Source organism: Myxocyprinus asiaticus, chromosome 16 (genome assembly GCF_019703515.2).
Source record: "Myxocyprinus asiaticus isolate MX2 ecotype Aquarium Trade chromosome 16, UBuf_Myxa_2, whole genome shotgun sequence".
Lineage (NCBI taxonomy): Eukaryota > Metazoa > Chordata > Actinopteri > Cypriniformes > Catostomidae > Myxocyprinus > Myxocyprinus asiaticus.
The window spans coordinates 43,390,074-43,462,162 of record NC_059359.1 but is presented as its reverse complement, the minus strand read 5'-3'; the positions used below and the strand labels follow the sequence as shown (position 1 = coordinate 43,462,162).

The 72,089-nt window shown below is 42.4% G+C and overlaps 1 protein-coding gene and 1 pseudogene across 1 annotated transcript; both read right to left on the bottom strand.

The window, feature by feature from the left end:
- Positions 1–49,067: 49,067 nt before the first annotated feature.
- Positions 49,068–55,030, bottom strand: LOC127453884 (uncharacterized). Its single transcript, XM_051720632.1, has 2 exons — positions 54,895–55,030; positions 49,068–50,825 (listed from the first exon to the last, which is right to left on the bottom strand). Exons 1-2 carry the CDS (start codon positions 54,911–54,913, stop codon positions 49,339–49,341), a joined length of 1,506 nt encoding a protein of 501 aa, XP_051576592.1. The 5' UTR covers positions 54,914–55,030; the 3' UTR covers positions 49,068–49,338.
- A 2,275-nt stretch (positions 55,031–57,305) lies between these two features.
- Positions 57,306–59,728, bottom strand: LOC127453808 (uncharacterized protein K02A2.6-like; annotated as a pseudogene).
- Between the last annotated feature and the right edge of the window lie 12,361 nt (positions 59,729–72,089).

Here is a 72,089-nt window from a genome sequence, read left to right as displayed (position 1 = left end):
AATAACAAATTAAGAAACCCCTCTTAAAGCAACAAATTAAGAGGGGAAAAATACACAGCACGCACACACACACACACACACGTGGGGCAAATTCACTTGTAATCAAATAATAAATCACATCTTTCAAATTCGCTGCCCAGCATTAGCATAATCATGGAAACTAACTCCATGTTTTATTTGTATATAGCATGGGAATTGAAGATCGGATTTGCCGCAAATGTTTGGCAGATGTTTGCAGCTCATCGTTAGCAAACCTTTGGCAACAATGGACAATTTTCCGCAAGTTTGCCGCAAAGCTCATTTGCATATTATTATTTTTTTTAAGTTAGTTCAGAAGTTAGCAGGCTGTTCAAAAAATAGGTGCTTATGAGGAAAACATAAATCCTGGATATGGCCAAGTTTGAGAGGTTTTGCAAAAAACGATAAATGTCCTGGCTGTTTAGACAGCCCATGATAATAAGCAGGATTTTTTTTTTTTTTTTTTTTTTTTTGTCCATGACAAGACCATGACCATAAAAATATGGTCTCGAAACCAAGTCTCGAAACCCAGACACCTGAATCTGCTCTTTAAAAAGCTGAAAATACTCTTCACCATCATTAGATCAACATTGGATTAGTTATTGCTGCAATGATTGCGAGAAAATTTACAAGGTTCTGTTTAAAAAAATAAGCGGAAAATTGAGTCAGGCAAATAGTGTTGACTTTTGTGAATAAGGTGCTCAGTGGCGGTTCTTGCTTTTATGGCACCCTGGGCACTTTGCACACTCATGAAAATAGAGCCCTAATTATGTAAATGCTGTAAACAATATATATTGTTCATTGTTAGTTCATGATACCTAACACATTAATATAATGTTAACGAATGGAAACTTTTTGCAATCTATTACCGATTTATTAATAGATTAGATAGTCTAATACAAGGGTCTTCAACAGGGGGTCCACGGTGGTACCGCAGGGCATCCGCAAATTATTGCTTGATCCACCACTGGCATTTGTAATAAGCATGCGAGCGACAGTGATAGAGAGAAGAATTAATTTTTTTCTATCCACATGTTGAAGTCCTTCGCAGCTGCATGCCAAATCTTAAAGTGTGACTAAACAGAACTAGTCTGTAGAAGCGTGCAGCCCGGATAAACCCTTCACACGACCACTGCTCATCACGAGCCGCTCAATGCGCAACATGCATCAGGTTTAACAGCGCTGCAGTGGAGGGTTTCATGAGTAAAATGTGTCTGCTGGGCGTTGGTAGTGCTGTGTGGTTGAGCAGATGACAGCCTACAGTTTTTTTTATTAATAGTTGCTTTTTGCTTGCAGAACAATAGATTACTTGCCTGGTGTATATAAATAGTTACTGCTGAGATTATCAAGCTGGCATACATGGTCCTTAACATTCCATGCATACTGTACAAGATGGTGACTCTCATTACAAATATTTACTCAGTGAAATGAACAGTAATTTTGAAATATATGTATAAAATCGATCACTCACATGAGATGAAGACTCCATTTTTGGACAGGGTCTGTCTGTTTTTGTTTCTGTCTGTTTGTCTGTCTATCTCTGTCTATCTGTCTATCTTTTCCTTTCTTTTTGGAGGAGGTTTGGCACAGGGATTAACAGTGGAAATTAAAAATGTCACTTCAAGCAAAAATGTTGCAGACCCCTGCTGTCCCTGCTGAAAAGACCAGCTAAAACCAGTGTAAGCAACAACTGAATTACAACAAGTGAAAATGCTAATTTTTGATATATGACTAAATTCAGGCATGAAACTTTGAATGGCGCAAGCTGATTGGTTCTTTGAACTTGATATCTGTTAGCCAGTCAGCTCGCTCACATGTGATATGTCAAGTCAGTCGGCTCACATGGTGCAAGCTGATAGGTCCATTGATGTGTAATAGGGTGGTCAATCAACTTAAATACTCTCTCTTTGCCTAACATTTAAATTTGCTCAGTTTGCAAGTAAGCCGGTTTCACTGCCGTGCGCTGTGAGAGTTTTCTCTGGAACACTCCTCCTCCCCAGCTTCACTTGTCAGATCTGCTACATGGGGATTGTAGTTATGTCTAATTGTGCAGCAGCCTGTCATACATGCTAGATGCCAAATGTCTTGTGTTTTTATAATTGTGTAGCAGCTGCAGCATGTCCACATGCTTAACTCAGTATGTCTGTGTATGTTCTAGCAGCAGCAAATCGTCATGGTTACTGGTGTAACCTCCGTTCCCTGATGGAGGGAACAAGATGTTGTGTCGATGTAGTGACACTAGGGGTCACTCTTGGGAGCCCGAGACACCTCTGGTCTTTGATAAAAGGCCAATGAAAGTTGGCGAGTGGTATTTGCATGCCACTTCCCCGGACATATGGGTATAAAAGGAGCTGGTATGCAACCACTCATTCAGGTTTTATGCTGAGGAGCCGATATAAGGTCTGGCCATTTCAGCGGGTAGTTCAGCGTTGTGGCAGGAGGGACACAACGTCTCGTTCCCTCCATCAGGGAACGGAGGTTACACCAGTAACCATGACGTTCCCTATCTGTCACTCACTCGACGTTGTGTCGATGTAGTGACACTAGGGGTACCTATATGAAATGCCACAACTGGCTGAACTGTGTTATGTGAACTGGCGGTGTGTGGTGGGCAGACTGCTGTGTGCCTCATAGCCAGCACACCAGGTCGACATGTAACCTCCCCCAACATAGTTATGAGTGTCGAACATCCCTTTCTGGGGACAAGTCGACTACCCAAAGAGACAGGCTTAACCCAGTCGTGGCCTCTTTTCCCACTCCCTAAAAAAGAAGGGGGATTATCCGACTGGGCCGCCAGGTCTAGTCGGGGGGTGTCCCTCCCAAGGGGAAGACACCGCGGAGACCACGCCTCGCCCAAAGAGAGGGGGGGATATTTAAGTGGAAGAATACGTCACACGGTCTTTCCAACCATGTAGAGAGCCTTCAAGGTAGATCCTGCCCAATGGGGGAGGAGTTACTACAAACATGGAGACTGGGGCAGAGGGGCTCTGCCCAAGGAAGATGCAGTTTGCCAGCAGGGAAACGAACTAGCGGAAGACATATATCACATGGGGTTAGCCTTACAGGGAACCGCCACATGCAGAGCACCTACCCCAGAACAGGGCTCTTAGTTAGCGCGTGTACTGGGCCGGCAGCGAGTCTCTCCGAACACTCGACTGCCACAGGGCTCGGAGGAAGTCAACCAGGGAACAAAGTTTGTGAACACTACTTGGAATTAATGGCACACGTCTTCAGCTCCAAGGGAGGTGGAAGGCGCTATGTGCAAGTGATACACCTGGCCAGCTATCCCGGGCTTATCCGCTTGTGTTGTGTGCCACTACCTGGGACGAAACCGGTTCTACCCGGAGGTTATAGAACCTTGCACAGGTGTTGGGTGTTGCCCAGCCCGCTGCTCTACAAATGTCTGTTAGAGAGGCACCCCTGGCCAGGGCCCAGGGAGCCGCTACACCCCTGGTAGAATGGGCTGGTAGCCTTACCGGGGGCGGCATGTCCTAGGCGACATATGCCATAGTTATGGCATCAATGAGCCAGTGGGTGATCCTCTGCTTGGAGACAGCGCTTCCTTTCCGCTGTGCACCAAAGCAGACAAAGAGCTGCTCAGAGATTCTAAAGCTCTGCGTGCAATCCAAAGAATCTGTGTAAAGCCTAGTTCAGAACTCACAGGTCCAAGATTGGCCTCAACCCACCGCCTTTTTTCGGTACGATGAAGTAGAGGCTGAAAAACCCCTTCTTCATCTCGGCTGGAGGGACAGGTTCTATCGTGCCCTTCCGTAGGAGGGTAGCGATCTCCGCACATGGTAGCAGCGTTTTCATCTTTCACCAAGGTGAAGTGGACACCGCTGAACCTGGGCGGATGCCCGGCGAAGTGAATCGCGCAGCCGAGTCGGATTGGAAAGCGCAAGCCATGCGTCCATGTTCCGCACAAGGGGGACCAAAGGGACAACGTCGTCGGACGTACCGGCAGGTGGGGCCTCGCGGCGGGGCAGAGCTTGGGGTGCCACACCACGTCGTGGCCATGCTGAGTCTAAGGACATCGAAGCACTTACCTGGCTCCTTGTGAACAGCCTGGGACGGGGGAAGAAGAGGCCTGTCCTCGTGACCCATGGAGACTGTCATATCGGGGGCGGATTTGTGCCACAACTGGGCGCTTGGGGGCGGGAGACCGCCGCTGGAGCGCCAAACCTGCCCAATAGAGTGGTGGACGGTGGTCATGATGACGGCTGTACACACCGGATACGTGACCCAGGGAACAAGGAAACCGCTCTTGCTGAGCTCTTGAGTACTGCAGCCACTTGGGCATGCAGCGCAATTAAATGCAAAAGGTAACAAAAAGATGGAGATCTGCTTACCAGCTCCAGAGCAGCGGGTTTCGTTGTCCCTGGGTCACCCGTCTCAAGGGCGCTTTGAAGCCTTTCACGGGTTCTGGGCGGCCATGAGACGGGTGGCGTCTGCTTCCTGCGGTGGGCTCCACGCCGGGGCCAGGCCGACTTGGCGGACTTGCAGGAGAGCCATGGCGTGCAGGGCGGAAGCGGCTTGTCCAGCGGCACCGTAGGTCTTGGCCGTCAGAGACGACGTAAACCTACAGGCCTTGGACGGGGGCTTTGGGCACCCACGCCAGGTGGAGGCGCTCTGCGGGCATAGGTGCGCCGCGAGCACCTTTATCCACCAGGGGATTGCCGAATAGTCCTTGGCCGCCCCACCATTGAGGGTAGTGAGGGCGGGGAAGCTGAAAAGATCAGGACCGGGCAGTAAAAAGTGCCTTCCGCAACCTAGTCAGCTCTTCATGCACCTCAGGGAAGAAAGGAATGGGGGCGGGGCATGGCTTTGAGCAGTGCCGCGAGCCCAGGAACCAATCACCGAGCCGCGAGGGTTCAGGGAAGAGCAGTGAGTTCCACTCTAGCCGACGCTCGCGAAAGCATGTCATCATCTCCGCATCAGCCTGTGACTGGGCAATTGACCCCGAAGGGAGGAGCCCAGCTGAGGCTTCTGACTGGACGAGCCCACTCTCCGATGCTGCGCTCGAGAGCTCATCACTTTCGCGGGCTCCGAATAAGAGGTCGACCTCATAGTGAGACGAGCCGGCGGACTCATCCAGCAGCCCGATCGAGGCAGACGAGCGTACTGGGTAATGGGAGGTCCACGGGGGGATACCCGGTGGAGGCGGTCCCATTGGGGTCCCCAAATCGCCCCCAGTGCTAGCCGCGCTGGCCTCATACCCGTGGGTAAAAGGACCAAGGCGGGAGCCTCTGGGGTGGCTTGCTTCCTTACGAAGGCGAGCTGTGACCGCAATGTTGCCATGGACATATTCTCGCAATGAGAACCTGACCATCCACGAACGCTGTCTCCGCGTGAGCAGTGCCCAGACACGAAAGACAGTGATCGTGACCGTTAGAAGGCGAGAGATAACGACCGCAACCAGGAATAACACACAATCGGAAAAGCATCTTTAAAAAGATGCGTCTTTAAAAAGACGTTCCGTGTGTGCCGCTCTTTTAGAGAAATATATTCTTTTAGAGAAATATACTCTTTTATTTCTGCCGAAGCGCCCAGGGGCATTCTCTGCAGTGCACCAGTGCAGAGGAGGGAGAAGCCGCTGAAATGCGCCGTCAGATCCAGCAGAGGTGAATGAACAGTAGTATTCAGCTCAGTGAGCATGACCGTTCGGCTCCGAAGAGAAAATCTGAATAAGTGGTTGCATACCAGCTCCTTTTATACCCATATGTCCGGGGGAGTGGCATGCAAATACCACTCGCCAATTTTCATTGGCCTTTTATCAAAGACCAGAGGTGTCTCGGGCTCCCAAGAGTGACCCCTAGTGTCACTACATCGACACAACGTCGAGTGAGTGACAGATAGGGAACTCCATACTTTCTCTGCAGCAGCTGCATTTCAGATATCTTTAATCACGCTTCATTTTTATATAAAAAAAACACTAGTGAAATCAAATAGTTGTAATTTAGTTGTTGACATGTTGAAATTGTTGAAATAAGGAAAGCATATGTGTACAGTCTTAATGTAATAATTTATTACTTTTTACGATTATCAAAAATGACCATTTTTACAAGTAGTACAGTACATTTCTAATGTGTTAAATTGGAATTTCAACTAGTAAGAAATTAATTGATTGTAGACATATCTAACTGGTTTTGAACAGGAATGGATGACAGATAATTGTGAAATTCTACTAATGAAAATGCAGTTATAAATATCAATAATTATGTTTTTTACTAGTTGAAACTACATTTTTGAATTCAAGAATGGTGCCTTCAGCCCGAGTTAGCTGGGATAGGCACCAGCACCCCCTGCGACCCTACATAGGACAAGCGGGCATAGAAAATGGATGGACGGATACAGTACCACCACTCCCTACACGCATATTACGCAGCCTGCGTAGGGCACCAACTCCCTAGGGGGGGCACCATCTTACCCTAGGGCGCACCACCGGCTGTCCTTACTCGCGCGTTATACATTATTCAAGGACCCCCTAGCAGGCGCGGAACACAGACTGTCGCCTCATGCTCGCACTTTCGCACCACTACCACGGAGCTCTGTGTAGGGCATCAATCTGGCCAGTGGTGGCCCTGGATGAATATCAAGAATGGGTATTTCTGTGAGTAATTACTTAATTTTTATATCAATAATTAACATTTATACCACTGCAAATATATTTACTGATATCTAAATTAGCATTTTAACTGGTAATAATTCCATTGCTTATATCAAGAATAAGCATTTTTACAAGAGAAAATTAATCAGTAAAATACCCAATCAAAACGTGTATTTTTTTAATGAATTTTTATACCAGAATGTGTGTTCCCTTGGAATCAAACCATGACATTGGCGTTGCAAGCATCATGCTCTACCATTTTAGCTACAGTAATGGATAAATGCTTCTGCTAAATGATTAAATGCAAAAGAGTGGGTAAAATGTATGTACCTTTAAAGGGGTCATGACATGAGGAATTAAATTTTCCTTTATCTTTTGACATATAAGAGTTCATTGTACTATAAAAACACACAATAAGTGAAAAAATTAAGACTACTTCCTCACGGCAAAAACAGAATTTGTCGAAACCAAGTTGCCAAAAAAACGTGTTTACTTCCTCCACATTGTGGTCACACTATCGTAGACATTTGCTTCTGACTACCTCCAAAACAACACATCAATGCCTAATTTACATTATCACTTCCGTAGCCCACTAAATATCGGTGAGCAGTGAGATGGCAAGTAGAGAGAACAGAGTCAGTCCAGAGTAGAGAGCCAATCATAACAGTGGGCATGTACTGTTAAGTCTTTAAGGAGAAGCAGCACTAAATTCTTACAGAGTGTCAGAATGAGCGTGGAAAATGATCACATTTTATATGACTAACAATGATTACATGATTAATGATTAATGATTTACAAATATATGACTATTTTTTGTACAAAAAACTTTGCTAATATTATAAGCAAACCTCAAAGAACATATTAAAATAATAAAAAAGACATGCCACGACCCCTTTAAAAAAAATAAAAATATAAACATTCAAATCTGCTTTTATTTAATTCTGATAGCTTTCAGAATATGGCCTGGATGACTAAATTAGCTTGTGAACCATCACGTGAGCCTTCAGAGTCAAATCATTTAGACTCACCAAAAGCATGTGGTCAGATATATTGCCCCCAGTAAATGATCCTTATCTAGTTACAGCTCAAATAAGATTGCACTCACTCTGGCTCGTGCTGTTTTATAGGTGTTAAAGTGTGTGTGTTGACAGAGACTCCACGTAAAAGTTACAATGCCAGTTGAGCAATGTCTATGGCTGTCATCAACACAACTGTGTTTGTCAGTCATTCCAATGTCATGTCTGCATGTGATTTGATTCAAAAGCATTTTGCAGCACAGTCAGTTGGCTACATACAGTCATGTTTGAAATCTAAAAAAAAATAACATTCACAGACTTTTGTGCCAAATTTACATGGTTTTCAACTGGATTTTTTTAGGACCCAGATTTTACATTGAACATCAAGTGGTGACCCAACACAGTACTGAAATAGTTTAGAGTACAAAACTAAACATCGTCATCAGGGGTGGAAAGAGTACTGAAAAATCCTACTCAAGAAAAGGTGCTGTTACTTCCCAAAAAATGTAGTGTAAGTAGAGTAAATGTACCTGTCCTAAAAACTACTCAAGTATGAGTAAAAGAGTAGCTCATTTAAAAGTACTCATGAGTAGTGAGTATTGGGTTGCGAAAGCTATGCCGCCTTATTGTGTATGTGTGTATTATATATCCTTCGGATGAGACATTAAACCATTAAACCGAGGTCCTGACTCTCTGTAGTCATTAAAAATCCCAGGACACTTCTTGAAAAGAGTAGGGGTGTAACACCAGTGTACTGACCAAATTCCCCCCATTGGCCCTTATCTATTAATCCCCATCCATTAACTGGCTCTATCACTCTACTCTCTCCTCTCCACCAATAGCTGATGTATGGTGAGTGTACTGGTACACTATGGCTGCCGTCACATCATCCAAGTGGATGCTGCACACTGGTGGTGGTTGAGGAGAGTCCCCTGTTCAGTATGTAAAGCATTTTGAGTGTAGTGTCAGAAAAGTGCTGTATAAATGTAGCATTCGTTCATTCAGAATGCTGCAATTTAAAAATGTAGCACATTGTTTTCCTTTTGAAATATAATGTTCCACATTGATTTAGTTCTTCCTATATGGTCAGCTGCATTTTATTATTTGGATAATAAAAAAATAAAAAATAAAAATAATTATTCCCTTTTCTCCTAATTTGGAATGCCCAATTCCCACTACTTAGTAGGTTCTCGTGGTGGCGCAGTTACTCACCTCAATCCGGGTGGCGGAGGACAAGTCTCAGTTGCCTCCGCTTCTGAGATGTCAGTCTGCGCATCTTATCACGTGGCTCATTGTGCATGACACCGCGGAGACTCACAGAATGTGGAGGCTCATGCTACTCTCCGCGATCCACGCACAACTTACCACGCACCCCATTGAGAGCGAGAACCACTAATCGTGACCACGAGGAGGTTAACCCATGTGACTCTACCCTCCCTAGCAACTGGGCCAATTTGGTTGCTTAGTAGCATGCCCTGGATTCGAACTTGCGACTCCACGGATGGTCGTCAGCATCAATACTCGCTGAGCTACCCAGGCCCCTATTATTTGGATAATTCGTTTTTCCCCTTCTGTACGCAAAACTATTAAAACAGACCTGTGAGCCATTTTTGGGTCATGACACATCAGTTGAGAACCACTGATTTAGACCTTTTAGGTCCCATACCAGCCTCCCCTGTTCAAAAACCCTGAGTAGTGGCAGTGGATCTCTAGAGTTTGAAAGAGGTTATGGAGGACAAAATCAGTCAGTGACCTCCTTAGCCATAATATTCATATCAGACCTTCAGCTGATATTCTCTTGTTTTAAATATTAACCTTGCAGCAGCTGCTGTTATCTCAGGACGTGGGGAGCAATGTGTTGGGGAGGAGGAGGTGTAAAAAGAAGAGAGATACTGTCCTGATGATCTGTGAGTGATGACCTCGCCAGTATTACCCTGACTGAAATGTGTCACAGCAACTCTGATGGGATGCAGTGGATCTTATTTCCATAATACTCTCTACCATAATCCCCCAGTCTCTCAACCAATGACTGACCTTTAAACCACCTGACACTGGCTGTTACAGCCAGCCTAATCTTTATCATTTGTTGACCTGTCACAGTCAAGACTGGAATTTCCAACCTGTCTGATGAACTTTCTGGAAAGAGCAATTGAGATTATTCATAATTTATATGTTTACTGAGCAAGACAAAAGTCACTAAAGTGTTACTTCTCATTTACATATACATTTACGTAATTTACAGTAGTTACTGTCTATGGATGAAAATACTGTTAACAAACAATTGCTTGGCGGTGACCGAAAAGGCTGTTTTATATTAGCACAATATTTAGATTGAGGTGAAAATGGGTTTACACTTCTCATTTCTAAAAATTTGTTAGTTAATTTAGGCTTATTTTAACTTCAGAAGGGCAGTCGTGGTGACAAATATAAGACCAAATTACTTATATAGAACTAAATTGCTGACGCAACTGTAAACTGCCAGCAGAAGGTGAAGCCACTGGAAGTGTTCGAGCAGCCACTTCCTCAACGACTGACAGGCACATTTTCAGCATTTCAGACCTTTGAATACAACCGTTGCATTTCACCACCTAGTGATAATCATGACTGACTTGTAATTTTAGCTTGTTATGGATAACATTCGTTACAATGGAGAAGACAGAAGACAAGGTGGATAGTGATGTCAGAGCAACCACCTGCTGCAGCGTGCTGTGTATCAGTGTGACACAACCTTCACCAAGGAATGTGGCAAAACTGTGCACAAGATGTAATGTACTGTATGTGGGTTGCTCCCATACCAAAATGGCTGTGGTACGATACCAGCCCTGGTACCACGGTATCGATACTAAATCGATACGTCGACAACAAATAAATAGCCTCAGATTACTGATGAAATCATACAGAAAAGGACATGATTAAAAGAACTGTATGAAGTCTTGAAGTTGTAAATTCTGCATTTTCCATTGTAATTTTTCGGAATTCCATGTTTTATGTTTTAATTAAATGTTATCATTAAAACATTAATAAAAAGTAAAAAAAGCTTTAATCAAATAAAATATAATAATAAATGTTCAACAATGTTTTCTTGGTCAAATAAAATGCTGCACTACTGAGCGTCACAGTATAAATGAAAACATTAATGAAAAACAGAGAAACAGAGCTTTTATTTTGGCAGAACTTTTATTTGGACAGACCTATGAGTTCCTCCTGTGTGGTAGTTTTAAATAAGGTCCTCATTCTAAATGAAATGCTAAAATACTCGCAAGCTGAGAGCATCTCAATAGCGTAGGCTATTTTACCTTCTATAAAACACCCGGTAAAAATAACCCCTGGTTTTAATTCAGTGCAAACTGACATGCTGGTAAAAAGCCAATGAATCTGCACTGTCCAACCAGTTTTACTTTCATTGTTTCTCAAGTTATTCAAGTGTCTGAAGTGAATGTTGGCCAAGAGAAGACACAAGAAATTGTAAAATGCGCTTCACTTCAAATGAACTGCAGATAATGTTGGCTGTTGCGTTTGGACTGATGCATGTTTTTCTCAAGCATTTTATGTTTATTTAGCCATGAAAAAGTTTTTTTTTGTTTTTTTTTTTTCTGTTAAGAAAATGACAAAAGGAGCTACAAAAGGATTTAATATTGTGATTTGCCCCCCGTGTTTCAGAACACAAGGGTCAAATATAATGTAATCCGTGTATATTCCGTTCATTCCATATCTGTTTAAAAAAAAAAATAATGTGTACAGTTGTTCTGGCACCCGTGGTTCGAATACACATTTTTTTTCCCACTCTTTTTCCCATCCGATTTCCTGATTCCACTCTTAATATTTCCTTTAATACTACTTATAATAATAAATAAAATAAATATATACGTTGATTTCATCGCAATAATTTGGTTACGGTCAATGTCACGGAGTGCAGAGAAAGGTTTGATCCAGAGGCAGCGTCTGTCGATCACACTCGCTCCCACGACTCGGCATTGCTTATGTGTACATTACATCACGATATTACTAATATTGTAGTAACCATGTTTTTTTGGCAGAAACCATAGATTTAATGCTATTAACCAGTGTGTTAGTAAGTATTGTGATGGCAATATAGTAACCATGGTTAATTTTGTGGTTACTGTAAATTTACCAAAAAATACCATGGTGATACCATGGTTACTGTAGTAAAACCAAGGTTATTTTTTCTAAGGTAAGGTTAAGGTTAGGTTTAGGGGTAGAGGTTAATGTAGTGTGTCTGTGGGACTCTAAATAAACACAATAAACACACTGCAGTGATGCCCATATTCTGTATGTTAGTATTTAAATATGGGTGCAAACAGTATCTGACACTATTTGCACCAGGGTGCTATGAGTATCTACCATTATATGCTCCAGGGTTAGGGTTAAAATAATATCTGCCACTATTTGCACTGGGGTGTAAACAGTATAAAATCATTGTTTGCACCAGGGTTCAAATAGCATTTGCCTTAAAAAAAAAAAAAAAAAATGCATTATGCATTCGGAAAATTACGTTTTAGGAAAATGACCTTAATAGTGATTTAGAAAATTAGATTTTCAAATGATCTGTTGTAGGTCCTACTGGTTGTTTAGATCAGTGTTACTATCAGAAATAATTAATAATTATTACTTTAGTTATTAATTAATATTTAAATTAAATAATAGAATCTAACTCATTAAATCCTCACACGGGGCACCAATTATTATGTAGTGCGCTACGTTCAGGAGCAGGTTTGGTTATTAGCAATAATTAATAATTATCAAAGATAATTATCAATTATTAAAATCAATAGAACATTGATTTGAATCAATGTTAGCTCTTTTAATCCTTCACATCAACAATCAAAGATAACCATCAAATTCAATAGTATAACAATTATATATCAAAGACAATCATTAATTATTAAAATCAATGGAACATTGATTAGAATTAACACTAGCTTATTGATCCTTCAAATTCAACAATCATCAAAGATAATTATCAATTATCAAAATCAATAGAATATTAATAAGGATTAATATCGCCAGGGCACCACCCTGGAATCAGGGACTAATAACCAGAGAGTATAACAGTCTCAATATTAGATTGTTCTCTTAAGAAAATCGACATTCAAAAAGAAACAATGAAGGCTTGAATCCGAGCACTGACATACCCTGCCAGCATTTGACACAGGTGTATGCAAAACAAACCAAAACACTTCTCTTTGAAATATAACAAAGTTTATTTATGCAGTAATATCAATTAATAATCAATACAATGCAGTCAATAAACTTCCGACTTACAACTACAAGCTAAACAGTGACATGATTAGATATGGTAACCAAAATAAGCCTATAACACATGAGAGGAAGGTAGGTGTGTGTGTGTTTGTGTGTGTGTGTGTGTGTGTGTGTGAATGTGTGTGTGTGTGTGTATGTGTAAGGTGTGACGCGCACAAAATGGCGGACGAGTCACGCGAGATTTCCGGCCAGAGAATATGGCCGCGAATGTGGGCGGAGAGAAGCCGGTTAATGGCGTCTGCCAGTTTACCGCATGTCTCCGCTTGTACGATAACTTAGGGACAAAGCTGAGCTTTATCACGAAGTTATCTACTAGCCAAAAGTGTGTATGAGAATATTTGTGAGGGGTCGTGTGTGTGTGTGTGGTTAGTACGAGAGAGAGAGTGAGAGAATAAAGTGGTGGCACCAAAGCCGGTTTCGCGATCGTGGGAGAGAAAGCAGCTGTTAGTTTATCACTCAGAGACGCGGTGGACGGCTTGTAAACCGTCCCGCGGTCTTTGGTTCTTTAATGGATAAACTCAGCGTGCCGGTCTCACCCACGATTTCGAAAATACACAACAGTCCAATGTGCTACAACACAGCAGATCTCATTCGTGATAACAGTACATTACAGTAATACCTTGACATGGCAATGAGCGGACTCGGCAGTCCGTAAACTGTACAAGCAATAACCTTGATACACAAGAATAACACACTATAATATTCTATCTCTGCCCAGACGTAAACCTCTTACTTGAATCGTATGAGGATGCAGGTAGAATGTGTGTTCATCCGTCCTTTAACTCCAACTCGGTCCCTCGAGGCTCGGGTGATGACGGGAGGCCGTTTCCTCTCTCTGTCGGCGGGCGGTACGGCTGCTGATTCTCGGCAGGCTGGCAGAAAAATCAGCGACGTCGACTTGATTGAAGAGGTAAGAGAAATGTTTTTCTCTTCACTTCTGCAGGCAAACGGATGAAGATGTGGATTGCTCGGAGTTGAACACAGAGTAATCTCAACTCGTCCAGCGAAATGGAGATTGTATGGCCACAGTTTCAAATCGGATGTTACTTCCTTGTGCCACAAGGCTACACCTGAGAGCAGCAATGAGCTGCGTCTACACACAGTGAGCAAAGTTGCTGGAAGCAATTCCCGGAAGGATCTCAGAGGTATTTCAACTCCTGATGACGTCATGGTTGAGGGGCGTTCTGTCGTGTGCCTCATCCAATAGGAGCTGAGAGTTCAATCCTTTAGTGAGCAAGGCTTCATGGGATTTGTAGTCTGTTTTGGAGTCCCTTTGTTTGATTTTGGCACGGTTTTTATCAGTAAGATTTATGACTTTGTGTGTGGGCCTCAGTTAGGTTTTACGACTGTGTTAGGCCTGCCTTTCTCTTCTATCTGAATACATGTGGCCCAACACTGTAACTCATTTGTAGGCTGTTATTTCCAGAAATGTCCACGGAAGTTTGCGTAAAGGCTAACGTGCATTGACACCTTAACCTACTTTATGTTTTGCTGTTCCTGTGAGGATCATAGATGCTGGATCTTAGTTTTATATGGGGACGTGGGGTGATGTAATAATTACCAGAATTTCTCCCTTATTTTGATCCCATGTGAATTGGTCACTAATTTTTACGGACGTTTTCCGGACTGCACGTTTCCGTGACGATAAAGATTATAGCGTAAGCTATTTGACCTTCTATAAAACACCCGGTAAAAATAACCCATTTATAATCCCATGCAAACTGACATGCTTTTAAAAAGCCAACGAATCTGCACTGTCCAACCAGTGAACCATTTTACTTTCATTGTTTCTCAAGTTATTCAAGTGTCTGTAGTGGATGTTGTCCAAGAGAAGACATAAGAAATTGTAAAACGCGCTTCACTTCAGATGAACTGCAGATAATGCTGGCTGTTGTGTTTGGACTGATGCATTTTTTTCTCAAGTATTTTATGTTGTCGAGTGATTATTTAGCCATGAAAAAGAAGAAAATGAGAAAAGTATGCCCCCCATGTTTCAGAACAAATTTTGCTTAGGGACAAATATATATGTGAATGGATTGTCCATATTTTCTATTCAAGAGCGCAATATAGGATTTCAGGCTCGCTAATATCACCAGTTCAGTTGTATTTTGCCAGATATTCCAATCAATTTCCTCTAATAATCCCAGATACAGTATATGATCATGTTTAATATTTCCTGCATAGTTAATCTGACATACATTTTCTGATAGGTCAGTTATGTGGCGACAGTGTGTAAACGCAGAAGACACACCCATCTCTGTGATTTCTGCAGACATCGCTTAACTCCCATGCGAATCTACTGTAAACTTACAGACATCTGCAGTAATAACATACAAAATCTTTTTCATGGCTAAATAAAAACTGGACAGCATAAAATGCTTGAGAAAAACATGCATCAGTCCAAATGCAGCAGCCAGTGTTTGGTAAACTAAGCCCGTCCAAATAGGGCTTTGCTTCTCCCTTAAAAGTCCCTTGTCTGTATATTCCTTAAAATCACCACGATAACAATAGTTTTTACACAAAATGCCATATTTACTATACTATTATTTATCGTCTGAATAGTCACATCCTATTACCCCATGTAAAATATATGTTAGGTCTTATCTATACTCCCCCTGCTTGTGAATTTTGTAAGTGTTGATGAGAAGGTTTTGAAAATTAAAAACAGGAGTTTTTTTTTTATTTTCGTTTTAACCATCTTTGCTTAGCTCATCTCCCTCACTCTGTGGGTACTCAAGAACGCACTCTCTCAGGCAAGTCACCATGAGAAAAGTCGATTCGATTTTTGCAATTCAAATATCTGAAAATGTCTGTATCTTACTGTCTGTAACTGTATTGTCTGTTTACATTCATCTGATCTATTTGCCAAGTTAGTAAGCTACTGTCTGCTAAAGATGAACAGAACTCGCTCAAACTTTCAAGATGCAGCAAAAATTCCAGACTCTAAATAAATAAAAAATTACATGTATTGGAAGTTTGTGTTGTAAGGCTGTACAGGCAGATTTCGGATATAAAATCGGTGATTGAATGGCTAATGTTTACTCATTGAAATAAGAGGATTTCCTATGAAGTTAATGTTGGAATGTTTGGGCATAGCAACATGATGGTGCAGTAGGGCTGGGTGATTAATAGAATTTTATTTTCAATTACAATTTTGGGTTCCAACGATTATGAAAACAAGATAATCAAGATAAAACAATTATTGTGCTGCATTCTGTTTCACAATGAAACACCTAAAGTGAACATAAACGGTGGAGAAAAATGCGGATTTGTATTAAAATGATGGACTTGTAAGTATAAATGTAAGCTAATAGACCTGCTGCCATCTAGTGTAGTGTGTCATAATAATAATCCAACAAGCATAACAAGAAAATGAGAAAACACACACTGCTCTTGACTGAATAACTTTAGTGGCTTTAAAAAGTATTGATGTATTATAATCGTACTGTAAAGACCAGTAGTAGTTTTATGTTGCATTTTATTCTGAATGTTTCCTTGAATAATTGATAGCCTACTGCTGTTAAAAACTTTTAAAGGTGTTAAAAAAGCACTGAATTTTCTTAATTTGTTATATTATTTTTTATCTATTTCTATTCATTGCTATTTTTTATTGTTAGTTTATTACTGACTGTTTACTAGTCTTGAATAATTACTTTAAGAACTCGAAAACATTCTTCCATAATTAAAAAATTAGTTAGTGTTGATATTTGTTGTGATATTGAAGCTGGTATTGAGAATCGTCAAATTTCACTACCGACTACTGAAATTTTGGCATTGTGATAATGTATAACCTTTATTGTACATGGTAGATCTTGCTGCAATAACATGATGAAAAAGTAGATCTCAGGCTTTTCAAGCTTGGCTGACAGAAGTGGAACCCGACGTGGTCTTCTGTTGTTGTAGCCCATCCGCCTCAAGGGTCGACGTGTTGTGCATTCTGAGATGCTATTCTGCTCACTACAATTGTACAGAGTGGTTATCTGAGTCACCATAGACTTTGTCAGTTCAAACCAGTCTGGAAATTATCTGGTGACCTCTCTCATCAACAAGGCGTTTCCGTCTGCAGAACTGCTGCTCACTAGATGTTTTTTGTTTTTGGCACCATTCTGAGTAAACTCTAGAGACTGTGTTGCGTGAAAATCCCAGGAGATCAACAGTTACAGAAATACTCAAACCAGCCCGTCTGGCACCAACAATCATGCCACAGTCGAAATCACTGAGATCACATTTTTTCCCCATTTTGAAGGTTGATGTGAACATTAACTGAAGCTCCTGACCCGCATGATTTTATGCATAGTACTGCTGCCACACGACTGGCTGATTAGATAATCGCATGAATAAGTAGGTGTACAGGTGTACCTAATAAAGTGGTCAGTGAGTGTATATCCTGTTGTTACTGGAGTAATACCCCCTTAATCTTTAAATGATGAGATCGCCTTATTTGCATCTGGCCACAGTCCACACTAATGACTCTATGATATCTACAATCTTACAATAAATATTACATCATGCCCTCGTTAGCACAGGATCGTCGACATCCTGAAAACCTTTATCAAGGAGTGCACTTTGTGCAATGAGTAAACCTATCTGTGTTATTTTGTAAGTGTTTTTCTGTAAATTTATCAGCGCCAACAATGAAGCCTTGCATACATACTTTTAGCAGATGGCATTAACTTTAACCCACCCATACTGGCAGCTGACAGGCTGGCCCGTCGCCATCCCAGAATTAAGCCAGTGCAGTGCAAACGTGCGGCCGCCCATGTAGACACTTGGACTGTGGCCCCTTTAGAAATCAATGCACTGCAGAGAGAGAATTAATTCATCACAATGAAGAGAACAAACCTAAACCTTAATGTTGTCGGGGGCTGTCACAATGGACAAAAAAAGAGTTTTAAGTGCATTTGATATATACTTAGTAAACATCATGCAACGCCTTTAAGATGGCTTGTCTTTACACATAGAACAGTGTCAGTTGTTGTGCATATTGTTTATTATGGGAAACAATTAGTTGCGTAATAGACACTAAGAGTCTGATCATTTCTCCGGTTCTATGTGCCAGAGTTCAGGTCTGTTGCATGGATTTGCATCAGTAGGTTAATTGTAAGAGTTCAAGTATTGGTTTGAGGTGATCAACTGGCATAAGATATGTGCCACAAAACTCTGAAAAAGTGGAGAGTAATAGGTTTAAAACAAATCTGCACACATTAAATTAGGTGACCTTAAAGTAATATTTCACCCAAAAATGATAATTCTCTCATCATTTATCACCATTAGACCCTCTCGTATGAATTTATTTCTTCTGTGGAACACAATCAAAGGTATTTTCAAGGATACATGAGGCATGTATATCCATACAATGCAAGTCAATGGGGTCCAAAACTGTCAAACTCCAAAAAGGAAATAAAGGCAGCATAGAGTTAATCCATGGTTTGATCCATGTCTTCTAAAGCGATACAATCGGTTTTTGGTGAGAAAAAGTGTAACTCCTTTTTCACTATAAATCTTGCCATCTGCAATCTCCTAGGCGCATGCATGAGAGAAGTTCGATTACACTTCCTTGTGCTTGACGCTCTGCGGGTGAATATGAAAGCAATAATTAATTTACAAATGTAAAGCTAACTCGAAGTAGTTTTAAATCATTAGACATGACTTTCTGGTGCCTTGGAAGGCCATCCTAAACTGACTGGGCACTGAGGCATCAAGACAGCTGCTTTAGCTTTTGGATGCAACATTAGTTTTTTATTGCTCTCATGGTGCCACAGAAAGTGAAGCGAAATGTAGTTTGGGTCCACAAGCCTGTCGCCTCATAAGCTAGCTAAAAAAGTAATGTTTTCTGGCAAAAATTAGCGCAATTCTACATCAGCAGTACACAAAAATGTGTACAAATTAAGCTGTATATTCAACATTTACAATATAAATGTAATCAAGACCAATGCCAATTTGCTTTTGCAATGATTCTGTAGTTGACATCCACTCAACTCTGAGGGTTGGGGCTTAAGGAAAATCCTACTAGTAACTTGACTTTGTGGTACAAAACTTATTCTTCCTAGCGCTTTTTCCGCAGTAGTGCAGTGCCCGCTGTTTTGCAAGCCACTCTCCATTTCCTGCGGTACAGAGCGTCTTCTGGGTCGACTCCAATAGCACGCATGTTATCTTTAATACAGTCCATCCAGTGTTTCTTGGGATGGCCACGGGAATGCTGGCCAGCTGTATCTAACCTCATTGCCATTTTTGCCACAGACGCTTCCTCGCTTTGCATGGCGTGCCCATACCACTGTAGGCGCGTCTCACATGTCTTGTCCTGGATCAGGGCAACACCTAGCACCTTCCCTACATCTGTGTTGGCCGCACGATCCATTCTTGTAAGCCCCATCGGAGCATTCACATCTCCACTGCGTTTAATGCCGCCTCGTGCTTCTTCATTGCAGGCCAGCATTCAGTACCATAGATCGTAACTGGCCGGACTACCGACCTGTATATATTCGACTTTAAAAAATGTCTGTTTGTGTTCCTGTATTTTCATATTTGGAGACTGTCTTTCTGTATAGTCTCTCCAGTGCACCTCTGTCTATATACATCAGTCATTCATGTTGAATAAATTATGCTGTGAATGGGGATCTAACTAAGTCAGATGCCCTCAATGAGTTTGCCAAGCACCATTCATTACCAAGCTCCAGTGGGCTTTAAACAATGACAATCAGGCCCTTTATTTCACAAATGTGAGTGGAGATCAGTTCTCATTCACAAACATAAGGCATGCATGTCACACTTTCACATCACACTGAAAAACACAGTAAACCATTGACAAGTTTTACAGAAATGCTAACAATGTAATCCTCTACAGTTTATTGAATTAGTTCCCTGTCTGTCACTCACTCAACATTGTGTCGATGTAGTGACACTAGGGGTTCGATCTTGAGAGCCCCAATCACCTTTGCTTAAAATAGAAAAGGCCAATGATAATTGGCAAGAGGAATTTACATGCCAGTCCACTTTCTCGATGCGCCTGTCTGCCAAGGGGGGCTTTTTGGCGACACCGTCGAGGATTTCACCCATCAGTTCTTGATGGTGAGGAAGCAGACTGAGGCGATTAAGCACATCCTGCCGCAGCACAACTCGGCCACCTTCAGGCCTCCGAAGTCCTGTGCCCTGTCTGCTTCTTGCCAGAGCCATTCTCCTGCGGTGCCGGCCCCGGCTCCTGAACCATCAGAGCCTGTACACCGGCCTCAGAGAAAGAGATCCTCCCGCAGGAAGTCGGCTCCACCTGCCCGTCAGCTGGCCCCCAAGAACCCCAGATATGCTTTGAGGTGGTCCTGATACGGGCAGCCCAGGGATGAGGCAACTATTTTTGACCAGTCTGGCCTGGGTGTTCTCTCCAGCCCTACCATTGCTCTTGGGCCAGCGCGTGGTGAGTATTCCATCGCCGAGTGCCCTCTGTTAACACAGTAGCACATCCTGGCATCAGTATGACATCAGGATTAGTTTGCGGCCATCGACCTGAAGGACGCGTACTTTCACGTATCCTTCCTTGACACAGACCCTTTGGATGAGCATACCAGTACAAGGTCCTCCCCTTCGGTCTGTCCCTGTCCCCTCGCATCTTTACCAAGGTCACAGAGGCTGCCCTGGCCCCGCTGAGGGAAAAGGGCATACGCATTCTCAATTATCTCGACGACTGGCTAATCCTAGCTCACTCGTGAGATCTATTGTGTGCACACAGGGAACTTGTGCTTCAGCACCTCGACTGACTCAGGCTTCAGGTCACCTGGGAGAAGAGCAAGCTCTCCCCTGGGCAGAGCATCTCTTTTCTCAGTATGGAGTTGGACTCAGTCACTCTCAAAGCACGCCTTATGACCGAATGTGCTCAGTCAGTGCTGACCTGCCTGAAGACATTCAGGCAGAAGGTAGTGGTGCCAGTGAAACAATTTCAGAGGCTCCTGGGGCATATGGCATCCTTGGCAGCAGTTCTCCCCCTTCGGGTTGATGCATATGAGACTGCTTCAGCACTGGCTACAGACTTGAGTCCCAAGGTGGGCATGGCACCACGGCACCCGTTGTGTGATCATCACACCACAGTGCCATCGGACTTTCAGCCCTTGGTCAGACCTGGCATTTCTACGGGCAGGTGTTCCCCCAGAGCAGGTCTCAAAGCGCGTCATGGTCATGACAGACGCCTCAAACTCAGGTTGGGGCGCCGTGTGCAACAGGCAGGCAGTGTCAGGGCTCTGGACAGGGCAAACATGTGTTGGTCCGGACCGACAACACAGTGACCGTAGCATACATAAACCGCCAAGGCGGCGTACGCTTGCGTCGCATGTCGCAACTCGCCCGCCACCTCCTCATTTGGAGTCAGCAGATGTTGAAGTCTCTGCATGCCACTCACCTTCCAGGCATCCTCAACCATGCAGCGGACACGCTCTCATGACAGGTAACTCTTCGGGGGGAGTGGAGACTCCACCCCCACGTAGTCCAGCTGATTTGGGAGAGATTCGGGGAGGCGCAGGTAGACCTGTTCGCCTCCCAAGAGTCCTCTCACTGCCCCCTTTGGTACTCCCTGTCTGAGGCCCCCCTCGGCATGGATGCCTTGGCGTACAGCTGGCCTCGGGGGCTATGCAAGTATGCGTTTCCTCCTGTGAGCCTCATTGCACAGACTCTGTGCAAAGTCAGGGAGGATGAGCAGCAAGTCCTGTTTGTTGCGCCGTACTGGCCCAACTGGACTTGGTTCTCGGATCTGATGCTTCTGGCAGTAGCACCTCCCTGGCGCATTCCCCTGAGGCGGGACCTTCTCACTCAGGGGCATGGCATGCTCCAGCACCCAAGGCCAGACCTCTGCAATCTTCACGTCTGGCTCCTGGATGTGACGTGGATCTTCCGCCAGCAGTAGTAAATACGATCACTCAATTGAAGTGAGTCTCTTCGCGAACTGAGACCCACAGAGATGCGCCATTGGGTCTGTGCTGTCTTTCCTTCAGGAAGGGCTGGAGAGATGGCTGTCTCCCTCTACCCTGAAAGTGTACGTGGCTGCCATAGCAGCATACCACAAAACACTGGACGGGAGACCCTCACGAAAGCGCGACCTAATCAACAGGTTCCTCAAGGGCACGAGGAGGTTGAATCCTCCTAGACTGTGCCTGATTCCCTCTTGGGATCTCTCTGTGGTCCTACCTGCCCTACAGAGAGCCCCCTTTGAGCCCCTGGAGCAGGCCGAGCTCAGCACTTTGTCCCTGAAGACGGCCCTCCTGGTGGCACTCACTTCCTTCACGAGGGTGGGGGACCTACAGGTGCTCTCTGTCACCAGGGAATGCCTGGAGCCCGGTTACGTGCCCAAAGTTCCCACCACTCCCTTTCGGGACCAGGTGGTGAACCTGCAAGTGCTCCCTTCAGAGGAGGAAGACCCAGTGTTGTCATTGCTGTGTCCAGTTCGCAGAGCTTTAGATGCTCGGAGCAGCTCTTTGTCTGCTTTGGAGGGCAGCAGAAAGGGGAAAGCTGTCTCCAAGCAGAGACTGGCCAATTGGATTGTGAATGCCATTTTCCTTACATACTAATTACAGGACTTGCCGTGCCCCTTGGGAGTCTCCACTAGAGGTGTTGCATCCTCCTGGGCACTGGCAAGAGGGGCCTCTCTAGCAGACATATGCAGAGCTGCGGGTTGGGCTACACCCAATACCTTTGCAAGATTTTACAACCTACGCATAGAGCCGGTTTCAACCCGAGTGTTATGCAGTAACAGCAGGTAGGCCGGGCGGCCGGTTGGGTGTACCGCTTGCATTGTGCCTTTCCCCTTTTTCAAAGGTGATAATGTGCGCCTTTTGTCCACAACAGTTCTCCGTATCTGGTGAACCCCGGATGCCTCTTTAATTCTTAAGCACTGTTCGGTGATGAACTCGGCGGAGGAGTTACGGCACGTATCTGGTGAACCCCGGATGCCTCTTTAATTCTTAAGCACTGTTCGGTGATGAACTCGGCGGAGGAGTTACGGCACCAGGCCCAGTACTCGTGGTATGCCCCTTTTCAGGTGAGCCTGTGTGCTCGGGCTCAGTGCTCCATATGTGGTGATTCCCCTTGGTAATCCCGTATGATGAGTTTCCACTGTTTGGTTTCCCCTTAGGTGAACCCTGTGTTTCCCCTCACAGAGCTTTCTCTGCCTCGGCCACTGTTGCTGCGTACCCTCTCTGTAGATAGGGTCCTCTGGTGGTATCATTCCATATGTGAACTTCCCCATTGGTAAGTCGATGTGAGGTATTCTCCACATGTAAACCTCCCTCCGGTAGGATGTGGTCTGTGTAGTGCCCTCCCTCCTAGAGAGGGAAGAGCACTTCCCAGCGCTATTCTGTAAAGTACTTAGTGGGAATTGCTTAACAGTAATCAGGTAAGGCTCCGCCGGTAGCCTCCTTGGGTAAGTGCCTCCTCCCCCCTTAACGGGACTAGGGAGACGCCTTACCTAACTCGCTGGAAGGTCACGATGTGATTGAGCGCTCGCTGCGAGGCACGCAGCAGCTTGCCCATGTCCACTCTTCCGTACCCTGTGACACGGTTCAGCAACTGCGGCATTTCCTATAAGAACCCCTAGTGTCACTACATCGACACAACGTCAAATGAGTGACAGACAGGGAACATCTTGGTTACTGATGTAACCTCTGTTCCCTGATGGAGGGAACGAGATGTTGTGTCCCTCCTGCCATGACTCTCTATCGGCTCCTCAACATAAATCTAAATGAGTGGTGCACAGCATCTCCTATTATACCCGTATGTCCGGGGCGGAGAGTGGCATGCAAATTCCACTCACTAATTCTCATTGGCCTTTTCTATTTTAAGCAAAGGTGATTGGGGCTCTCAAGATCGAACCTCTAGTGTCACTACATCGACACAAGTCTCGTTCCCTCAATCAGGGAACAGAGGTTACATCAGTAACCAAGATGATTTCCATTTATCTATGGTCTGTTTGCTCTTTGAAACCCAAAAGGAGAATTTTTGAAAAATATTTATGCAGCTATTTTACATACAACGGCAGGTCATAGTGACCATAGCTTTCAAGTCCAAAAAGAACACAAAGTACCATAAAAGTATCATAAACAAAGTCTTCTGAAGCTATATGATAAATCTTTGTGAGGAACAAAATTAAATTTAAGTCATTATTCATTTAAAACCTTCCCCTTTGCTGCAACTTTCAGATCGTATTTGCAATTCTGCATAATCGAACTGCCGTCAGATTCGGTTGCGAAACATTCAATAACCAATGCTGTTTTGGCGTCAATTGACATGCTATTTTTGGACATGGATACAAATGACATTTCAGAAGATTATTAATCAAAAACAACTTGAATTTCAGTCTGTTCCTCACAGAAAGCCTGGAATATAGCACAAAAGTCTTATGGACTACTTTTGACAGCCATTATGAACTGTTGCTGTAAGGAAAATAATTTTTCCTTTAGTTACTGTAGTGTTTCTTTGAATGGGGTTGAAGCGACATGATGGTGAATAAATAATGACAGAATTTTCATTTTAATTTCAAGAGATTTCTATTCGAAGTTTTCTTCCCTATGGGAATAGATACTGTGGGAATTGAAAACATACTGGCAGCACATGTTTGATGGAGTCTTTGGACTTGAACTGGGAGAGGCTCTTTCTTCTTACTTTATTACATGCTTCAATTCTTTACTAGTGTTAACAGAGTTGAATGTATTGTACTTGTGGAAAGAGCCGTAAAAGAGCGACTAATACCAATGTTGTAATACATTACATATTATTAGCATAAGGCATTAGTCATGTAATGTTAGACTTTTGTGCTGTGGCCAACACAAATACTTTTCTAACACAGAAGGGCACTGTTCTTTGAACTGTCTGTCTGGCCCGACCCGTGTTTTATTCCGAGCTATAAAAGCCAATAACAGCAGTAACACATGCTTATACCACGGGTCTGTTGAATGCTTGATTCTGATTCAAGAAAACGCACGGCTATGAAGTAGTTCCAGGTTCGCCAAATTATTTCAGTTATTTCAAAGAGCCCTACAGTCTACCACAACAGAATAACCAATTAAAACAAAGACACTGGTTAAGTACATCAGATAAGAATGACAAAAAATGTCTATAATATCCTAAATTTATTTCAGTTTCGATTGAAAAGTAACCTTGGGCTCCCTCTCTTTCTCTCTCTGTCTCTCTCGCTCTCATCTCCCCCCCACACACACACACACATTGAGACTTGAGTCGTGACCAACAAATAGAGCCGCATCCCCAGCGACTTGATCAATACAACAGTTTCTAATATCCAAAATAACTTTTAATATGTGAAACCTTTTATGTTTCAATGTATTTCGCCCTAATCAGCCTCACATAACTATATTGGAAAGCACCGCGCTACCCCTCCCCTTCTCTTTCGCTTTCACACAAACTCTCTTGGGAGCAAAGTCAGCGCACCCCCGCGACTCACTGGGAATGTAAACAGTTGTTTAGCAATGCAAAATCTGTACAAGAATGGTGACACTCACTGCTGCTGAGACTTAAACTTACACTTTGGCAATTTGAAGCGATTGTTATTCCTTACGCACCTTAATACTCCAGTAAGTGCACCAGTAAAGCAGCGCATCCTCCGTTGCTAGTTCTAAAGTGACGTTTTCGAACTAGCAACAAAGGCTCTGCTGTGCGTCGTGACCGCATTACCAACTCGGGTGTGCATTATTTTTTAATACTTCAATGGCTCATCATCAATTATTCCTTACATACTATCTTCTTTGTTCTTGCCTCATTATGTTGAACAAGCAGCACTGGAAATATGTCCTGCAGTGCAGCATCTGCTGTAAAAACATGTTTTCATTATCTTATAGAGGTCAGACTGCATGATGCAGTTACAAATGGATGCAGATTCTGTATCTGTGTACATCAGTATGTGTATACAGTCTGTGTGCATGCAACTGCAGGAATATACTGCAAACATGTATGACACAGTATGGGCAGTGCTGCTGTATAATAATAATCATAATATTTTTATTTGTATAAAACCTTTTTTACATTAAGTACTACTCAAAGTGCTTCACATATCAGAAATTAAAAGTCAAAGAAATGACAGTATTAAAATAAAAATAGAATTTTTTTTAATAAAAATTACATGGTCAAAATAAATAATAAATAATAAGCTGAAAAATCAAATTACTAATACGCAACAAGACACCTACTGTTATGATTAGTTAAAGAAGCAAACCAAGCTGAGTTTGAGTGCATCATCAAACATTAAATAAATAAATAAACTCTATTTATATAAAATAATAAATCTTTGATAATTAACTTAAAGGGATAGTTCACCCAAAATTATACATTTTTGTCATCATTTACTCACCCTCATGTTGTCCAAACCCATAAATCTTTCATTTTTTATTTCTCAGTCAGCATTCACTGTCATTGCATCTTTTTCCATACAATGAAAGTGAATGGTGACATAGACTGCCACCTACCCAACATCTCCTTCCACAGAAAAAAGTAAAACAGGTTTTGACCTATAGGAGGGTGAGTAAACGATGATAGAACTTTAAATTTTGGGGTGAACTACAGTGGCAAGAAAAAGTATGTGAACCCTTTGGAATTACCTGCATTTATGTATAAATTTGTCTTAAAACCTGGTTTGACCTTCATCTAAGTTACAATAATGAACAAACAAAATCTGTTTTAACTAATAACACACAAATTATTGTATTGTTATTTTACATATTGAATACATCAAACATTCACAGTGTAGGTTGAATGTTAATGGGATGTGTTCAATAAAGACATGAAAGATTATAATTGTTTGTGTTCTGTTAGTTTAAGCATATTTTGTTTGTCTATACTTGTGACTTTGATGAAGATGAGATCACATTTCATGACCAATTAATGCAGAAAACCAGCTAATTCCAAAGAGTTCACATACTTTTTCTGTATCTCTGTATCTGTACCACTGTATCTCTTTAAAGTTTTATTTTAAAGCACTACAATGGAAGTGAATGGGGCTAGTCCACAAAAGCTAAAATACACAAAGTTTCAAAAGTACAATGAAGAAGTAAACATTATACGAGTTAACAAGATGTTAGTGTGATAAAATTGCTTGCTAACCTTATCTTTGTAAAGTTCAGGGTTGGGAGGGTTACTTTTGAAATGTATTCCACTACAGATTACAGAATACATGCCGTAAAATGTCATTTGTAATGTATTCCGTTAGTTTACTCAACGTCAGTAACGTATTCTAAATACTTTGGATTACTTCTTCAGCACTGGTAGAATTTTTCACTTGTATTGACTATAAAAACTCTGCCAGTACGGTAAGACAAAATACACATGTTAAAAATACATTCTCTGAAAAACCTAAATATCTTATGCAGTGTTGTTTCTAAAACAAGATCAATCAAACTGATCTTGTTTTAAGGATTTTTAGATATTTTTATAGGAAAACAATACAAAAATTATTATCAAGAATATGATTTTTGTCCTAATATCAAAGGTCTTACTAGAAAAAAAGAAATTATGATCCAACGTGAATTTTCTTTAAAAAAATATGATCGTGTCTGGTAACATATGCATGTAAAATGGCTAGAAATAACATTTTAGCTTAGCGTAAAGCTGACAATTTACACAAGGTTTATTTCTATTTCTTCTGCTCCAAACTTACTTCAAACTTACTTCTCTGTCTGCTCGTATGAATGTAACACATCATAAGAAAGTGTTTCACTGCTGTTCAAATGCACTTTGAATCGCATCATTTATATGTATAAATGTTTTCCATCTGAAAGGACTAAATATTAAATGAAACAAATGACAATAAAATGCAGAGTAATCTCTTCAGTAATCAAAATACTTTTTGAATGTAACTGTATTCTAATTACCAATGATTTAAATTGTAACTGTAGTGGAATACAGTTACTTATATTTTGTATTTTAAATACGTATTCCCATTATTAATCCCAGATTACAGGGTTTCATTGTCATGACAACAAGGTTGTAATATTGGATATAACTCAAAATAATTCTTAATGAATAATTTGTTTGTTTATTCTACATTTTTAAACACTTACATCTAGTACTACCAAAAGTTTTCTTTGTATTTTCTTTGGTTATCTTGTCCAGGGCACCACATGAGTTATTTGCACCACTGGTGCCCCCTCAAATAAAACAGGTGCGTGACGCCCCTGATGAGTGAGATTCACACAAACAGGCATTGTTGCTATGTAAACAGTGATGCTGCTGTATGAGGATTCTGAGTATGTTCAAATAATCAGTGCCAGCCCCTCTCACCCACTGGTCAGTCTTCGCCTGGATCACACATACATATACTGAGAGAGATGTGTGCTTTGGACCCGGGAGAATCAGAGGAGTCATTAGGAAACAAACAGCGTGTTTTTTTTTTTTTTTTTGGAATGCCCAATTCCCAATGTGCTCTCCCAAAGTCCTCGTAGTGGCGTAGTGACAGCGTGATGTGAGCATTAATTATGCATGAAATCTTTTACAATTATAATGGAAATGACATATTTGTATTGTGGTGTTTTATGCAGAGGAATATTTCAATTGATACATCACTATGAACCACCAGTGAATGAGTGATGTTGAGTTATCAATGAAAACTAAACTAAAGCAGAAGTCTTCATTTGATATGACTGATGTCTTGTAGAAACGATTGAGGAATTTAAGAGTTCTCATTTGTGATTTTTCTTTCTTATGGGGCTCATTTGTGGGTGATTCCGGCTGGTAGCGTACTGTAGAACAAACCATTGTCATAAGCAGGATGAACCACTGAATGTGTATGGGAAAGACGTGGGTGGACACAGAGGGCTAATGGCCAGTGAGAAAATTATGTCATCCATACAGCACACTTTGCCTGGATACATCACCTGAGAGCAAAGACCACCCACCCCTCAAATACCCTTTGTGTTGATCACATTTAACCATCTGTTGCATCTTTGTCAATATAATTCACTCCTCCTGTCAATTTAACTTAATGGGATGAAAAGGCAAAAGGTTGCAATGAGCTCCTTCAAAAGTATTTGGACACTTAAGTCACACTTAAAAATGTCTAAATGTCATTGCATTAGATAACAAAATATCAAAACAAGTGCCATCTTTTAACAAATATTGCTAGAACTAGTTTTCTGAGCCATTTTTGCAATGACTTTTAAGCAACTAATGTAAATGTGATTTTTAGTGGATGTAAAAACCAGTGTCAATATATTCAATATATCTATTGTTTTATGATTTGAAATCTAACAAACTTCTCTGCAATGTTTTTCTTGAAAATAGTGATTGTGCTACCTTTCTTTAAATTAATAATTTGCATTTAGTATTGTTGGAATCACTTTATATTAGGTGTCTTTAACTACTATGTATGTACTTATTATGTACATATGTGTTGTTGCATTAAACTTATATTTAAAGTACCTGCATTTTAAACATCTGTAGTTACACTTTTAACTTTACCCCTAACCCTGAACCTAACCAAAACCTTAACCCTAATCTAACCTCTAACCTCTACTTTTACCTCTAAACCTAACCCAACCCTTAACCTATACCTTAACCCCTACGACTAACCCCAAACCTAAACCTAAACCTACCCATACCTCAACCTCAGTAGCAGCAAATGCTAATCTTGTGAAAATTTTGCTGAACAACATGTAGTTACACAATAAATACATGTATTGAATGTATTTTAACCCTCCTATGGTATTGAAAATGGGCACCTCCCTTTGGTATTCATGGTCATTTTTGACAGGAAAGGTCAGATGTGTAACACTTTTTTTTTTTTTTTTTTTTTTTTTTGATGATGATAATGATGATACCATTTCTTCTTCCCTGAAGTAAGAACAATACAATTATTCATTTCTTTTGGGATTTTATGCTATTTTTATCTTATTTACATGTAATTTCTCAACTTTACCATTAATTTGCATATACAAATAAGTACATTTTTTAAATAAATAAATACAATTCCAAACCTACACTTCTATAAGTTGAAACATAAAGAAAATATGAGAATGTGACATAAATTGGAGGCAGAGTGCCATCTAGTGAACAGAATATAAATATAATGACATGAAAAACATGTCATGCTAGTAACAGCCAGTAGATGTCTGTAGCCACCTACTGTGTAGTCTGATGGCTTGTTGTAACCTAATTTTATATTTTATCACAAGATGTGCATTTGGATACATATATTTAGGCATTGTCAAACTTTTATTTGTCAACGTCTAGCCTTTTAAATTGATTTGAAATGTCAGTTTTTGCAGTTAATGTCATTATGCCTGCAATCAAACCTGACCATGGTGTTACAAAGAGAAGACACAGAATAAGCATTTTTCTACCAATTATTTATTTCAAACATAAACATTTTAATAACTCAAAGTAAATGCATAATAATTTCAAGAAAATTAACATCAAGAAACAGAAATTAACTGCACAATTCTGAAAATTCAATTAGAGTATAAAACAGAAGAATCAGAGTAAACTTTTTGCAATTTCAAACTTTCTATAGTAAAAATGTATTTTGCAAACATGTATGTGTGTGTGAGAGAGAGAGTCAGATTGCTGTCATCAGCTGGAAAACAACAGATGACTTGTAATGCCAACAATGACCAAAAATGGCTGTAGAGCTCCACTTATTGATGCCCTGGTTCTGTGTGTTTTAGTGTGCTATTGTCTCACCCCTTTATTTCTGAGTGTGTGTGTTTAGCATTATGACTAACAAATGTAAAAAAAGGCTCTGTGTTATTGTCTCACCAGTTCGTTTTTGTGTAAGTGTGTTTGTGTGAGTGGGTGTCTATGTTTTGAACTAAGGATGTTTTAGAGTCTCACCCTGTAATTTCTGTCAGTTTTTGTCTGCATTGTGGCTGATTTATTGACTGTATTGACTGTTTTTTTTTTTTTTCCCCATTCATTTTCAGTGGTCACTCAGTTTTGACCACGAAAATGTTGCTTTTTTTTTTTTTATGACTACTTAGACTTATTGAATTAAGGCCATTATTTATTTATTTATTTATTTATGTTCAGATGGCAAATGGAGGAAAGTCACCAAGTCTTGTATTGCTCAGATAAAAGAAATCATTTAAAAAATGTATTTCGGTCAAAAATGACTGAATACCATAGGAAGGTTAATGTTAGTAGTACATAGTAGTTAAAAACACCTAATATAAAGTGGGACAGTATTGTTTTTTCCCTGCTCTTCAATGTCAGAACAGACCTGCATGACCCACCACTGATCTGTATTCAGGGTACAACAGGGCTAAAGGCCCCCAGGTAAAAGGTCATTTGGATTTTATTTTCTTCCAAAAAACTAAATAGCAACAAAAACTACCACAGCATTTTGCTGAACAGCAGTTTGTCACTGTGCACTGCAAAATTTCCTTGATCCATGAAGTCATCATCTGCAATGTCTAAAAGTTGATTTTGAATGTAATAACTAAAATGTAATAACTTTTAAAATGTTGCAGATTTACAGTATGCAGCTAATAAGAATCCATGAAATTAACAAATGTATTTTGCGTCAAAATACTTATTTGTAATTTTCCTTTTTTTATTAAAGTTTTTAATAACTGTCCAATAAGTGAAAGGGTAGTATTTGGGGTAAAAAGCACCCTTGTTGCAGGGGCTAAAGACCCCCATTATACACATAGTCTTTCGTAATTGAAAGAAATAGTTTTGTTATGAAGAATGTTCAAAGCGGGCTAATATTGACAGATCTAATCACAATGGAGAGTCATTTGTTTATAGAATACATGATATAATGAAATGCCAAATGTGTTTAGAAATAACAGAAATGGTGCATACTTTTCTGAAGCAGTTATTTTGAATAAGCATGATCTTAATTTGTTACTCAAAAACATCTTGCTGTCTTAAAATTATTAGCATAAGTTGAAAAAAAATTCATATAACTATTGGCCCTATATTTACACTTTATCAATATAACAACATGGGGCCTTGTACTCCAAGTTTGGGGGCCTTAAAGGAATCTTAAAGGAACTTTCACATTCTTCTTCTTTTGTTTTTGGCAATTCACATTCTTCATGCATATCGCCACCTACTGGGCAGGGAGGAGAACTGATAGTAAAAAATGACTTAAATGTTGATCTGTTTCTCATGCACACCTATCATATCGCTTCTGAAGACATGGATTAAACCACTGGAGTTGTATGGATTACTTTTAAGCTGCCTTTATATACTTTTTGGACCTTCAAAATTTTGGTACCCATTCACTTGCATTGTATGGACCTACAGAGCTGAGATATTCTTCTAAAAATCTTTGTTTGTGTTCAGCAGAAGAAAGAAAGTCATACACATCTGGGATGGCATGAGGGTGAGTAAATGATGAGAGAATTTTCATTTTTGGGTGAACTATACCTTTAAGGCCCCCTCGCCACCTATTTTGTAAAAATAATAATTTTATAAAACTAATATTTTTTTCTTTAAGGGGTGGCTTTAGCCTCATCGTACCGCTGAGTTTTTTCGATCTTATGCTACAGAATTGACTCCACTTTTGTTAGAAGTTTATACGGAATCATTAAAGAATGGAAAGCTTATAATTTCATTGATTACGATTTGTGTTTTTTATTTTTATTTTTTTTATTTATTTATTTTTTTTTTTTTATTTTTTATGATTGACCTGAACAAAACAGTCTGCAAAGGTAGATGGTCTGCAAAATCAAAAAGGCACCCACACATAAGTATCATGGTGTGTACTACTCTCTAGTGGTCACTTTATATTTCACATGTCTTTCATTCATGTGACTAATCATCCTGGAGGAATATGGAGCCAGATAAATGACAAAAAGGTTTGATTTTGAATTTTGTAAATTTAAATTTTAGACATGAAACATTTAACAAAACTGAATTTTCCATGCCGTATTTTATAGTTTTTAATTTTAATTTCGTAAATTTGAATTCTAGACGTGTGGCACTTAATTGTTTTTGTAGCGTATTTTATAGATTTGTATTTTTAAAAGCAGATTTTTTGCAATAGCAGAGGTTAAATTAGCTGTACATATTCAGATTATAAAATTACAGCTGAAAAAGAAATTCAGTATTCAAAATTCTATATAAAATTCAATATTCTACAATTCAAAATGCAGAAATTCTGGGCCCGTATTCACAAAAATAATCTTAAGGCTAAAAGTAGCTCCTAACGTGGAAATTTAGGAGCAACTTTTAAAAATTAGGGGCATGTCACTCCTAGTTTTAGGACTCGTAAAATTTTAATCTAAGAGTAATTTAAGCATTTTAATGCTAAAAGTAGCTACTAAACCCACAAGGTGGAGGACATGGTGAACCATAGCCAGCGGAATAACATCCGTATTGTTGGAATTCCTGAGGCCGAAGATGGTCAGGATATAATGAAATTCCTGGACAGGCTCTTTCCAAGTCTGCTCAACGTAACAGGCCATAAGCTGGAAATCGAGCGAGCTCACAGGGTTCCGGCCTGGCAATCCGCTGAGGGAGACAGTCCCCAATCAATTCTGGCCAAATTCCTAAGATCATCCGATAAAGATCTTGTGTTATGTAAGGCGAGGAGTAAAGGAAGGCTTTCTTGGAAGAACCACAGCATTTTCTTGTTCCCAGACTTTGCGAATTCGACAAGAGAGAAACGTGATCGATTCAAGCAATGCAAGAAACTCTTACATCAAGAGAAGGTCGCTTTTGCACTGATGTTCCCGGCCAAATTGAGAATAGATGCTAAGGATCGCCGTAAAACATTCACATGTCCCCAGCAAGCGATGTCCTTCATAAAGTCAATGGAGTAAGTTATTTTGTGGTACTCATGCTGCAGCCAAGTGGACCGACTCTGAGCACCTTATTTTGTTTCTTTTTGTGCTGGTTCCACCTAGTGGCTGGAGTTTGTTTTGTGGAGGAACACACCTTTGGGACAGTTATGTGGATCTACACGTTCTTTTTGTTTATTCTGCATATTGGCTGGAGTTTGTTTTATAGATTATTTTTTGTTGTGTAATTTTGTCTCACAAAATTTTTATAGAAACACCGAACTTGAGCAATCCGATGGCAAAGTTGTCGCGGGGGCTCTCGTAGGCGTACATGGACTGTTTGAGTTTAGAGGGTTGGATGCTAGTTGGCGCTGTCATACGCGAAGTCATGCGCACGTTTTTCTTTTTTTTTTTTTTTGTTTCGGGGGAAAGTTTGGGGTTTGACTGTTGCACTAATGTTGGAATTTGGTCTTTATAATTTTGTTTTTGACACACAATCTATTTTTTCTAATATGTCAAAATGTCAAATGTTAATATGAGTGGATTGTCTCTCTCCAAGTGGAATATGAATGGGTTGGGGCACCCCATAAAAAGAAGGAAGGTTTTTTCTCTTTTTAAGCATGTAAGGGGGAAGTCACCCACTGGCCCAAGGACGGTATCCAATGGCATGGCTGAAGGTCTCTTGCGTGTTCTGTCTTATCGTGTGCGACATTAAATAATACTTTGATTATTTGATTTGAGTTCCATGTTTTTTATTAATCTTATCATTAATTCTTTTCTTTATTTCATCTGACTCCAATTATGAAAAACCTCGTTGATGTATCTATGCTCTGAATTTTAGTAATTCTCTCTTCTAGACTGCATTTGTTACTTCAATGTTATTTGGGTCCTGTGCTGGTCAGACACAGGTCCTTTTAACTACAAATTCATCAGTTTCAGATATTAGTAAGTTTTAGACTAAGTCCATATAGGTTCTTGGCTTTATCCGTTTAGTCTTATTTGGCTAAGTTCTATAATAGATTTAACCCCAGTCAATTAAGTCCTGTTTTACAGGTTCTCGGTCCTGCATTTAGTATTCCCATTTAATTCTACTTGGCTAAGTTCTATAATAGATTCTCGGTTTACCGTTTAACCCCAGTCAATTAAGTCCTGTTTTACAGGTTCTCGGTCCTACATTTAGTATTCCCATTTAATTCTACTTGGCTAAGTTCTATTATAGATTCTCGGTTTACTGTTTAGCCCCAGTCAATTAAGTCCTGTTTTACAGGTTCTCGGTCCTACATTTAGTATTCCCATTTAATTCTACTTGGCTAAGTTCTGTTATAGATTCTCGGTTTACCGTTTAGCCTCTTACATACTTAACTAATGGGTTACTTCTGAAGTAGCTTAATTAAGCCAACTCTGACCATAGATTTGTAGTTAACAAGAAATATACTAGAAAACAGTCCTTCAGAATGAATCATAATAACAATTTATTTACCAGGTAATAGTAATACATTCAAACAATCCAATTAAAATAATAAATCAAACTCAAAGCTATCAGTGAACCAAGCATAATAATATATTTAAAGTTGTATTCCATTCAAACATTTACCAAACATAAGAAATACAAATTGCAATTACCTGGTAGTGAAAAAACTACATGCAAACGACGAAGCATGGGAGATCTGATTTGCAGATTCCCCGAGCTTCTCTGCCATGCCTCCTTAAGTACCAAACGATTCCATTGTTATTTCAGATGTGTGTGTTTGATGTTATTTAGGATTTGGTTTATAATTTAGGGAGTTGTAAGTCAACCTTTGATTGAGTAGGTTGTTTGATGTTTACAAAGAATACACCTAATCTGCATACAGCATCTGGTCTCTGTGTGAGACTTGGGAGGGGCATGCCCCGGATAGGATACTGTATTTTATTAAGTTCTTAAATCTTACTTGTGATTTGACTTTGCTGAAAAGGAATGAGACCGTTTTACCAGTCGAACTGAGACCTCTTGAATGATACCAAACATGTATGATCAGAAAACCTTTTACATTACAGAACAGGATAAGTCATAACTTAGTTTTTAGTGTCCTTAAGGTGACCTGAGGTGAGAGAGAGAGAGAGCAGATGTAAGTGTGAATTGCGTTTTATGGTCCCCAATCAGTAGGGTTTGTTTTCTCAGGTGGAGATGCTCCTCTGTGTGAGAGTTTTGTGACGTTGGTTCTCGCAGAATTCTTTGAATATCCCGGAAGTAATGCAAACAATTCTGTGTCAGTCTTACAAGCATAAGAAATATGATATAGTGTTTCTTCAAGAAATGCATCTTTCACCCCAGGAAGCTGAAAAATTTGGGAAGATATGGGGTGGACATGTTTTCTTTAGTGCTGGCTCAAGTAAGAGCAGGGGAGTCATTACACTGATAAGCATCTACAATTCAAATGTCTCTAACAGATTAAAGATAAATTAGAAAGAGTCATTATTGTTTTAGTAGAAATTCAGGGGCAAAGTTTTATTTTGGCTAATATTTACACACCTAATGTTGATGATCAGGGTTTTTTTATAGATCATGAAGAGATGTTGCATGCCGCTGGCACCCCTCATGATATAATATTGGCAGGAGACTTTAATCTTTTGATGGACTCAGTCCTTGATTATAGTGAAGCAAAAGTGTGTAAGCCCCCTAGAGCAACATTGACACTTCACAGGATGTGTAAAAATCTTGGTCTTACAGATATTTGGAGACTTTTGAACCCATCTGGTAGGGACTATACATTTTTTTCATCAGTCCATAAGATTTATTCTAGAATATATATTTTTCATATATATCAAAGTCCCTCATTTCATCTATTGTCGATTGCTCAATTGGAAACATTTTAGTCTCAGATCACACCCTGGTGCGTTTAGAGGTGTTGCCACATATGGAGAAAAAGAAATCATATAGTTGGCACTATAATGTATCCCTTTTGCAAAATCCTGAATTCCAACAAATGTTAAAGGCTGAAATCAATGTTTATATGGAGACCAACTGGTTCTCAGTATCCTCTGTGGGCATGGCTTGGGAGGCACTAAAGGTGGTTATTAAGGGCCGGATCATACAGAACGCCTCATTCACAAAAAAATCCAATGCATGAGAACTCGTGGAGTTGGAAGTGAATATTAAAAGTGCAGAGGCAGAGCTGAAGCACCAAATGTCGTCTGATGGCCTCAGAGAATTGACCCAATTGAAATACAGATATAATACTATTTTGTCACGGGAGGTGGAGTTTTGGCTATTCAGGGAAAGACAGTCATACTTTGAGTTGGGGGATAAGGTAAAAAAACTTCTGGCTAGATATATAAAACAGAGAGAGTCTTTTTCTACCATTCCCTCAGTGAAATCTGCTGGTGGTGAAATATTTAGCCATTGATATTAATAATGCTTTTAAAGAATTCTATCTAGACCTCTATAGTTCCATGTCTCCGTCTACTGATGAGGATATTAGAAACTTTGTGGAACCATTAGAACTTCATAAACTGACGGCTGAGCAAACAAATTCTCTTGATTCTGAGATAATCTTGGAGGAGCTGGGTGAGGTAATTAAGGCCTTGCCTACAGGCAAGGCTCTGGGGCCAGAGGGCTTTGCCGCTGAGTTTTTTCGATCTTATGCTACAGAATTGACTCCACTTTTGTTAGAAGTTTATACGGAATCATTAAAGAATGGAAAGCTTCTGCCAACCATGACTTAAGCCCGGATTAAAAAGGACAAAGATCCATGTGTGTGTAAGAGTTACCATCCAATTTCTCTGATCCAGCTAGACGTTAAAATATTGTCAAAAATGTTGGCTAACCGATTAAGTAAAGTTATGACATCTCTTATACATATAGATCAGTTGGGGTTTATTTGGGTCCATAGCTCTTCTGATAACATTAGGCGTTTCATCAATATCATGTGGTCAGTAGTGAACGATCAGACTCCGGTCGCTGCCATCTCATTTGACGCTAAAAAGGCATTTGATATGGTGGAATGGGATTATCTTTAAGATTTTGGAAATGTACAGGTTCGGGAATACTTTTATTGGTTGGATTAAGTTACTTTATAGACACCCGGTAGCGGCGGTACAAACAGATGGATTAATTTCAAATTATTTTAATCTGGATAGGGGCACCCAGCAGGGTTGCCCTCTTTCCCCATTATTGTTCTGTCTTGCCCTGGAACCATTAGCAGCCACGATAAGAAAGGAGGATGATTTTTCAGGGGTGGTGGCGGGAGGTGTGGCGCATAAGCTTTTGCTTTACACAGATGATATTTTATTATTCGTCTCTGACCCTACTAGAGTTATGCCTTGCCTCCACAGAATTATTCATTCCTTTTCTAAATTCTTGGGATACAGTGTGAATTGGTTTAAATCCGAAGCTTTGGCTCTTACAGCATACTGCCTGGTAACTGCTTTTCAGCTGGGTGCCTTCCAGTGGCCCAAACAGGGCATAAAGTGTTTGGGTGTTTTATTCCTAGCAAATTTGTGTGATTCAGTTCAAGTAAATTTTGACCCTTTAATAAAAAGGTTTTTGAGTGATGTGGGCAGGTGGGCTTCATTACATTTATCTATGATTGGTATTCCAAAATTCAACTACCTGCTACAGTCTCTCCCTATAGATGTCCCCCTCTCTTATATCAAGCAATTTGACAGCATAGCGAAGTCCTTCATTTGGAATGGTAAACATCCCAGATTTCATTTTAGTAAGTTGCATAGGTCGATTGACAAAGGTGGGCTAGGCCTACCCAAGATTTTGTTTTATTATTTTGCATTCAGTCTCAGACATTTGGCTCATTGGTCCTCCCTGGTTTTGTTAGTTAATTTACACCCCGTTATCTCGCATTTGCACTCGGTATGGACTAAAGTCTCCAGAGTGTTTAATTCAGACATTTATTTAAATGTTGCCTCAAGCATATGGCTGAACCCAAAATGATGTATTAATAAGTCCACTTTCTGCTGGTCAGAGTGGATTGTGAGGGAGGTTAATACACTCGGTGACCTAAACTCAGCAAAAAAAAGAAACGTTCTCTCACTTTCAACTTCTTTTATTTTCAGCAAACTTAAAATGTGTAAATATTTGTATGAACATAAAACGATTCAACAACTAAGACATAAACTGAACAAGTTTCACAGACATGTGACTAACAGAAATGGAATAATGTGTCCCTGAACAAAGAGGGGGTCAAAATCAAAAGTAACAGTCAGTACCTGGTGTGGCCACCAGCTGCATTAAGTACAGCAGTGCATCTCCTCCTCATGGAGTGAACCAGATTAGCCAGTTCTTGCTGTGAGATGTTACCCCACTCTTCCACCAAGACTCTTGCAAGTTTCTGGACATTTCTGGGGGGGAATGGCCCTAGCCCTCACCCTCCGATCCAACAGGTCCCAGACATGCTCAATGGGATTGAGATCCGGGCTCTTCACTGGCCATGGCAGAACACTGAAATTCCTGTCTTGCAGGAAATCAGGCACAGAACGAGCAGTATGGCTGGTGGCATTGTCATGCTGGAGGGTCATGTCAGGATGAGCCTGCAGGAAGGGTACCACATGAGGGAGGAGGATGTCTTCCCTGTAACGCACAGCATTGAGATTGCCTGCAATGACAACAAGCTCAGTCCGATGATGCTGTGACACACCGCCCCAGACCATGATGGACCCTCCACATCCAAATTGATCCTGCTCTAGAGTACAGGCCTCTGTGTAACACTCATTCCTTCGACGATAAACGCGAGTCCGACTATCACCCCTGGTGAGACAAAACCGTGACTCGTCAGTGAAGAGCACTTTTTGCCAGTCCTGTCTGGTCCAGTGAAGGTGGGTTTGTGCCCATAGGCGACATTGTTGCCAGTGATGTCTGGTAAGGACCTGCCTTACAACAGGCCTACAAGCCCTCAGTCCAGCCTCTATCAGCCTATTGTGGACAGTCTGAGCACTGATGGAGGGATTGTGCATTCCTGGTGTAACTCGGGCAGTTTTTGTTGCCATCCTGTACCTGTCCCGCAGGTGTGATATTCGGATGTACCAATCCTGTGCAGGTGTTGTTACATGTAGTCTGCCACTGCGAGGATGATCAGCTGTCTTTCCTGTCTCCCTGTAGTGCTGTATTAGGCGACTCACAGTACAGACATTGCAATTTATTGCCCTGGCCACATCTGCAGTCCTCATGCCTCCATGCAGCATGCCTATGGCACATTCACGCAGATGAGCAGGGACCCTGGGCATCCTTCTTTTGGTGTTTTTCAGAGTCAGTAGAAAGGTCTCTTTAGTGTCCTTAGTTTTTATAACTGTGACCTTAATTGCCTACCGTCTGTAAGCTGTTAGTGTCTTAACGACCGTTCTACAGGTGCATGTTCATTAATTGTTTATGGTTCATTGAGCAAGCATGGAAAACATTGTTTAAACCCTTTACAATAAAGATCTGTAAAGTTATTTGGATTTTTACAAAATTATCTTAAAATACAGTGTCCTGAAAAAGGGATGTTTCTTTTTTTGCTGAGTTTATATGAGAGTGGAATGTTGAGATCCTTTGAAAATTTGGTTCAACATTTTGGGATTCCCAGATCTCAGTTCTTTAGGTATTTACAGCTGCGCCACCTGCTCTGCACTATTTTTGGGAATAGCATACACCCCCCTAAAGCAGCAGATACTCTGGGAGTGGTGATTATTGCTTTTGGAAAAGGTCATGAGGCATCAGTGTATTACTCCCTGCTAATTCAGTGTCTGGGGGATGGAGCTTCAACTTCTCTCAAGAGATTATGGGAGAAAGATTTAAACTTGGTATTGGAGGAGGGAGTGTGGGCTAGGATTCTAAAAAATGTCAAGTCTGCATCTAGAGATGCAAGGTTGCACCTTATGCAATTTAAGATTTTACATCGATTCTATTGGACCCCCTCTAGATTGTATAGGCTTGGTCTTAAAGACAGACCCTCCTGCTGGCAATGCCAATCAGAAGATGGAGACACAACCCATGTTTTTTGGTGGTGTGTTAAGATCCAAGGTTCAGAGTTTTGTGTGTGTGTGACGTATTGGGCACTCAAATTTCATTTTGACTCTGCATTTTAGGCAATGGGGCGGTCATCAATATAGGGAATAAACACATAAAAAATTGGGTCCTAACCAGTGTTATGATCGCCAGACAAATTATTTTAAGGGGATGGAAGTCGGCTGGAGCGCCTCCATTTCAGGAGTGGTGCACGGAGATGGGGAGGGTGGCGGCTTTCGAGGAAGTATCATCTAGAAGACAGGGGAACTTGGATTCATTTGTTGGGAAATGGGGCAACTATTTGGCGTTCTTGGAGGGCTCTCGGTGAGGGGCAGTGGAGAGAGAGGTATAGTTATAAATGTGTGTGATTATTATATTTTTTGGGGGGGGGTTTGTGGGGGGTTTTGTGTATATACACATGTGTGACCACAGGAATGTTTGTTGAGGATCAGGGTGGTGTTGGGGATTGGGAGGGGTAATACTAGGGGTTAAATGTTGTTTCTGTTTATATATATGTTTTGCTTTTCTTTGTTTACGGTGTGAATCAATAAAAAAAAATATCACAAAAAAAAGTAGACATATGCTAGATGGACGCCTTTTGGACGCCATGTCAAGTTAAAAAGAACCTAAACTGTTAAAAGTTTAGCACTTTTCATGGCGCTGCATTATAGCGCAACAACGTCATGGTTACTGGTGTAACCTCCGTTCCCTGATGGAGGGAACGAGACGTTGGTGTCGATGTAATGACACTAGGGGTCACTCTTGGGAGCCCAAGACACCTCTGGTCTTTGATAAAAGGCCAATGAAAATTGGCGAGTGGTATTTGCATGCCACTCCCCCGAACATACGGGTATAAAAGGAGCTGGTATGCAACCACTCATTCAGGTTTTACGCTGAGGAGCCGATATAAGGTCCGGCCATTTCAGCGGGTAGTTCAGCGTTGTGGCAGGAGGGACCAATGTCTCGTTCCCTCCATCAGGGAACGGAGGTTACACCAGTAACCATGACGTTCCCTATCTGTCACTCACTCGACGTTGGTGTCGATGTAGTGACACTAGGGGTCCCTATACAAAACGCCACAAGGCTGAACTGTGTTACGTGAACTGGCGGTGTGTGGTGGGCAGACTTGCTGTGTGCCTCATAGCCAGCGCACCAGGTCGACACGTAACCTCCCCCAACACAGTTATGAGTGTCAAACGGCCCTTTTTGGGGACAAGTCGACTACCCAGAGATAGAGACAGGCTTAACGCAGTCGTGGCCTCTTTCCCCTTCTCTTTTTCCACTCCCTAAAAAAGAAGGGGGATTACCTGACTGGGCCGCCAGGTCTAGTCGGGGGGTGTCCCTCCCAAGGGGAGGACACCGCGGAGACCACACCTCGCCCCAAGAGAGAGGGGGGTATTTAAGTGGAAGAATACATCACATGGTCTTTCCAACCATGTGGAGAGCCTTCAAGGTAGATCCTGCCCAATGGGGGAGGAGTTAATACAACATGGAGACTGAGGGGCTCTGCCCAAGGAAGACGCAGTTTGCCAGTAGGGAAACGAACTAGCGGAAGATATAGATCGCATGGGGTTAGCCTTACAGGGAACCGCCACATGCGGAGCACCTACCCCAGAACCGGGCTCTTAGTCAGCGTGTGTACTGGGCCGGCAGTGAGTCTCTCCGAAAACTCGACTGCCACAGGGCTCGGAGGAAGTCAACCAGGGAACAACTTTTGTGAACACTACTGGGAATTAACAGCGCACGTCTTCAGCTCAAAAGGAGGTGGAAGGCACTATGTGCAAGCGATACACCCGGCCGGCTATCCCGGGCTTATCCGCTTGTGTTGCGTGCCACTACCTGGGACGAAACCAGTTCCACCCGGAGGTTGTAGAACCTTGCAAAGGTGTTGGGTGTTGCCCAGCCCGCTGCTCTGCAAATGTCTGTTAGAGAGGCACCTCTGGCCAGGGCCCAAGAAGCCGCTACACCATGGGTAGAATGGGCTTGTAGCCCTACCGGGGGCGGCATGTTTTGGGCGAGACATGCCATAGTTATGGCGTCAATGAGCCAGTGGGCGATCCTCTGCTTGGAGACAGCGCTTCCTTTCCGCTGTGCACCAAAGCAGACAAAGAGCTGCTCAGAGATTCTAAAGCTCTGCGTGCGATCCAAATAGATGCGTAAAGCGCGCACTGGACACAGCAACGACAGGGCTGGGTCTGCCTCCTCCTGCGGCAGCGCTTGCAGGTTCACCACCTGGTCCCTAAAAGGAGTGGTGGGAACCTTGGGCACATAGCCCGGTCGGGGGTCTCAGGATCACATGAGAATAGCCCGGACCGAACTCCAGGCACGTTTCGCTGAGAACGCTTGCAGGTCACCTACCCTCTTGATGGAAGTGAGCACAGTCAGGAGGGCAGTCTTCAAGGAGAGTGCCTTAAGCCCGGCTGACTGCAAAACTCAAAGGGGGCTCTCTGTAGACCCTGAAAAACTACAGAGGTCCGATGAGGGAACAAGGCGTGGCCTGGAGGGATTCAGCCTCCTGGCACCTCTTAGGAACCTGATGATCAGATCATGCTTCCCTAAGGACTTACCGTCGACTGCGTCATGGTGTGCTGCTATGGCAGCAATGTACACCTTCAAGGTGGAAGGGGACAGCCTCCCTTCCAACCTCTCTTGCAGGAAGGAAAGCACTGATCTGACTGCGCACCTCTGGGGGTCTTCCTGATGGGAAGAACACCACTAAGCGAACAGACACCACTTAAAGGCATACAGGCACCTCGTAGAGGGAGCCCTAGCCTGAGTGAACGTGTCTACCACCGCAGGTGGGAGACAGCTTAGGTCTTCCGCGTCCCGTCCAGGGGCCAGACATGGAGATTCCAGAGGTCTGGGCACGGGTGCCGGATGGTGCCCCTTCTCTGAGAAAGAAGGGCCTTCCTCAGGGGAATTTGCCCGGGGGGAGCTGTCACGAGGAGCGTGAGGTCCGAGCACCACGTCTGGGCGGGCCAGTAGGGTGCTTACCAGGATGACCTTCTCCTCGTCCTCCCTGACCTTGCACAGTGCTTGCCCTGGATCAACGGCCGGAACCTCCGCAGGGCGAGCAGAATTGCCAGTAACTCGAGGCAGTTGATGTGCCAGTTGCCAACAGCGCCCCAGCCCGTTTTGGAGGCGTCTGTCGTGACCACGACGCGCCTGGAGACCAGTTCTAGCGGAACACCTGCTCGTGGAAACGAGAGGTCGGTCCAAGGGCTGAAAAGACGGTGTGTCCCGTGGCGCCATGCCCGTCTCGGGACTCGAGTCTGGAGCCAGTGCTGAAGCGGCCTCATATGCATCAACCTGAGCGGGGTGGCCACCGCCAAGGATGCCATATGCCCCAGGAGCCTCTGAAAATGTTTCAGTGGAACCGCTGTTTTCTGTTTGAACGCCTTCAAACAGGCCAGCACCGACTGGGTGCGCTCGTTCGTAAGGTGCGCCGTCAAGGAGACTGAGTCCAACTCCAAACCGAGAAAAGAGATGCTCTGAACCAGGAGGAGCTTGCTCTTTTCCCAGCTGACCCGAAGCCCTAGTCGGCTGAGGTGTGAGAGCACCAGGTCCCTGTGTGCGCATAACCCGTCTCGAGAGTGAGCTAGGATTAGCCAGTCGTCGAGATAGTTGAGAATGCGAATGCCCACCTCCCTTAACGGGGCAAGGGCAGCCTCTGCGATCTTCGTAAAGATGCGAGGAGACAGGGACAGGCCGAAAGGGAGGACTTGTACCGATACGCCTGACCCTCGAACGCGAACCGCAGGAAGGATCGAGACGTGAAAGTACGCATCCTTCGGGTCTACCGCCGCGAACCAATCTTGATGCCGGACGCTTGCTAGAATGCGTCTTTGCCTCAGCATCTTGAACGGGAGTCTGTTTAAGGCCCGGTTCAGTACTCGCAGGTCCAAGATTGGCCGCAACCCACCGCCTTTTTTCGGTACAATGAAGTAGGGGCTGTAAAACCCCTTCTTCATCTCGGCTGGAGGGACAGGTTCTATCGCGTCCTTCCGTAGGAGGGTAGCGATCTCCGCGCAAGGTAGCAGCGTTTCCGTCTTTCACCAAGGTGAAGTGGACACCGCTGGACCTGGGCGGATGTCCAGCGAAGTGAATCGTGCAGCCGAGTCGGACGGTCCGGACCAGCCCTCGTGATGGACTGGAAAGCGCAAGCCATGCGTCCAAGTTCCGCGCAAGGGGGACCAAAGGGACAACGTCATCGGATGTACCGGCGGGTGGGGCCTCGCGGCGGGGCGGAGCTTGAGGTGCCACACCACATCGTGGCCGTGCTGAGTCCGAGGACATCGAAGCACTTACCTGGCTCCTTGTGACCACCCCCGGAACAGCCTGGGACGGGGGAGGAAGAGGCCTGTCCTCATGACCCGTGGAGACTGTCACATCGGGGGCGGATTTGTGCCACAGCTGGGCGCTCAGGGCGGGAGACCGCCGCTGGAGCGCCAACCTGCCAAATGGAGTGGTGGACGGTGGTCGTGATGCCAGCCGTACACACCGGATATGTGACCCAGGGAACAAGGAAACCACTCTTGCGGAGCTCTTGAGTACTGCAGCCACTTGGGCATGCAGTGCAATTAAATGCAAAAGGTAACAAAAAGATGAAGATCTGCTTACCAGCTCCAGAGCAGCGGGTTTCGTTGTCCCTGGGTCGCCCGTCTCAGGGGCGCTTCGAAGACCTCCGTGGGTTCTTCGGTGCCGGCTGTGAGATGGGTGGCGTCAGCTTCCTGCGGTGGGCTCCACGCCGGGGCTGGGCCGGAGGGGCGGGCTGCGGCGGAGCCGGTGCAGTCACCGCAGGGGGACGCCCTCGGCGATGAGTAGATGGGGTGCGGGATCTTGAGCCACGCCGGGGCAGGACAAGCCGGCTAGCATCCATCTACTGCTCTACCATCGAGAACTGCTGGGCAAAGTCCTCGACGGTGTCGCCGAATAGGCCCGCCTGGGAAATGGGGGCAGCAAGGAATCGTGTCCTGTCGGCCTCACCCATCTCGACCAGGTTGAGCCAAAGGTGGCGCTCCTGGACCACTAGTGTGACCATCGTCCGCCCGAGAGACCGCGCCGTGACCTCCGTCGCTCGGAGAGCGAGGTCGGTCGCCGAGCGCAGTTCCTGCATCAATCCCGGGGCGGAACTACCCTTGCGCAGTTCCTTTAGCGCCTTGGCGGACTTGCAGGAGAGCCATGGCGTGCAGGGCGGAGGCGGCTTGTCCAGCAGCACCGTAGGCTTTGACCGTCAGGGACGACGTAAACCTACAGGCCTTGGACGGGGGCTTTGGGCACCCGCGCCAGGTGGCGGCGCTCTGCGGGCATAGGTGCACCGCGAGCGCCTTTGTCCACCAGGGGATTGCCGAATAAACCTTGGCCGCCCCACCATCGAGGGTAGTGAGAGCGGGGAAGCTGAAAAGATCGGGACCGGGCAGTAAAAGGTGCCTCCCACGAACTTGTCAGCTCTTCAAGCACTTCCGGGAAGAAAGGAACGGGGCAGGGCGTGGCTTTGAGCGGCGCCGCGAGCCCAGGAACCAATCACAGAGCCGTGAGGGTTCAGGGAAGAGCGGTGAAATCCACTCTAACCGACGCTCGCGGCTGTCCGGGAAAGCATGTCGTCATCTCCACGTCAGCCTGTGACTGGGCGATCGACCCCGAAGGGAGGAGCCCAGCTGAGGCTTCCGACTGGACGAGCCCGCTCTCCGATGCTGCGCTCGAGAGCTCATCACTTTCGCGGGCTCCGAATAAGAGGTCGAACTCGCCGTGAGACGAGCCGGCGGACTCACCCGGAAGCCCGATCGGGGCAGACGAGCGTGCTGGGGAATGGGAGGTCCGCGGGGGGATACCCGGTGGAGGCGGTCCCATTGGCGTCCCCAAATCGCCCCCAGTGCTAGCCGCGCTGGCCTTAAACCCGTGGGTATAAGGACCGAGGCGGGAGCCTCTGGGATGGCTCGCTTCCTTACGAAGGCGAGCCGCCACCGCAACGTTGCCATGGACACATTCTCGCAATGAGAATGTGACCATCCACGAACGCTGTCTCCGCGTGAGCAGTGCCCAGACACGAAAGACAGTGATCGTGACCGTTAGAAGGCGAGAGATAACGAGCACAACCAGGAATAACACACAATCGGAAAAGCATCTTTAAAAAGACGCGTCTTTAAAAAGACGTTCCATGTGTGCGCTCTTTTAGAGAAATATGTACTCTTTTAGAGGGGAAAAATGCTTTTTCAGAAAATATACTCTCTAGTTTTTCTGCCGAAGCGCCCAGGGGCATTCTCTGCAGTGCACCAGTGCAGAGGAGGGAGAAGCCGCTGAAATGCGCCGTCAGATCCAGCAGGTGAATGAACAGTAGTATTCAGCTCAATGAGCATGACCGTTCGGCTCCGAAGAGAAAATCTGAATGAGTGGTTGCATACCAGCTCCTTTTATACCCGTATGTTCGGGGGAGTGGCATGCAAATACCACTCGCCAATTTTCATTGGCCTTTTATCAAAGACCAGAGGTGTCTCGGGCTCCCAAGAGTGACCCCTAGTGTCACTACATCGACACCAACGTCGAGTGAGTGACAGATAGGGAACGCATTCCCACTTGTGAATGGCTTGTGAAATATTTAAAACATTTGCTGCCATATAGGCCTATAAAATTATACAAACACCGTCGACACAAGTCACGCAAGGTCCTAGCAAAACTAAAATGTATAAATGCAAATTTAGAGCTGAATACTGTGTGCAACATGTGGTGGAGAGTGATGTCTATGCTCCCGAAAATTTTTCCTGCTATATCTAAGAAAGGGAAATAGTTACAGTATTTATTTTAATGGCACAAACCGGCACAAATCGAGTACAAACGAACAGCACTGGTTTGGAGAGATTTGGACGACATGGGGTGGAAAGTGACATTAAACATATAATGTAGACCAAAAATAATGTCTAATATCTCAAACACCAAACCAGCAAAAACGTTCATTTTTGCTGTACAACGCAGCACAAATGAATGGTATAGTATGGTAATGATTTGTTGGGGTGCCAGCCTTACGGAGGTCAGAAAACTGTAGCAGATCTGTGATTGGCCAAAATGCTCCGTTCGACTTTTCTGAAACTTTTCCTTATGGAACTCGGAAGCTTGACCTCTGGCCTACTTTCTGTAAGATCTGAATTTCTCCATTTTGAAAGTTAGAATATTGAATTCAATATTGAATTTTAAATTTCTTCTGCAGCTGTAATTTTATAATTTGAATATTTACAGCTAATTTCACCTCTAAAAATTTCAGAACACAAAATCTGCTTTTTAAAAATGCAAATCTATAAAATATGCTACAAAAACAATTAAATTTTGTTAAGTGCCACATGTACATTTACAAAATTCAAAACTATAAATTATATTTTGTTAAATGCCACATGTCTAAAATTCAAATTTACAAATTTCAAATTAAAATCTTTTTGTCGTTTATCTGGCTCCATAGAGGGGCAAAAAAAAAAAAAAAAAAGAATAATAATAATAATTCTTGGTGTACTCATCCTGTGAGGATGCAGTGGGGTAGATATATCACATAACAATGACAAATGGATTGATTAACTTGAATTCTTGCCTACTAGGACATGCTTTTCCATAAATTTTATTCAACATAAATGATCCCAGACACAACACACCTGTGTGCTAAGCCTGACCTGAAGCTTGGAGCTTTGAATATGAGACCTTATATGCCCAAAGCCACCATTGCATATCAAATTATTGTAGATCATGGTTTTGATGTTGGACAGAAACTTGGCTTAAATCTGATGAGTATATTTGTCTTAATAAGTTTACTCCCTCAGGATACACTTTTGAGCATAATCCTCACGAAAAGTGTAGGAGAGATGTTGCGGCAATTTATTACGCACACACACACACACAAAAAAAGATTTTGTGGTGAAGTAAATATAGCAGAAAAGATTAAGTACGTTTCTACATTGAATAAGTTAGTTTTAGCATGCTCTAGCTTATAAGTAAACATTATTTATGATTGTCTGTTATCTTTACAATGCATCATCATCTTTCAATCCTAAAGTAGAAAACCTTGTCATATTTATTTGCTTATTTGAGTAAAATGTACTTACCTTTTCGAAACTGGTGTTCCCAGCATGCACAGGGCTTGAATAATTAATGAGCTTGCATGGTTTCACTGTTTGCAAGTTGATTTAAACCGTTTTAATTTTTTATTTTGTTGTTGCATTTGGCAACTTTTTGTTTTGTAAAGTCTGAAGTTAATGTTCTACTCAGAATTACCCATTCATGTGTACAAAAAAAAAAAAAAAAAAGATTTGTTGATTGTTACCGTCATCGTGTTTTGTGCACCAGTTGTTCAGGTTTGTGTGGACAGCTCTGGATCTTGATTCTATCCCTATTAAAGCATGGTGTTGTGTAATAGATTACATAGCATGCATTAAGCTTCCATGTGAAATACTTCTTTTGTGTCATGTGGTACATGAGTGAATACCTTAAGATATGCTAGTCCAGTGCTGTTTTTATTTTATTTGAAAGGCTTAAATCAGTGGAACATTGCTGAAGTAAAATATCCACAAAAAAGTGTGAATAAATTTTACATTTAACAGAGTATTGTCATTTTAATATTACTTACTGTAATATAAAAAAAACATCAACACTAATATACTGTACATATACAATTAAATTAATATAATCACAATACAAAATAAGTTGACTGATCAGATATGGCATGACACTAAGTCCTCTGCTGTAATATTACATCAGAGCATTTCAGTAAAGATTTGTCATGGCAAAAATATATGCCACAGATACCTGAAGTCCAATGTTGACAATGTCCCATTTTCCAAATACCAAAAAACCAAAGAATATTCCAGCAGTAGTTGCTAATATCCCTCCCCATGAAGATGATTTTACTGCTACAGCTGCAGCACCGCCCATGGCCACACCTGCTGCTCCAACTGCCCCCAAAAAAGCCCCTGCTGTACCTCCAACTCCCACAATCTGCGATGACACTTCGACTAAAGACAAAACAGCCACAGCTGTTACGCATGCCCCCACGATCGCCTTTCCTCCTGCCTCTCGGCCCATTGGACCACCCACTGTGGCCCCTAAACCAACCTGAGATACTTTGGACACAAAGAATCCTGCAGATATTGCTTCTACGGAGGATGTGTGCATTATACGAATGCTGATGTTCTGCTTGCTTATGGCTTGTCCTGCCTTGTGCATTTTAACAGACATCCCTGCCACCTCTTGCCCAGCATGAACAGTAAGCACAGCGATGGCAAACGTGGCAAACATTGCCATGCAGCCTGTAAACATCCAAAAGTCCAAATGCCGTGACCTCATTAGCCCAAAGGACATGATCAACACCAGAACTAAGAGGATCACAAAAACAAATCTGTAATCTCCAAACCCAAAGATCCCAAAGCCAGCGGTCACAGAAGCAGTAACAGTCATCGGAATGCCAGAAAAGACAAGAAATTCCACGTATTTTCCCACCACTTTGAGCAGGTGCCGTCTAGAAATCCTCTGCTTCATTTCTACTTCAAGGGCCTGCCATTGTTGTCTCTCTACCTCTTCTCTTTTTCTTCGTTGGGCCTCCCAAGTGGCTCGAAGTTCTAATCCTTTCCCTTCCTCACCCGTTTTCACCATCTCAAGAGCGATGATCCTCTGTTCGATCTCCACTGCGACTCGCTGTCTTTGTTCTACCTCCAAAGCATCTAGTCTCACTTGTTCACTCTCACTATCCTCAGTACAGACTCCCTGAATCCCACAGCAATCTCTTTCCCTGCACGTAAACTGCACAACAATGTGCATTAATAGTTTCAACACTGTGAAAATCCCCAAAGCCCAGAGCAGGTTGACTACTCCGTAGCTCACAAGTTTTTCAATGATGGCCCCAAGTGCTGCACCGCTTGAAGTTGTGGCCAGGGCCGCGGTCAGTCCTGCTGCAGTCCATGTAATTCCACCTAGAGCTGCTGGAGTTCTTAATAGCAACAAGCCAACAGAAGCGGCTATGGTGATCCCTATTACCGCTGCTGTCATTGATGTAGTGAGTGCCGTAGCTCCTAGAAGAGTGCCCAGTCCCAGAGCCCCAACGGTCTTCATGCCATCTGTGATGGGCTTCAGTAGGGTTCCTGAGACAATCTCAGTTGCGACTTGATTCACTGGTACCTCCGTGGCTCCAAGTGTACCTCCAGCCACCGCTCCAAACACAAAGCTAAGGGCAGACTTCATCACCAAGCTCTTAAGCTCTAAAAAAAAATAAATAAGGAAACATTTGTCAAACCGTTACCCATAACAGCTACCAGTAAGTCAGTGAAAGTAAGGATCATTCATCTTGTTAAGGATATAATGCATTGAGCATTGTTGCAGTATACAGTGCATCCGGAAAGTATTCACAGCGCTTCACTTTTTCCACATTTTGTTATGTTACAGCCTTATTCCAAAATGGATTAAATTCATTATTTTCCTCAAAATTCTACAAAAAATACCCCATAAAGACAATGTGAAAGAAGTTTTAGAAATATTTGCAAATTTATTAAAAATAAAAAACGGGAAAAAAAATCAAATGTACATAAGTATTCACAGCCTTTGCTCAATACTTTGTTGAAGCACCTTTGGCACCAATTACAGCCTCAAGTCTTTTTGAGTATGATGCTACAAGCTTGGCACACCTATTTTTGGACAGTTTCTCCCATTCTTCTTTGCAGGACCTCTCAAGCTCCATCAGGTTGGATGGGGAGCGTCGGTGCACAGCCATTTTCAGATCTCTCCAGAGATGTTCAATCGGGTTCAAGTCTGGGCTCTGGCTGGGCCACTCAAGGACATTCACAGAGTTGTCCCGGAGCCACTCCTTTGTTATCTTGGCTGTGTGCTTAGGGTCGTTGTCCTGTTGGAAGATGAACCTTCGCCCCAGTCTGAGGTCCAGAGCGCTCTGGAGCAGGTTTTCATCAAGGATGTCTCTGTACGTTGCTGCATTCATCTTTCCCTCGATCCTGACTAGTCTCCCAGTTCCTGCCGCTGAAAAACATCCCCACAGCATGATGCTGCCACCACCATGCTTCACTGTAGGGATGGTATTGGCCAGGTGATGAGCAGTGTCTGGTTTCCTCCAGGCATGACGCTTGCCATTCAGGCCAAAGTGTTCAATCTTTGTTTCTCATGGTCTGAGAGTTCTTCAGGTGCTTTTTGGCAAACTCCAGGCAGGCAGTTATGTGCCTTTTACTGAGGAGTGGCTTCCGTCTGGCCACTCTACCATACAGGCATGATTGGTGGAGTGCTGCAGAGATGGTTGTTCTTCTGGAAGGGTCTCCTCTCTCCACAGAGAAATGCTGGAGCTCTATCAGAGTGACCATCGGGTTCTTGGTCACCTCCCTGACTAAGGCCCTTCTCCCCCGATCACTCAGTTTGGCCAGGCGGCCAGCTGTAGGAAGAGTCCTGGCGGTTCCAAACTTCTTCCATTTACGGATGATGGAGGCCACTGTGCTCATTGGGACCTTCAATGCTGCAGAAATTTTCCTGTACCCTTCCCCAGATCTGTGCCTCGATACAATCCTGTCTCGGAGGTCAACAGACAATTCCTTGGACTTCATGGCTTGGTTTGTGCTCTGACATGCACTGTTAACTGTGGTACCTTATATAGACAGGTGTGTGCCTTTCCAAATCATGTCCAATCAACTGAATTTACCACAGGTGGACTCCAATCAAGCTGTAGAAACATCTTAAGGATGATCAGTGGAAACAGGATGCACCTGAGCTCAATTTTGAGTGTCATGGCAAAGGCTGTGAATATTTATGTACATGTGATTTTTTTTTTTTTTTTTTCGTTTTTTTATTTTTTTATTTTTTTTATAAATTTGCAAAGATTTCAAACAAACTTCTTTCAAGTTGTCATTATGGGGTATTGTTTGTAGAATTTTGAGGAAAATAATGAATATAATTCATTTTGGAATAAGGCTGTAACATAACAAAATGTGGAAAAAGTGAAGCGCTGTGAATACTTTCTGGATGCACTGTATATATAACACTTTCCTCTCCAAAATGTTAATTTTCCTGGTAAGAAAACTGATGCATTATCAAATTAGTGTGACATGTAAGAAATTGTCTGCATTCTGAGTGAGTTTGATTATACATTGATAATCATTCATCTACTATAATGAAACCATGGTTAATTTTGTTAGGTTCCAAAATGTAAAAAAAAAAAATAAATATTTTTTTTTTTTACTTACTACGTGCATTTTTATGCTACATACAGTACATCAACATTAAGTGCATTTCAAACTCACTTCAACATACAATATATTCAACATTTGGAGGCTGTACATCACTATAGAGGGAATAAACTTGCTATTAAAATGGATACGAGAAGGGATAATGTAACACAGATCAAGTGTTTAAATCATACTCTGGAATTTCAAATCTTTATCAAGGAAGTAGGGCAAAATATCTTTGGCAATGAACACCTCAAGCACTATAGTTATTGTTATGTCTGTCTGAATTAGCACTGAATGCCTGCTTAAAAACAAGAGGGAGTGCGTGCTGTTTCCGGCTCACCTGCGCTTCTTTATTCCAGGGTGATGTCAGCATAAAAGGTTAATTCGATGTATTACCATGAGTTTACAGCACTCGCAATATTTGCTGTTGCTATTGACTGTTTGTCCAAAATCTTTGACCATCGTTGTTGTAAATGACTGCAAATCAAAAAAGTTCCCAAACAGGAGAATTGAATGCCGCTAGGGGCTTATCTCAGTGGCATATCTTCTCTGCTGGCCATGTTCAACGACACACTAATGTGTGCAGAACTGTGATGTCATTAAATGATTTAACATACTAACAGTTAATTGGACAGCTACTCTCTGTAGAAAGTTGACCCACGTAAGACACAGGAGTTTATCTATCTACATAGCCACACAGATGCATTAGCGAAGGTTGTAACTGTGCCCGTCTATTTGACACTGTTTTCTTCACCAAACCGTATGCTCCAGATGCATCATTAGACTTGAGATAAACCACTCTGCAAATGCTTGTGGAACCATGGGTGGCGAACCGTATGTTTTTTTTTACCCAGAACTGTTACACCCCTAAGCGACATACAGTCTAGCAACATTAAGTGACAGGGTACCTGCTGTTGTGAATGGGATTAAAAGCATCACTTAAGAACTTGTAACAAGAGCTTGGGCTGCTTCTAAGTTATTGGAGTAACAAGAACATGTGTCTATATGTGTGCGTATGTGAAAGCGAGAGAGAGAGAGAGAGATTGTGTGTGTGTGTTAGCCTGCGATTGTCACGACTCGCAGCAGTAATCATCAGTAATGCTGAAGCTGTTAGTTTAACTTTATTTCTCAGCTACAGTTTAGTAGTAATTCGCTTCGAGCCTTCATGGAGTGAGAGAAAATGCAAATGTTCTAACTTTCATGAAACCCGCTCACTGACAGACAACGAGACACTCTCTCAATGAAAACATACTGATAACACATAAAGACTGTCATTTGTTACACCTACTGGCATAAATATGTATTGTCACAGGGATGAATCAAAATCTCCAGCTATAAAACAGCAATGATTTATTTGGTTTTCAATATATTGGAACATTAGCGGAGTGATACAAACAGTAAAGCTTCCCAGTGCTGTTTGACTTCTACTATATCAGCACTCTTTAAACCAGGACCGGAACTGACTGTAAAATAAAATTAAATAAAATTAAATAAATATTTTGTTCCAAAATACCATGTCACCTAAATAAAAAGTAGAAGTAAAAATTGGACCATTTAACTTGGTTAAGCAAAAATACTTTAGCCTTTAATATGCCTGCCAGAGACAAGTGAATGATGGTAACATGTTTAGCCAGTTTCTCTAGGTGTCATGCAACATAAATATGTGTGTATTGTGTCCACATGCAGGCAGTAGTTAATGCATGAATGTGACAACATACGCTTCTACTTCAGGTTTCAATGATTTTCCGATGCATTGTTATATTATCTTCTTCCATTTTACTACACTATTTTGTGTCCACTGTACTCTAACTGCACACACACAACCGAACATGGACACATAGCCATAATATTTATAAAACAATTAGCAAAATTTTGTTTAAAATAGTTTTAGATAAAGTACAGCATGTTACACAGCAGGACATGTCCCAAAAGAAATTGAACAACCAAAATGTCTATTTCAGAACTGAACCATGGTCAAGACCAACAAAATTACAGATACTATAACATTGAATATGCCTTATAGTAATAAAGCCTGATAAAAGATGTAAGCAGTTTCTTAGTTTTATGTTAGTTATTTTACATCAATGTTAACAAAGTTTTGTCTTACTCTGCTGTGATGGCACCATGGTGACCCAGGTAAACACATGTAAAGTCCTTCCACTTGAGTGTGAATCTCGCTCACCCCTGTTTTCTCGTTCAGTGCACCTCCAAGGGTGAGACAGCAGTTCTCTATCTTATGCGCGCACGTGCGTGCGTGTGTGTGTGTTTCTTTAGATTTCCTGTTTGCACCTGCACAGATCTCCCTCCTCAGTATTTCTCCACCCCCACACAGCCGTTCTTATCATCCAATCACATCATCAGAAGACACATTCCTCTTTTATCTGTAATCTGTTCATTTGTCACCCCTTAGCACCCCTTGGCTTTTTGTTTTATATAGTCACTTTTTAAGATTTATAGCAAATCAAATCGAAGAAGTTAATGTGTATATCATGTCACACATGGATGCATTCATAAGCAGAATATACAGTATTTGGGTTGTTGAGCCACTATATTGAAGTCAAAGGAAACAGGTTTGAGCATCAGGTTTCAACCTTCTCATCTGTCAGTGTGTCAAGGTCAATTTCATTAATTTCCCATAAAAACTCATTCTCAGAATTATATTTAATTGAACAACAAAATAATTATTAAATATGACCTTAAATAATCTTTGTGTGTGCTGGTGAACTTCACAAAACCAGGTCACATTATAATGCAAAAAAAATATATAAATAAAAAAAACAGCTATAAATATATAGCTATATATATATATATATATATATATATATATATATATATATATATATATATATATATATATATATATAGAGCTGCGTTTTTTTAAAATGTAGAAAAAGAAGCCTATTTTAGAACCATCATATTTGAAAACACACCGTGCACATTTCCATTCATAAGGTTTACACTTTAGAAATATTGGCTGCACAGACTCACAAATTTCGTTGTAATTTTGGATATTGACTTCGTTTGAATTAGCCACTCATTCCTAACATTGGAATCCTTCAGTGCTATGCAGAGATACAGTTTTTCCACAGTCAGGAACATAACAAAATCTGGGGACATAACTTTACCCTTTTCACTGGTTAAAAGCAAACTACAGTCACAATAGTACCACTTTCAGTGTTGCAGTATCCCAGCCGCTTTCTCTCACTTTCAACTCTGGCTGTGACGATTATGTATGTTGTGGAGTTGGGAACTATACAAATGACACTGCACTGTAATGTCACAATGTTTTTGCAGGGTTGAATAAATGCTCTTTTTGGACAGAAGAGGAAGTTTTGAGTTCTAAAACGTATAGTATGTTTTTATAATACAATGCACAGGTGCCGATTTGTAGGTGGTTTGGAATCCAAATAAAAAGGACAGTTAGATCGGATTTTTATGTGTTTTTCACATTGTGCGTGATGGGTTGTTTCGTCAGGTGTTGCGACAAGAAGACATATACTGCGTTCCAAATGGCATAAATGATGCCTTCACAGTGCACTTCGAAGGGAAAACTATCATGATGGCAATACAGTAGGATCATTACGAGATAATTTTTAATACAAAATGACTTAAAAAGTGAGTTTAGAATGACCGTTTTATTAAATTTTTCAGCCCTCCAACAGTGGAAGGTAAAGTCAGTGAGGGCATCTGGATTATCACTTCTCAATGGAACACACCAATTATGTCAAGTATGTTACAGGGCAGACAAAGCAGTGAAAACATCTTTTAAAACAATACTGTAATATCTTTGAGGCAGTCACTACTAACTCTTGGGTTACATATTTTAGTAGACTTTATTGACATCTTGCTTCCAGTATTCACAGGCCATCTGCACAACAACCTTGCACTACACTGAACTAACTGGAACATGCTGGTCTGTAACACATCCCGGCTAACTAGCTGATACCCTCTAGTGGCAACTCCATTAACTACATAATATACTTCATCCCCTCCACTCTGATAATACTAGTTCTTATCTATTTTAGCTCAGGGAAAATTTTGATTATGGAATTTCTTATTCCCCTTACAAGCATATCAGGTCTCAGACTTAAATATTACCTACAACAGAACAATTATATCTCTTTTATAAAAACTGGAACAATCAAAACCTCTTAAGGAAACATTTATTTTTATTTCATTTTTTTATCTAGGGAAGTTGGGTTGACTACCAGCCATCCCGAGAAGTACCAGGGCACATTCTTGCCCTGTGGCTGGGGCACTTCCAACTAAACTAAGTATAGACTCTCAAGTAGGCTGGCGTTTTTTTTTTTTTTTTACCTCTGCTGACACTGATCCACTCTTATCTGGTACCTCTGTTTTCTTGGGGTTAAAGTTCTCTGAAAGTGCAGTGACAGAGCCTTCTGGTAGAATTGGCACAACCTTTTTCTCCACAGTTAAGGAATCTGAGCTGTTCACGGATACTGAAACAAAACCAGCTTCTCTGCGCCGTACCTGCTCGAGATGTCTCCTCACCACCTTTTAATTCCTTAGCATCACAGTACAGGATACTGGACCAGTCCTCTTCTCCACTCTTCCTGGGATCCATGGAGGACCCTGACCAAAGTTTCGAGTGTAAACCAGGTCACCTTCCAAAACACCCCTTGCCTTGGCATGTTGATCATGAGAGTGTTTCTGTTGTAGTTGTTTGGCTTCTACATGACCTCCCAAATATGGGTGAAGGAGATCGAGGGTGGATCTTAATTTGCTGCCACTCAGCAGCTTGGCTGGAGATTTGCCTGTGGTTGTCTGAGGGGTGATTCTGTAACTGAACAAAACCCTGGCAACCTTTGTCTCCAAACTCTCACCTGCACTCTTTTTCATGAGTCCTTTAAACATCTGAACCACCCGCTCAGTCAGTCTATTCGAAGATGCATGGTAAGGTGCAGTGTTGACGTGTGTAATGCCATTCTTGGACATAAACTCTGCAAACTCACTGCTCATGAAACAAGTTCCATTATCCGACACGACCATCTCTGGTATTCCGTGCTGACTGAAACCTTTCCTCAAGCATTCAATCGTAATGGTGGAAGTGGAACTATTTAGTGGATAAGCATTGATCCATTTTGTGTTGGCATCCACTAAGATGGGAAACATCTTTCCCATAAATTGACTGGCATAGTCAATATGAATTTGTCTCTAGGGCTTATCTGGCTACTCCCAGGGGTGTAAAGGAGTGACTGCCAAGAGAGCTCTGTTTTCCTGACAGACAGTGCAGGACTTCATTACTGCTTCCACCTCAGTGTCTAATTTGGGCCACCATACATAACTTCTAGATAGACCTTTCATTCTTGTAATGCCTGAGTGAGAATGATGAAGCTGCCTCAAGACATCTGCTTTGCCTGGGGAAGGAATAACTACTTTTGCCCCCATAACACACATCCATCATGTGTGCTTAACTCCCTCGCCTCTGCATATATGGCGTGAAGGCAGGGTCATCCACTGTCTTAGGCCACCCTCTCATGAAATATTCTCTTACTCTGGAAAGAACAGCATCTTTGTCTGTCCATTTCTTTCCTGTTTTGCAGTCAACAGAGGCATATCCATAAAGTCCATCAACAGAACTCTCTCCTCCTCCAGCATTTGCTCCTCTTTCTCCAGCAGTGGCAGGTGGCTGAAAGCATTGCATTGCTGTGGTCTTTCCCTGCCTTATACATGATTACATACTCGTAAGCATGCAACATCATGGCCCATCTTTGGATATGGGGAGAGGCCTTTTGTGGCACTGACTTAATTTTGTCTAAAAGTGAAATGAGTACTTTGTGATCTGCCACAATGGTAAATCGTCTACCATAAAGGTAACTCTAGAATTTTTACAGCAAAAATGACTGCCAGACGCTCTTTATCCAGTTGAGAGTAGTTCCTTTCAGCAGCACTCAGTGTACTGTACACAAATCCAATTGGTCTTTCCGAACCATCTAGTAACTTATGTGAGAGCACAGCTCCTACTCCGTATGGGGATGCATCATATGCAAGAATGAGCACCTTGTTTCCATCATAATGCATAATGAGTTAGACTGCATGAGGGCTTTGAATCCTCAAAAGCTTGCTGTTGTTCCTTGTCCCATTTCCATCAGACATCTTTCCTTAACAGCTCATGAAGGGGGACAACAGCATGGACAGATTTGGTAAGAACCAATGGTAGCTGTTTAACAGTCCCAGATAAGCTTTTAATTCTGTGACATTATTGTACCACTGACAAGGATATCATCCAAGTACACTGTGACATAGGGAATGCCCTGAATAATTCCTTCCATTGTTCTTTGGGAAAAGGCTGGGCTGGAGTAAGTGTACAAACCTTTGTGTGTATTGATTGTTACATATTTTCTTGAATTTTCATCAAGGACATTTTTTTGATATGCATGACTCGTATCAAGTTTTCAGAATTTTTCTCCTCCAGCCAAATTAGCGAACAAGTCTTCTATTTTTAGAATGGGGTACTGCTCCAAACTGGACACTTTGTTAACTGTGAGCTTGTAGTCCCCACAAATTCTTATTGAGCCATCTGGTTTCAAGACAGGAATAATTTGCACAGCCCACTCAGAAAACTGGACAGGTTCAATTATTTTCTCCTCCAATAATCTCTCCAATTACCTCTCCACTAATGGTTTCACTGCAAAGGGAATGGGTCTTGGCTTAAAGAATCTGGGCAGAGCTTCTTTGTCCACATTAATTTTTGCTGTGGTGCCCTTAAGCTGTCCTAACTCCTCTTTAAAACTTCCGCATGCCTTTCCAGCACAACTTCCAACTTGAGCTTTGGTGCAGTTACCACTTAGTTTACAGGAATTTCCACAGACAGCTCCTGCAGCCACCCTCGCCCCCAATAGGTTTGGGCCCATTCCTTCTACCACTACTACTGGAAGCAATTTTGTGGCAGCTTGATTCTGCACAGTCACTTGAGTCATGCCTAGTACTCCAAGTTTCTCTCCTGTATACGTTTTCAACTGTATGCTGCAGTGTTCCAGTTCTGGTATGTGACTTTTTTCACACAGCTGGGTATATTGCTCTTGGCTGATTACTGTCACTCCACAGCCTGTATCAATCTCAAAAGTTACATCAGTCCTGTTAACTTCTGATTTCACAAAAGGCGACACTTTGGGCAGGCCATTTTGGTCTACCCTGTAACTTGTGTGGATTTCTCTTACTGTTTCATCCTCACTTTCTTCCTCCTTTAAGAGGTGAGCTCATCTGCTCTTTGTAAACAAAGCTCTCTTACTTTGTTGTCCTTCCTGTGCACCTTTTTTCATCATGCCTGAAGTGCCTTTACTTTTACAAGCCCTCTTTAGGTGCCCTCTTTTCCCACACTTGTGACACAGTTCAGTGGCGAATCTGCAGTCAGCAATTGCATGATGTCCTTTGCATCTGTATCACAACAGTGCCCTCTGCTGGAACATTTGCTCTGAAGCAATCACTCAATGCACTGCTGTTTGACCTTTTTGTGATTGTCCTGATGACCCTGTTTGTTCGGCCCACTGCCCTTGCAAATCCTGGATAACTTTATTTGCTGATTCCATTACTTGTGTTGTTTTGAGGTCTTTCTCAAAAGACAGTTCAACTTTTGCCAGCAGCCTCTGTATTCTGTCGTCGTTCACCATGCATACTAGTCTGTCCCTCCAAAATTACAGTACTGTGTCAGTTTTCTCAGTTCTGCCACATAGTCTGTGACACTTTCACCCTTTTGACGAATTCTGGAGTTGAATTTGAACCTCTGTACTATTTCACTCGGTTTAGGATTAAAATGGGCTTTGAGTAGGTCTACCAGTTATTGTATGTTTTCTCACTTGGCTTAACTGGAAACAGCAGACTTCTCAATAAGCTATACGTGGCTGCTCCAACTGCAGAATGGCTTTCCTTTTGTCTGCATCTTCAATATCATTCAAGTTCGGGATTGCATATCAAAAGGATGCACAGTCCCTACCGTGGCCATTTTCTTTTGGTGTTCCACTTGCAGGTCTTAATTTGTTTCCTTTTTCTCTGGTCAGCACCTTGCTCCCAAGAAATCCGTGTTTGTCCTCATCGCCAAATATGTAATATCTTTGAGGCAGTCACTAGTAACTCTTGGGGTTCGGATTTTAGTAGACTTTATTGACATCTTGTTTCTAGTATTCACAGGCCATCTGCACAACTACCTTGCACTACACTGAACTTACTGTAACATGCTGGTCTGTAACACATCCTGGTTAACTAGCTGATGCCCTCTAGTGGCAATTCCATTAACTACACAATATACTTCAAATACAGACATCGGCTTTACTCACCCAAAGAGATATACTAAGGTGCGGTAACACACTGGCTGTGAGCCACCACAACGCGCTAGGGTTGAAAATGTCACGCAATACAGGACACTTGAGCATTTTGAGCACTTCAATTAAGGATGGGAGCCCTCTGGGTCACGTGACGCCATGCGAGGATCGGATGTGTGAACGGCGAGCTCTGCACACTTTGCTAGTTTTAATACTTTTAATGACATAAACTGGTGAGATTTGATACACCCTGTTCTATAACTGTTTTAGGAGGACAATATGTGAAAGAATTCAAAATCCTCGGACTCTGGAGACATTAAAAGACACTTACGTGCTCAAGCAGACACCCCCCGAGCAGGCCACAAGCCTGGGAGTCGACTTAGTTGGGGAGGTGCAGGAAATGCGGCGAGAGTTGTTGAACATGTCGGCAATGCTGACGAGGGTTGTTGCTGACTTTAAGATTTTGCTGTGATACATCGATCGATCACTGCCATAGAGGCGAAATTCTCTAATGTGGTTAAAAGAGTGGGGGATGTCGAGAACGGATCGATTACCTGGAGTCATCGGAGAGGGAATTACCTGCTAATCCGCTAGCGAGGGACAGAATATGGTGAAGTTCCTGGATGGGCTCTTTCCGAATCTGCTCGACATAGCAGGCCATAAGCTGGAAATCGAGCGAGCTCAAAAGGTTCATGCTCAGCGATCCGTGGAGGGAGACAGGCCCCAATCAATTCTAGCCAAATTTCTGAGATCATCCGATAAAGATCTTGTGTTACGCGAGGCGAAGAGTAAAGGGAGGCTTTCCACAGCATTTTCTTGTTCCCAGACTTTGCGAATTTGACGAGAGAAACGTGATCATTTCAAGGAATGCAAGAAACATTTACATCAACGGAAGGTCGCTTTTGCACTGATATTCCCGGCCAAACTGAGAATAGATGCTAAGGATGGCTGTAAAACATTCACATGCTCACAGCAAGTGATGTCCTTTATAAAGTCAATGGAGTAAGTCATCTTGTTGCACTCATGTTGCAGCTGAGTGTACCGGCTCACTGAACATTTGCTTGACTGTTTGAGGAATCTGCGTGATTTTTTTGTGCTGGTTCCGCCTAGCGGCTGGAGTTTATTTTGTAGAGAATCACACCTTCAGGACAGTTTTATGGATGAATATACATGCTCTTTGTGCTTATTCCTCCTGTTGGCTGGAGTTTGTTTTGTGGAGTATTTCTTGCAAAGTCATTGGAGTGAGTAAACTCATGTTGCAGCCGAGTGGACCGGCTCACTGAACATTTGCTTGACTGTTTGAGGAATCTGCGCACTTTTTTTGAGCTGGTTCCGCCTAGCAGCTGGAGTTTATTTTGTAGAGTATCAAACTTTCAGGACAGTTTTATGGATGTAACTACACGCTCTTTGTGCTTATTCCCCCCAATGGCTGGAGTTTGTTTTATAGATTATCTTTTGCTGTGTAATTCTGTCTCATAAATTTTGTATAGAAACACTGGACTTGAGCAATCAGACAGCAAGGTTGTCGCGGGAGTTGCTGTAGGCATGCATGGACTGTTTGTGTTTGGAGGGATGGACACCAGTTGGCGCTGTCGTGCGCACGTTTTTCTTTTTTTTTATCTTCGGGTTTTGATTGTTGCACTGATGTTGGAATGTGGTCTTTATAATCTTATTTTTGACACACAATAAATTTTTTCTTATATGTCAAAATGTCAAATGTTAATATGAGTGGATTGTCTCTCTCCACATGGAATGTGAATGGGTTGGTGCAACCCGTAAAAAGGTTATTTCTCTTCTTAAGCATAAGAAATATGATCTAGTGTTTCTTCAAGGAATGCACCTTTCTCTACAGGAAGCTGAAAAATTTGGGAAGATATGGGGTGGGCATGTTTTTATAGTGTTGGCTCAAGTAAGAGCAGGGGAGTCATTACACTGATAAGTAAACATCTACAGTTCAAATGTCTCAAACAGATTAAAGATAAATTTGGAAGAGTCATTATTGTTTTAGCTGAAATTCAGGGACAAAGTCTTATTTTGGCTAATAATTATGCACCTAACATTGATGATTAGGGCTTTTTTGTAGATCTTGAAGGGATGTTGCAAGCCACTGGCACCTCTCATGATATAATATTGGGAGGAGACTTTAATCTTTTGATGAACTCAGTCCTTGATCATAGTGAAGCAAAAGTGTGTAAGCCCCCTAGAGCAACATTGACACTTCCCAGGATGTGTAAATATCTTGGTCTTACAGATATTTGGAGACTTTTTAACCCATCTGGGAGGGACTATACATTTTTATCAGTCCATAAGATTTACTCTAGAATAGATTTTATATATATATATATATATATATATGTGTGTGTGTGTGTGTGTGTGTATATATATATATACACTATATTGCCAAAAGTATTCGCTCACCCATCCAAATAATTGAATTCAGGTGTTCCAATCACTTCCATGGCCACAGGTGTATAAAATGAAGCACCTAGGCATGCAGACTGCTTCTACAAACATTTGTGAAAGAATGGGCCGCTCTCAGGAGCTCAGTGAATTCCAGCGTGGTACTGTGATAGGATGCCACCTGTGCAACAAGTCCAGTCGTGAAATTTCCTCGCTACTAAATATTCCACAGTCAACTGTCAGTGGTATTGGAACAAAGTGGAAGCGATTGGGAATGACAGCAACTCAGCCACGAAGTGGTAGGCCACGTAAAATGACAGAGCGGGGTCAGCGGATGCTGAGGCGCATATGCGCAGAGGTCGCCAACTTTCTGCAGAGTCAATCGCTACAGACCTCCAAAGTTCATGTGACCTTCAGATTAGCTCAAGAACAGTGCGTAGAGAGCTTCATGGACTGGGTTTCCATGGCCAAGCAGCTGCATCCAAGCCATACATCACCAAGTGCAATGCAAAGCGTCGGATGCAGTGGTGTAAAGCACGCCGCCACTGGACTCTAGAGCAGTGGAGACGCGTTCTCTGGAGTGACGAATCACGCTTCTCCATCTGGCAATCTGATGGACGAGTCTGGGTTTGGCGGTTGCCAGGAGAACGGTACTTGTCTGACTGCATTGTGCCAACTGTGAAGTTTGGTGGAGGGGGGATTATGGTGTGGGGTTGTTTTTCAGGAGCTGGGCTTGGCCCCTTAGTTCCAGTGAAAGGAACTCTGAATGCTTCAGCATACCAAGAGATTTTGGAAAATTCCATGCTCCCAACTTTGTGGAAACAGTTTGGGGATGGCCCCTTCCTGTTCCAACATGACTGCGCACCAGTGCACAAAGCAAGGTCCATAAAGACATGGATGAGCGAGTTTGGTGTGGAAGAACTTGACTGGCCTGCACAGAGTCCTGACCTCAACCCGATAGAGCACCTTTGGGATGAATTAGAGCGAGGACTGCGAGCCAGGCCTTCTCGTCCAACATCAGTGTCTGACCTCACAAATACGCTTCTGGAAGAATGGTCAAAAATTCCCATAAACACACTCCTAAACCTTGTGGAAAGCCTTCCCAGAAGAGCTGAAGCTGTTATAGCTGCAAAGGGTGGGCTGACGTCATATTAAACCCTATGGATTAAGAATGGGATGTCACTTAAGTTCATATGCGTCTAAAGGCAGATGAGCAAATACTTTTGGCAATATAGTGTATATATATATATATATATATATATATAAGTCCCTCATTTCATCTGTTGCTGATTGCTCAATTGGAAACATTTTAGTCTCAGATCATGCCCTGGTGTGTTTAGAGGTGCTGCCACATATGGAGAAAAATAAATCGTATAGTTTGCGCTTTAATGTATCCCTTTGGCAAAATCCTGAATTCCAACAAATGCTAAAGGCTGAAATCAATGTCTATATGGAGACCAACTGATCCGCAGTATCCTCTGCGGGCGTGGCTTGGGAGGCACTTAAGGCAGTTCTTAGGGGACGGTCATACAGTATGCCTCATTCACCAAAAAATTCAAAGCACAAGAACTCGTGGAATTGGAAGGGAATATTAAAAGTGCTGAGGTAGAGCTGAAACACTGAATGTCGTCTAATGGCCTTAGGGAATTGACCCGATTGAAATACAGATATGATACTATTTTGTCATGGAAGGTGGAGTTTTGGCTATTCAGGGCAAGACAGTCATACTTTGAGTTGGGGGACAAGACAGAGAAACCTCTGGCTAGATATATAAAACAGAAACAGAGAGTCTTTTTCTACCATTCCCTCAGTGAAATCTGCTGGTGGTGAAATATTTACCTCGGCCATTGATATTAATAATGCTTTTAAAGAATTCTACTTGATCTCTATTGTTCCACGTCTTCATCTACTGTACTGATGAGGATATTAGAAACTTTGTGGAAGCATTACAACTTCCTAAACTGATGACTGAGCAAAAAAAGTCTCTTGATTGTGAGATAACCTTGGAGGAGCTTGGCGAGGTAATTAAGGCCTTGCCTACAGGCAAGGCTCCGGGGCCAGAAGGCTTTGCCGCTGAATTTTTTTCAATTTTTTTTTTCAAAAAATCTTATACTATAGAACTGTCTCCACATTTGCTAGAAGTTTATACGGAATCATTAAAGAATGGAAAGCTTCTGCCAACCATGACACAAGCCCGGATCAGTCTGATTCTTAAAAAGGACAAAGATCCAAGTGAGTGTAAGAGTTACCGTCCAATTTCCCTGATCCAGCTAGACGTTAAAATATTATCAAAAATTTTGGCAGAGTTATGACATTTCTTATACATATAGATCAGGTGGGGTTTATTCAGGGCCGTAACTCTTCTGGTAACATTAGGCATTTCATCAGTATCATGTGGGCAGTGGCGAACAATCAGACTCAGGTCGCTGCCATCTTGCTTGATGCTGAAAAGGCTTTTGATATGGTAGAATGGGATTATCTTTTTAAGATTTTGGAAATATACGGGTTCAGGAATACCTTTATTGGGTGGATTAAGTTACTTTATAGACACCCGGTAACGGCGGTTCAAACGAATGGATTAATTTCAGATTATTTTATTCTGGATCGGGGCACCCAGCAGCGTTGCCCTCTTTCCCCCTTATTGTTCTGTCTTGCCCTGGAACCATTAGCAGCTGCGATAAGAAAGAAGGATGATTTTCCGGGGTGGTGGCGGAAGGTGTGGCGCATAAGCTTTTGCATATGCAGATTATATTATATTATTTGTCTCCGAACCTACTAGTTCTCGGGATACAGTGTGAATTGGTCTAAATCCGAAGCTTTGGCTCTTACAGTGTACTTCCTGGTAACGGCTTTTCAGCCGGGTGCCTTCCAGTGGCCCAAACAGGGCATTACATATTTGGGTATTTTATTCCCAGCAAATTTGTGTGATTTAGTTAGAGTTAATTTTGACCCTTTAATAAAAGGTTTTCGAGCGATGTGGGCAGGTGGGCTTCATTACATTTATCTATAACAGGGAAGGTTAATGTTATTAAAATGAATTGTATTCCAAAATTCAACTACCTGTACAATCTCTCCCTATAGATGTCCCCCTCTCTTATTTCAAGCAATTTGATAGCATAGCAACGTCCTTCATTTGGAAGGGTAACTGTCCCAGATTATACTTTAGTAAATTACATAGGCCGATTGACAAAGGTGGGCTAGTCCTACCCAAGATTTTGTTTTATTATTATGCATTCAGTCTCAGACATTTAGCTCACTGGTCACTTCCACCTGAGAGAGCCCCTCCCTGGTTTTGTATTGAACAGGAAGTTCTTGCCCCTATTTCACCATTGTAAAGCCTTTCTATCAAACTAACCGGAGAAGTTAAGTTACACCCCATTATCTCACATTTGCACATGGTATGGACAAAAGTGTCCATAGTGTTTAATTCAGACATTTATTTAAATCTTGCTTCGAGCATATGGCTGAACCCAAAATTATGTATTAATATGTCCCCTTTCTGCTGGACAGAGTGGATTGTGAGGGAGGTTAATACGCTTGGTGACCTATATGAGAGTGGAGTGTTGAGATCCTTTGAAAATATGGTTCAACATTTTGGGATTCCCAGGTCTCAATTCTTTTGGTATTTACAGCTGCACCACCTGCTCTGTACTATTTTTGGGAGTAGCATACACCCCCCTAGAGCGGCGGATACTCTGGGAGTGGTGATTACTGCTTTTGGGAAAGGCCACGAGGCATCAGTGTATTACTCCCTGCTAATTCAAAGTCTGGGGGTCGGAGCTTCAACTTCTCTCAAGAGATTATGGGAGAAAGATCTAAACTTGGTATTGGAGGAGGGAGTGTGGGCTGGGATTCCAAAAAACGTCAAGTCTACATCTAAAGATGCAAGGTTGCACCTTATGCAATTTAAGATTTTACATCGATTCTATTGGACCATCTCTAGATTGTACAGGCTTGGTCTTAAAGACACACCCACCTGCTGGCAATTCCTATCAGAAGATGGGTACACAACCCATGTTTTTTGGTAGTTTGTTAAGATCCAAGATTTTTGGTTGAGGGTTCAGAGTTTTATGTGTGACGTATTGGACACTCAAATTTCATTTTGCATCAGGGATAAATACATAAAAAATTGGGTCCTAGCCACTGTTATGATCGGCAGACAGGTCATTCTTAGGGGCTTGAAGTCGGCTGGAGCACCCTCATTTCAGGAGTGGTGCACAGAGAAGGGCAGGGTGGCGGCATTCGAAGAAATGTCACATAGAAGGCTGGGCAACTTGGATTTATTTAATAAAAAATGAGGCAGCTATTTGGTCTTTTTGGAAGGATCTCAGGGATGGGCAGTGGAGAGAGATGTAGTTTTAAATGTGTGTGATTATTATTATTTATTTATTTCTGTGTGTGTGTGTATTCTCAAGTTTGACCACAGGGATATTTGTTGTGGGTCAGGGTGGGGATGGGGATTGGAAGGGGGAAAGGGAATATTGGGGGTTAAAAGTTGATTCGGTGTATATATGTTTTGCTTTTCTGTTTCATTTGTCTGAATCAATAAAAAGTGTTAATCGGAAAAAAGGTTTGGAGCCCTCTTCAAGTGTCTCGCTGTCAGATCCTTTTTTGCTTTAATACAGGACACAAAGCCTTCAATACGGGACGTTAGGCGTCCTGTATGGGATAAAATATGAGGCGTCTAGCAAAACCGGTACAGTTGTAAACCTTAGCTGCAATAAACATTGCATATGCCACCTCTCCCTTTTTTTAAGCAGTTTTCTGTTAAAAATGTGTTAATATTTGGATGCCTTCATGAAAAACATCCATAAATTCTCATGTTCACATGGTGAACATATGCAAGTTTGCATCGTTACTAGGACAACTAATGTGGACGTGCTAGCAAAAGTGACTGCAGTCAGAACAGAAAACGTCCTGGTTACTTTCGTAACCTCCATTCCCTGATGGAGGGAACGAGATGTTGTGTCGTTATAGTGACATTAGGGGTCACTCTTGGGAGCCCCAAACACAAGCTTAGTGCAACCAATTGCTGAACCTTGCTGCTATTTTTAATGCCAAGAGAATATAACAGGCACAGTGATATAAATATTAAATAATGTACATTAAGACAACACCATAAGCAGACTTTCAAAAACAGACCGGGTTTATATTTGTAGTACAAAGAGTTCAAGTATATAATTTTCAGGGATACCAGCTGCACCTTCATCAGTGAGTCATCATTTTCAATAATGAACATCATCAAGAACCAGGAAAGTGCACATCTTGATCAGTGTCTCAGCAGAGTATAGCCCCAACATCAGAGGTACTGCTTCATCCCGTCACTATCACTTCTCTCATTGAATGAGGAGTAGATGTCAATTAATACAGGTACAGTTTGACCCCCATAAAATCTAAGTTAGAACAATAACAATATTAATGCTAATAAGTCTAATGACTGAATCTGCAATTAGGAAAAGTGCAGGGAGGAGATCCCGTTTGGAGATTAGCTGGAACAGTTGACTCGCATGGAGGACATGGAGATCCAGATTGTTCATTAAAAAAAAATTTCTTCATTTTTTTAATTTTCAACAGGCAAAGTTGTGTAATTTTGTGTATCTTTATACAAACAAAATGTTCATAATTGTTTGAATAAATAAAATATACTAATAAAAGAACTAAAAAAAAATTGGAATATTTATGTTGTGACTCTTTTTAAAAAAATCGAGAAAATCAAAGGCAAACTGCTTCTTTCTATGATTTTTTCATCCCCTGTCAAGCACATTTAATGGAAAAGAACGTAAAGCAGAGTTGGGGAAAATTATTCTTAGAAGCAATAATGCAAGCCGCAAAGGAACATTTCAGAATAAGTATAGACTATGGTTTAAAAAGAAAACAAAGCTTATTTTTTAGTTATTTATTTTTTTCTTTAAGGTTAATTTCACTCATTTTAATATCAGTTAATTTTTTTCATTACTTGCTATTAATTTCACTTCTATCAAAATGTAGTCATGGCAGTTTGCCTGAAAGAATACAACACGTTTAGATGTCTTATGCACGATTTACACGTGGTCGGGAGCAGGTCTAAATTTTGGTCCAAAATGTTTGAAAATAGTAAAACTGTCATGAATCAGAGAATTTACATCAGAATGGCTTTACGAACGATTTAGACAAAAATATTTTTTGCTCATGTTTCATGAATGAGGCTCATTGTATGGAAAAAAAAAAAAAAATATATATATATATATATATATATATATATATATATATATATATATTTTTTTTTTTTTTGTGTTAATTTTTATTTGTATAGCGCCTTTCACAACACAGATCGTTTCAAAGCAGCTTTACAGAAAATCATGAATTAACAGAAAATGAAAAACTATAAAGTCTTAGGGTCATCATTGTGTAGTTTGATTAAATACAATTTATGAAGTGTGTATAAATAATAACTGTATTTAGAAACCCAGTGAGCAAGCCGAAGGCGACTGTGGCAAGGAACACAAAACTCCATAAGAAGTTTGGAGAAAAATAACCTTGGGAGAATCCAGGCTCACTATAGGGGCCAGTTCCCCTCTGGCTAAACAGCATGAATATAATGCCAATATTATTATTCATATTGGTTCTATGTTCACTGTGGGGGAGGCGGATGCCGAGCCAGAGTTCCATGACATGGCCGCCGAGGCGGAGTTCCACGACATGGCCTCCAAGCCGGAGTTCCACGACATGGCCGCCGAGCCGGAGTTCCACGTCATGGCCACCAAGCCGGAGTTCCACGTCATGGCTGCCGAGCCGGAGTTTCACGTTATGGCTGCCGAGCCAGAATTTTATGTCATGGCCGCCAAGTCAGAGTTCCTCATCATGGTCGCTGAGTTAGCACCATCTTTTGTCACAGCAATGCCTCAGCCTGCTTCATGCCATGTCACAGCAATGCCTCAGCCTGCTCCATGCCATGTCACAGCAACGCCTCAGCCTGCTCCATGCCATGTCACAGCCACGCATCAGCCTGCTCCATGCCATGTCACAACCACGCCTGATCCTGCTCCATGCCACGTCACTGCCACGCATGAGCCTGCTCCATCCACGTCACAGCCATGACTGAGCCTGCTCCATGCCACATCACAGCCATGCCTGAGCTTGCTCCATGCCACGTCACAGCCATGCCTGAGCCTGTTCCATGCCATGTCATGGCCACATCTGAGCAGTTGGACCTGGAGATGTTTCCCGCCATTGTACCCACCCTTAGTTCTCTTGAGCAGGCAAGGGAACTTTCAACCCTCCTACCCCGCCTGGACCCTCCAAGCCCTGGACTCCACCTTGGCCTGTCGGTCCCTCGACATTGCCTCAGCTCTGCATTCACTCGGCTCCACTGCGGTCCTTCAGCCTGTCGGCTTTGCAGGGGTCCCTTGTCCCTCCGGCTCCTCCTTGGTCTGTCGGTCACCTGGCTCTGCCTTGGCTCTCCAATCCTCTGGCTGCGCCTCATCCCTCTGATCCGTCAGCTCCACAAGGGACCTCCTTCCCTATGGCTCCACCTTGGTCCTCAGTCCCACCGGTTCCACCTCAGTCTTACGATCCCCCAGCTCCGCCTTGCTCCTCCGAGCCTCTGGCGCCGCCTTGGTCCTCCCTGCCTCCGGCTCCACCCTGGCCCTTTGAGTCTTCGGTTACTCTCCGGGTATCCAGTTCTCCATGGCTCCGCCCCTCGAGCTTCTCACGTCTCTGCCTTCCATGGCTCTGCCCCTCACGGGCTCCACCCTGATCCCATGCTCCACACCCTGCTAAGCCATGCCTCAAGACCACCCCCCAGCTCCCTATTGAACTTTGAATATTATGTCATGTTTTATGTGTTTTGTTCATGTGTTGGGGCGTCGGGAGCCGCCCCTTAGTGGGGGGGATATGTCATATGTATTTTGTTGATTCTTGTATTTCATGTCTTTTATTTTGAAAATTCTAGTTCCTGTTTCATGTCATGTGGTTCCATTGTCATGTGATTTTATGTTTTCCCTCCATGTTCATGTGTCTTGTTTTCATTGGTTGATAACTTGAGTTCATCTTTATCACGTCTTCATCGTCTTCATCATTGCCAGTGACAGCCATTGTTACAGCTTTGGGTATGTGTAATAAACTACAGAGAACAGAGCTGCTCACATACAGTGCAGACTATTTATTTAATTAGATCACAACACTTGTGGTTTGATTATCGCACTACATCAATTTGTTCCTTACCCGAGGTTCGCGCTCCTCGCAGAAGCTCATGCGCTTTGAGGTGGTCAAAGATCCATTAAATGTGCAATACTCTTAAGACAGCATGTCAGCATCCTCGCCTAACTCAATGTGCTAAGCAAAACCTGAACATAAAAAACTGTCCAAAGACCCTGGCACCTTGGCAACTGTTGCAAAACTTCATGAAATTTCACTACCAACCAAAGCCTCTTTGCACAACTGCATGAGGACGAAGCACACTAAACATATCGCATGGCCAAGTGCTTGGGGGGGGGGGGGTGTTGGATCTTAATCATGGAATTTCTGCAACATCAAAACCATGCACAGCAAGACAGCAAAAACCTCTTAAAACTGCATACATGGTTAACATGTTAAAGCTTTATAATTAGACCATCAAGCAGCTGCAGGGCTCTGCATCGGGGGA